Genomic DNA, 72,089 nt, shown 5'->3' with positions numbered 1-72,089 from the left:
CGCTTCTAATCGCTAATAGCACCAATTAACCTATCACCTGCACTTAGAGAATAGTTCTTTGTTCCTCCTATTTCAAGTGAATTAAGCGTCGTAAAACTGTTTGCTATTAAGCTGGGATTGCATCAGCTATATTTACTAGGTAATGAGAGGTATCTATTATAGATCGTCAAGTGGTTCAGACAACGATGTTTCGATATCGTACCGAATGGCCTTGGACGTATGGGCCACTTAGTAAACGAACACTTATCACGTCGGCAATAATTTGATCGTAAAATTAGTAACCAGTGTCTTCACGTTTATGGCAAACGAATGATTCACAGATGCACACGTAACTTTAGCTTGATCTGTCATATGCTTGTATCTTTTTCAAGCGATTTGCCCTTGACGAATAATCTTCACACAACTGTCTTTTCATTTTTGTTTGACTCGCAAGAGGAATTGTGATACTGGATACAACAAATGCATGATTCCCGATACTCCAAGGACCTCGATCAGGCAATAATTAAATTAAAGAGAATAAGGCTGAATTCCTAAGAACTCTGCGAATGAAGCTTAGCTGGATGCTTCTAGCTGAAAGTAGAAGCACTTACTATCCAGCTACGGGTAAACTAAGACAAAACCTCTTAAGGTTGTAGAGTAATCACCCTAGAAGAAGAGGAAGAAAGTACATTATATATAATAATTAGATAAGCCAATGCATATCGTTATTTTAAACGCTAAATTTGATTTACGGCACAGTCGAGACGATCGGTCCGCCAACGTATACCCAGCAATCCGTTCCAACATTTAGCCATTGAGTTTGCGGTTCCCGTCAAAGCGAAACATAAATTACAAACCCTTATTTCCCCATCGGTACGATCGCACCAACCAAGCCATCATGCCGATCATGAGGATCGATAGGTTCATGCAGGCCGATTAGTTTCAGTTGCCGCGTTACGGACGTGCACGTTTTCGCGTTTCGCTAATAGCTATTTTTTACTACCACGGGAAGGTAACATCAGCACGTCGGTTGCACTCATCCGTCCGTCCGCCGTCGTTGGAGGTGCAATTGCATTTGCATGTGCCGTAACTAATTCGGTTCCAATAACGCCGATCGTTCGGGTTCGGGTTGTTGTTCAAGGCAGCATTATTTACGACTTACAGCTTTCGAATGCAAGTGTTTCGTATGTGGCGGTTCATAAGGCTTACGGTGTTATCGTGGATTGTAATGAGCTTTACGTTACGCTTTCGGCAGGGAGTATGTTGGAGCTGATGGAACGATACGGGTGAAGGTTTCGAGGGGTCTTTCTAAGGTTTAATTTGAGTGTGAAAAATAGAAAATGCAACTCTTTCCTTCCAACTCCTACCAAGTCTGTAGTACTGTACTGATGTAGCGTATTGAGTCAAGACTGAGTCACACACACAGTGAAGAAGAAATAAAGCATTCGTCATTGTTCCCCTTACTTTCTCGAACCTAAACTGCGCATTGTACGTCAACTAATAACATGGTGAATTGCGTAGTCGAACTGAAGAATATCTAATTGCAAAACGGCCCAGATCCGACAGCCACCAAAGCTGGACAAAGAGACCGTCCATCGAACAAAGAAACTCCCTTCACGAAACGCTCGTTCCCATAGAAACTGCAACGACAGCAGAAACACCCAACCAAAACCAAAGCCAGACTCTGTGTGTGTGTGTGTGTGTGTGTGTGTTGGCGTACGGTAGCTATGGTAACTATCGGTCTACCACCGTTTTTTTCCCGCAGTACTCCTTTCTTTCTGACACTTTGAAAGCTACCCTTCGAAACACGCGCTTAGACGCAGAAATCGGTTCGGAGGAGGATTGTTGAATTTCTTGCATCCTCCGCTTGTTGGTCGGTCTAGGTCTACTGCTGCCGTACACGTCATCCGGAAGAACGACGTCATTTTCAATTTATTTGTGATCGACCGAAACCGGGCCCTCGCAACAACTTACTTGACAGGGGATGGATCAACCCGTCAGGAACGGTTGCTTTCGCTTAAGACAGCGAGCGTCCGAAGGGAATAAGAAAAAGTCAATCAACGAGATGGTTCGGCTAAGAAGCATGCTGGATGCAGGAGGCCTTTTCTTGGCCAGAGAGCAATTCTATTGCTTGCGAATCAAAGCAGTCCAAGCGGTCCTTGGGGATAAGCGCTGGGGGGGCCAGAGATTTTGACAGTCGAAATCCCGTAAATCATTTTATGGTGATTGTTGGTTGGTTGTTGCAGTGGAATTTAAAAGCGTAATACGTCACTTGAGATTTTAATGCAAGACAAAATGTTTTATCATCGAATTGATTTATAAAACAATCAGTGCTTTGGTTAAATACGATTTTTTTGGCTCGTTCGTAGCTTTTAACAGTAATGGTCATACATGTTCATTCCTTATTCATTATCGGACTTAATCAGTTATACGTCGCAACAACCATGCTTGTTCGTATAGACCACTCTAGTTCGTATCTATATGAGGAATCGAAGATTTTTTCCAGATGATTGGAATTTTTACAATTGATTTAATAAATGTATTAATGGTTAGCTACTTGCTTCTGATTTTAACAACATTTATGTTCATAACCATCTCCGAAAGCAATAGCTATTTACAATTTGCAAACTCGAGCAAGAGCTTGAGTCTGATAGTCGTTGAAGCCCTGTGAACGATAAGGTTAGTAAGAGAAGTATCATGAAACAAGAGGCTTCTGTTGGAGGAAGATCTCTCTTCGTAGACGAAGCATCAAGATCAGTGTGGACCCTTTGGACGATAAGGTAGCCTGGTAGATGAAGCTCGATGGGTTCCCTTGGTTGGCGAGGCCTCATGGTCGGTAAGGTCCTTTATAGAATAAGCAAGCTCAGTATGAGAAATTCTATATATTCCGAGGCCCTGTGGATGATGAGCTCCTTGGATAAATGAGGTCTCAAGGTCGGTGAAGCACTTTTATTAGCTTGATATTCGAAGGGCCATAGGGGCGGCCTGATGTTACATGTGATAGCGCCACCGGTCTTCACCAGATCTTCTGCAGCAGGAGACCCTTTGAACGATAAGTTCCCTTTGGAGGACGTAGAATTAAGGTCTGGGAGACGCTTTAGATGATAAGTTAGCTCAGTAGAAGAAGTCCCATGGATTCAGATGCCTTGTGGATGATGAGCTCCGTTGGTGGACGATGCATCATAGGCGATAATGCGCTTTGGACGACGAGACTTTTTGGTAGACGAGGCTCAATTTGCTTCTTTTCCGTACGAATATGGGCTAATATCCTCCTATGTTTGATGGTGTCCAGTTTTCTCCTAATGAATGGCTTAACTAACGCTACATGGTCTTCGAGTTCTGCGAGTCATATCGAATAGATGAGGCTCAGGATTTTTGGGCAACGAGATTTCATGGTAGAGGAGGCCCCATGGACACAGAGCATCCTTGAAGGACGTGGTGAAGCTTCCTTTAGATGGTGAAGCTCCTAGCTATGGACTGACATTTTAATAGAAAAAAAAACTCTTAACAAAAACCGCTGTTGAACTCATCTCGCTCTCCAAACCTAGCTAATATTCAATAATAATTCTATTAGTATTATCATTTGCAACGACGATCAAGTGGACCTACAGTAGGAAAAAAATTGTAGCACACTTTTCCAATTTCCTTCCACCACTAAATCCACCGTTGCGATCGGTTGGATTAGAACACTTCACTGCCGGTATTGTGCCGAGTAAGCGGTAAAAACGGCACCAGATTCCAAACCAGATCCAAAGTGGGAGGACGGAGATTCATTAATTTCCTTTTCTTTTCCTCAATCACCGGTAGAAACACATTTGAGTTGAGCGTCTGAGTGGGTGGGGGGGCGATATTTTCTCCCACGCACGCAGCGAATTGAATCACGAACAAAGCGCCACACGCTTCAGTATCTTTCCGTCTGGCTGCATTCAAACAATCAATACATGCTTTGTCCTCCTGGTGTGGTGCAGTTTGCGTTCCACGCGGGCGCTCTACGGTCGATGAGGTGGAAATGGAAAATTGAAGGCAAAAAAAAGAGCTAGATTACTCTAGTAGAACACTTCTTGCACAAGTAGAATGTCATTTATCAAGGGCAAGAAAGATGTTAAACGGTCTCACTACGCTGAAGCTTAAAGATTGATGACTTCAATCTCGTTTAATGAAAGAATTCGTTTCCCGATTAGATGACGACTTGAAGCATACGATGTACTTTCGATAGAATCGTTTATTATTTTTATTATGCTTGATGGCTTTAATGGTTTTCTCTTATCGTAAAAGATATATCAGTATAAAAAGTTTTATAAATTTAATAATTGTTATAGAATTTTTGTCAAGAATACGCGAGCTGAGGTGTAAAAAATGATATAAATTACCATACTTTGAAATTAATTGTACCATCTTAAACTCATTTGCGGCCGCATCCGACCACGCGTGCTCACTCTCTACAACAGCTTGCAATATTTACGTTTACGACCATATTAATTCTTTCGCAGGCCTTCCTTGCGAAAAAGTTCTTCCTTTCTTTTATTCCAGGAGCATACACACACAAAGGCCCCGACTTCATGATACACATCCAATGTGCGAAATTTTGCTCATTTGCAATTACTAATTGCGTGCCTCTTGCCTGTCTTTCGGTCCACTGATTTATACGACCCCCGTCTTTTAATGGGCGCATCACATAAGTTGCGCAGTTGAGTTTATTCTGCCGAGGGAGGGCATTTAATTTGTCTCAAGACAACGCACTCAAACACGCAGAGGTCGGCGTGTGGCCTCACATTAGCGCAACCCCGTCTTTTTGACGATGTACAACGATGTGCGCACATGTGACGGCTGGCTGTGGTGCTTCACCACCACCATCGCAGTCACAGCAGAGACAAAAGAATGGTCGACTGTTAAGGGCTGGTATAGTGGTGGTTAGTGTGTTTTTATTGCTATCATCATTTGTCCTGTGGCTTTGTGTGTATAACGGGCACGTTTTGTAAGGGTTGTTTTCGCTTTTAGCTTTCCAGATCGGACGACACACGAACGACACGCAAGACAATATGAGAGGAAGAGCTTAATTGCGTTAAAGTAACAAGCATTTGTGTCGTAGGTGGCCGTCAATTTAAATAAGATTACTCGAAGGAATCGTTGTTTAGGGCGACGTTTTTTTTTGTGGGTAAGTTTATGCAGTCTAGGTGCACAAATTACATCGCTAAGGATATGTTTGGTACAGAAAGGCATAAGGAATTTAACACAGAATGAAGCAAATGTTAGAAATGGCAGTTAATCATGAGCAAAACCTTTCTCGGTGTGTCAGGTAAAAACAAATGAAGCTAGGGCCAGCTATTCAGCAGACATCAGTCTCGCGAAGAGTCGTTCCAAACATGAGAAGAATATGCCACCGATACTCAAAAAAGGCTCTACCTCCCTCTAGTCTTGGAGGAAAAGAATAAAGAGAAGAACTCCGTGGAAAGGCTTTTGGATATTCGTAAGATGGAATTCATATTCTTCTCTTGGAATATTCTAAATAATGTATCTTCATGGTCTTAAGCTGTGGCGTTTGGTTTTCGACTTGGTATGGCACATTTTTTAAGGTCAGAGCTAGACAACATAAAACAAGGGACTGTCTCTGCGGGTCAGATATATTGCGTCCATGAGTGAGGTTCGATTAACCGCTTCAATGATAAGTTTGATTGAAATGGGCGGACGGTTTTTCTGTGGAGCGGCTAGTAGGTACGATTCCCCTGAACAATGCGCATTCGTATTGCGTGGCTTACGTTGTTGTCCGAAGTTACAAACGTGCTAAGGTAGCAGAACTCCTTTACTACCTCAAGATCATCTACCACCGAAACCTGGCGAGTCCAATTCGCTTCGCGCGATTGTGATATCACCATTCAGCTCGTAGAGCTCTCCATTGTCCTTTTTACCATACACAGATCCTTCTCCAACCAACTCAACAATCCTTCTGAGCATCTTTCTCTCGAACTAGACTTGGAGGGTTTCGTCAGCTATGGATAAAGTCCATGTCTCAGAGGCGTATTTGAGTACTGGGACTACGAATGATTTATACAATCCCTACATTATATTTCCAACGTATTGGTTACATATACACATTTGCTTCGTTATACGCAATATATCAGTTTAGAGATGGGTATGTCCAGGCCTTGTTCATCTTGGATGGACTTTAGAATGATTCAGATTAATAGCTATAAACACACAGATTTTTAACTCGCAAAAATGGATTACTTAAGCTTTTATTGAAATACTTTGGTGTAACCTTTGAAGGGGCGGCCCGGCAGTAGATGCGACAACTGTGCCGACCTTCACACTGGCATGGCTTAAGAGGTCGCTAAGCCAAGAAAGAGAATGATAGATTTGATAAACTATAATAATGAATATGAATGATAAGAAATGAAACAGTCTGCAAAAGAGTCTGCGGCTGAAAAGTGGTGTCTTTCGCACTTAATAGACCATTTTGGGGCAGTCCGTTGGCCGAGGCGATAACGGCGGAGGTCTTCACATGGCAGGACCGAGGCTCAAATCCCATCTAGACTATGGGTAAAATAAACTCACAGAAAGCCAGAAATGGAAGGCCGAGACCCCTTGTGGTTGCAGTGTCAAGAAAGAAGAAGAAATAATAAATCAAGGATTACATTTTTTAAATAATAGGCAATATAATTGAGATTTAGCAGACCTTTGTATTTGATCAAACTATGCCTATAATGTCCTTTATATCTGCGAGACCTACTTTCTGTAGAAGGAAAAGGATCAATCAATCCTTGGTAGACACTCTCTACGTGTCTGCAGTTTAATTGTGATTGAACTGTCAATATTTTATAAGCTGTTTCTCTAAACATGCCACTACTTCTATTTGCAGGAGGGTTTTCTTTCCTTTTCTTATTTTCTTTTTCCTTGCTGTACAACTAACTGTTCAACATGTTGTCTATGCTAAATGTCCTTTGCTATTGTGAATGCTGGTATTCTGGAATTCTCCTGCTCGACTGATCAATATATGTTTGTATAATTTATTTACTACTTGAAATGATGTTGTTGCTTCTTGAGTGAACTTCCTTGAGTGAGGGAAGTGAGAAACTTGAGTGCTCTCCCTTATAAATTATTAAACGTAAAAGGTAGCCAGTGCTATTGAATCAGTATTCGAGCGGAATTGATACTGCTCTCGTGATGCACACGGTGAGAAGAAAGATTTTTTGTTGTCACATGTACTGAAGAAAGCAACCAATTTTGTTTTACCTTCCAACCTTCCAATAGATCATATGGAAATTTTGCCAGTGATTTTATACTGTTGAAATATCGTCAAGAGAGAACTCAAGTTCAATTTCAATTTCATCTCAATTAAATGATCGACATGCCATTCTTAATAACTCATCTCATCTTGAACATTCCTCCGTATGCGTAATAGACTCTCAAGCTTCGGGTAAAAAGTGTCAAGAAGAACCCGACATTAAAGGCCATTAAAATTGTAGAGGTCGAAGAATCGCAACATAAAATCTTCATACTGTTATAACTATAACAACAGTTATAACTGACAGGACGAGACTTCTCAAGGTTTACTTGAAAAATTAACTCACTTTGGGAATATTATATATAATTTCACCTTTTGCTCTCGATTGAGATAACCTGATGATGATTTTAATTGAAAGTAATATGACTTAAAACATTGACAGTACTTAGACAAATTATTCTAAAGTAAGGATTGATAATCCAGTTGAGTGTACAACAATGCCATTCCCTATCATGTTGGGAGATAAAAAGGATTACCTTCACACTTGTTCAAGCATCTACTATCCTTCCGATCCTTCCCAAAAAAGTAAATGAAATTAAAAAAAACAAACAGAAATAAAGCACGTTTTTATTCCTTTGATGACAATATTAATGATCCTGTCCGATAAACATCCAATCAAATTGCTCCTATTAATCATTAATCATCCCCAGACCAAACGACATTCGTCACTACGCACACTTGAAGCTGCTTCGAGTGCCGAAGCTCAACTGAACCACGAGCACCATTCGCTTCCCGACTGAAGGGAAAACCTTCGTGCGGTTCGCATTCGTTTTCCATCCGGGTCGGAAAAACACCCGATCCATTGCCGAGAAAATTTCGCCCTACTAAAAGAGCCCCTTGGCTTTTTCGCTCGTCCGAGCCCGACTCAGTGCGGGTCAGTGCGCCACGTAAGCAAAAAAGGTCGCCAACCCTTCTGCCTACGACACAGCAAAACCTTGAGGCCGACCGCGCTTTTCGCCTAATTTCGTCGTGCCTGGTTCGGGTGGGAAAAGTGGAACCTTCGTCGGAAAATTTCGGACTTCGCTTCTCGTACGAAAATTCGCCCGAAAACGAACGGGGCGAAAAACCCCCCAATCGGACGAATAAGAAAAGCGGCCAGCTCGCTTTTCATCCTCCCCCATTCCGTTCCTTCATTCGCATCCGTCCGATATTCGGCTCGAGGGTGTGCTATGGGTGAGCGCGTGTGTGTGAAAGGGAGAGCGATAGAGGATGAAGCGAACGCAACCCTCTTTCAGGGGTCGTTCCCGAGCGTTCGATGCGAGAGGGTGAGTTGTTGGTGAACAAAATGGATTTTCACCACCAATCGGACTCTCCGGCTTATGTGCTCTCTCGCTCGCGCTCGCTCTCGGGTGTTTTCTCGGGAAAAAAGAAGGCGGTGCAGTTGTTTTGGGTTGTTGTCGTTGCTGATGATGACGGTTAGCCTTGCCTTAGGTTGCCCGAAGATGATGGTGGTGGTGGTGGTACTGGGGGTGGTGGAGGCAACGATGATGATGATGCTGCTGATAACCGATCCGACTGCTCCAACGGAACGCCCGAAGTGGCCCCACACAGTCGAGCAGCGCGTGTCATTTGAGGCAGACCGGGCCGAGTATTGCGTATTGTGCTTTACACTTTCCAATCCATCGTCAGTAGATTCTGTCGCGGTGTGTGAGTGTGGTTTTTTAGTAAACGATCGTGTTAGTTGCATAATTGCGGTGAAAATTTTCATCATTTTTGCGAAGCTGATAATTTAGCAAAAACAGTCACGTAAGTAGATAAAGCTTAGCTAACCTTCACACTACCATAGAAACATATTTCTCGGCATGAAGGTAGTAATTAAGTCCAAGCGGACAAAACAACTTTCACAGCCACTACGAAATAGGGTGGCATCGGTGGCTACTACGCGTGATTTTTCGAGATCGACTCCGCTCACCAGATCTCTTCTCACAGCGAGCACTGTGAGCGTGTGAGAAGAAAATTCGTGAGCACGTAGAGGCATTCGATGGAGCGGGGGGAGGGGTGCCTAGTGCGGGTGGTGGGTGGCTGGACGGGTGAATGAGGGTTTCGTGAATTCTTCTCTATTCACGCGTCACTTCCACCCACCCCCACCTGCCTCCGCCCTGTTATTTTTCCGTTACCCTAACCAACCTTCGTGGCCGTGTTCGTGTTCGGCTTTTACGTTCGGATCGGTTCGTGTCGTTTTGTGGAGCTTGACGCTGTTTTCGACGGGGGTTGCAAACAGGGTGGTGTGTGTGTGTGCGAGTTTGCTTTCGTAACGCACGATTCAAACCGTGCGGGGTGGTAAGGGTGGGTTTGGGGGGGGGGGGGGGTGAGGTTGGGTGGTAATGATGGGGAGCACGCGTTCGCGAGCTCTCGCCTAGAAGACGCTGATGCTAGACCGTGGCGACTGTGTACGGTAAAACGCGCGTGCCTACGTGCCTCCACCCTTCGTAATGCCCTCACCCCCTCCCCCGTCCCTCCCCTTCTGCTCCACACATTCACAGTACAGTTTCATTTGAGGCAGAGTTGAATTTTTCGTGCTGGTCGAGTTTTAACCGACGATGCTTGGCCGACTGCTGCTGTCACGTAGAATGACTTTTTAGGCGTAATAAGCTAACTCTACTTGAAACACAGTGAGATTTTTAGTTACTATTTCAAGACATGGATATCTCTTTGGAACTATTATGAATGTCACCGTTTAAATTAGCACCTTAACTTCACTTCTTCATAATTATTCAGCGCCGAAAAGACTGATTTATGCTTCTCAAACACTTTCCAAAGTCTCAAATCCAAAAGTCTCGCCCCCCCTTTTTCGGCTGGTAAATGAGTTTCACGCTCATTACTAGTATTATTGTTACTACTTCAACCTACCTTCCCCCCATTACCTCACTGTTGTTTCGGGTTGACGATCACCTTCTCGATGCCGAACGAGGCGCGAATGTTTGTTTTTCATTTTTGCAGACGTTGCGCAGCGAATGTTCGTCGTAATGCGGATGTTTCGGAAGGTTTTTTTTTTTTGTGCTCCTGCTTGTTTCTCTGCTTCATTTGGAAACGATGGGAGCGAAAAAAAAAGGTAAAATAAAACAGCTACAAGCAGAGAAGCAATCGTTTCGATATCGCCGCGTTGTCACTTTGCGTTGCGTGACTTGATTTTATGATGCCTATCGGCGGCGCGGGTTTCACATCGCCCAAAATTCCACATCGCTGCGAGCTGGCTGGTGCGTAGTTTGTGCGTGAAGATCGATTTACAGGCACACATACACGCGCTGAGAAATATATTTGCAAATTTTATTTCCACATAACCTAATGCGCCCGAGGCGGTTATGATTTGATGATTTTTCGTCATTTATCATTTGAAATCGCGATGCGTTAGAAATCGCGAGCTTCTACTTCAATATTAGTTTTGATTTACAAATTAACTCTCCAGAACCGGTATTCATATCCCATTCGGATCTTAGCCCCGTAGTTAGGACTGACTGTCCAACTGCGTGGTATTTAGTCTAGCAAGTCAGAAATGGCAGGTATGACCTTAGAGTTAGAGGTCGTTAGGCCAAGCAGAGAGAGAAAGAGAGATTGAGAGAGAGAAAGATTGGACTTTGCATACTTTACATTGAAAATGCTGTCCAACATGTAACGGATTTGCACATTACAATAAATCACTGGGAGTAGTCTGATGGCCAAGGCAGAAAGGAGTATTGAACCTCGGTTTCCCGTAGATGCCATGCCGGTATGGCCAAGCAGGTCGTGAATACCGATTTAGAGAAAACACGATAAAGGCCTAATTAACTTTTCAAACATATAACACTTTTGAAGTCGAAATGTAAGAAACGTTTGATGTTGTGTTTCAATGTACACGGCAGGCAACAAATCGGCTGCGGCCTCTGTAGCTCAGTGAGTACTTTTCAAATGTCTCTTGAAGTATATCGCTGCCGTTGAATTCTGCTACCGAAATGTAATGCCACAGAATGTATGTCGTTTTTTTTGCGATGTAAATTATTGAACTTTCCTTAGATTTAGACCCTACTATCTATATTTAACATTTATTAAAAATTTGTTCTAAAATGTTTAACATAAAACAAGTCAAATTTGGAAAGACGAAGAAAAACTCAGCACTGCAGATACCTGAATGGATTTAATATTGCTCCAATCCTTCATTCAAATCCTTCTACAACAATATTGCTAGCCCGTTGGGCATTTTTGGGACCGAACCACAAATTTTCGTGCCAAACAATAAAAACAAACGGTCACCGTTAACCATCAACGCTATCGTTCACTCGCTTTGAGTGATTGTCGCACAGTGACGGATTTATGGTTTTAGAACGCCTTAGACAGCCTTTGAAGGTCCATGGTTTCATTTTTATTCGATGCAACATATCCCAAGGAAAATGGCCAGGCAATGCCTAACGAAAAGATTTAGCATATCTCTGCTTCAGACTGAAGGTCCGTTTGATTCGCCGCAGTTGTCACGGGAAAGCACCGGTCCAAATTTTTGAAGGCGAATATTGTACAGCAATCTGTCCTTTTCGTCCAAAATGTTCTTCATGAATCTAAATATCTAAATATCTAAATTGAGGTTTCACACTGTGATTTTCTCATCAGTCTTTTCTGTATTTGAAGGATTGTACAAAAAATATCGTCCATTAAATAAAAGCCTGGAACACGGCTGAGCTCACCCGGCATAAGGTGCCCTTTCACGGTTTGGATGTAATTCGTAACCGATGTGAATTGTACCTTACTCTGTAACTCTAACAGTAACCTAGTTTAAAGCAGTACGACCAGGCCGTCTTTGATGAATAAAAAAAACAAGTCTGGAAGTGTTCAGTTTATCAGTTAATCAGATGATTTTATTCGAGAATTTAACAGCTATGTGTTTTGAATATAAATATTTTTTATGAAATAATTTTTGTATCGACAGATTTATTGAATTAGACAATATGGCATCAGTCCGTAATCATTAATTAATAAATAAATTAAAAAAAGATTTATTGAATTATCCTAGCAAGGGGCTGTCCGTTGGCTGAGGCGATAACGGAGTCGATCTTCTCACGGCTGGACCCGGGTTCAAATCCCATCCAGACCGCCTCCCCGTTCGCAGGGCTGACTGCTTTGCTACGAGTAAAATCAAGTCACAGAAAGCCAGATATGTGGCTGGCCAAGACCTCTCGAGGTTGTAGTGCCAGGGAAGAAGAAGAAGATCCTAGCTTGTAGCTACATTAAACCTAGCTTAAACAACCCTGATTTCATAGTATTCCTGTTGTATCAATATGTGCCGCATGAGAGATAACGTGGTAGGAGGTTAAACTTTTTCGTTGCATCGAGCCCCTAGCCGCTAATGATGTCAACCATGTTGCCGACCACCATATTTAATATTTAAAGCAAATATTTACAATCTGGGTTTTGAAATAGAGAAAGTTAATCTAAAACCTTGTTTCTTTATAAAAAAAATCCCAGTGTTTGTACACAACCCTGACGTGTTGACAGTCGACGAAAGCACGATCGTGCCTTCGTTAAGTTGGGGCACTCGCGTAGCCAGGATTCGTGTTGAGTGCAGGAGCGCCCACACGAATAAAAGAATTAAATATAAGTGCATTAGGAGAAATAAACTCTCTTACCTGCGAACTTCCAAGCAACACAAACGACGGTAAATATTCATCACTGCAGCAAAAAAAACCAAATCCGAAAACTCCCGCGAACGAACTCCCAGTTTTGATATCGGTCTGATTTTATCTTTTCTTTCCCTTCCTATCTTGTTCATGTTTCCACTCGTTTTAGTGCTCAAGGATATCACGGAGTTTTTGACACTTTCTCAGAAATTTTTGGCGAAACTAAAATCATGAAGAAACCCGTAAAAAGCATCTAGTTAGAGTCTTAGGTTTTTAGCTTTGACTTAGTTTCTGACTGACTGTTTCTGTTTCAAAATGTAGGAAAAATCCCCAAAATTGTTGCTCTTTTATTGGGAACACATCAGATCTGATTCTCACGAATTTTGAAGTAACTACTTTCTCATTTTTATTTTCAAATATTTAAATGTTTTCTTGTGATATCTGTATGCCAACGCCTGATGTGATGATCATGGATGTAACACCTTTTTTCTGTACGTTCTTCTTCCTCTTACTTGGCACTTCAACCTTTCGAAGTCTTAGCCTTTTTGGCCAAACATTTCTGGCTTCTTGTGATTTGATTTCATCCGTAGCTGGACAGTCAGTCCAGCCGCACGGCGAGGCGTTCCCCCGTGCAGACCTTGGGGTCCTGTCCTCGGTAAGACTTGCGCCGCTATCGCCTCGGCCACATGACCGCCTCAGTTTTGTGCCAATCTTATCAAAACGATCAAAGCGATGTGTAATAAGCCCGTGCGCACGATTGACTATTCAGCTACCGCTAAAACTAAGTTAAGGAAGCTTATACTAACAGGGCAAGATCTCTTGAGATTGCACAGACAAAGAAGAAAAACTGGTCATTCAACAAGAATATAATAATCGAATAATTTTCTCAATGTATCGCTGAACTGGTGGCATATTCTCGGTTGCGCAGTAAATTTATTACATTAAAATATCCATTTTCAAGTTTCCATTGTAGCTCTTTGAATGTTGTCTTGACATGAGTAACTGTACTGATCTCTTCAACAATTCGAAATACAGCTTCAAGCTAAGCAAAAGAACATTCCAAGCAACGTTAATGAGTTATGATTTCACACATGGTAGATCAAAGCCTCGGCGGCTCTACTCCCCTTTAACGAGCAAGCGCAAAGAAAAGTTAAAACATTCCTCACCACACTAACCTCCTTATCTGTTGCGGCTTAAGAAAAGAGCCAACCCATCCATCGACCACACCACAAAACCACTAGCCATCATCACGCTCAAGTATCGTTTTTTTTTTCCAACCACCAGTCCAGTGCGCAGTGAAAAAGCCAAAGAAACCCCCGCAGGAAAAGAATTTTCATTGCTTTCCCGTTCCTCATCGGCTTCCACACCAGACGGGGAACGGAAAATTTTGATGCCGGAACATTATTAAACCTACTCTTCAAACTCAAAAACAGAAACAAGGGCCGACAATGGTGCAAAAACCGCCGAGGTTTCAATTTTATGCTTCCAGGGTCATGGAATATGATTTTTATTCGCCACTTTACTGGCAAGCTGCTTTGCATGTCGTTCTTCAGTCTGCTCATCTTATATTAAAATGTGTTTTTCATTATTGCACTTAGCGCGAGCAACATTCTTCCCCGAACTTACATGCACACAGGGTGTTGTGTTATGCGGTTTTTTTTTTAAACAGCTCGCCTTTTCTCGTCGCCTTTTTTCGGTAGGGAAAATTGGCAAAGAAGCTACAAAAAATCAACTTTTCGCTTCTGAAATTGCTCCGTCAGCAACGAGACTAGGGCGTAGGTTTTGGGATTATGCTTCCTCCAAACGAAAGCCGCCACAACACCGGATGACATTTCACGCGAGCAGGCAAGGCAGCGAACGGGCAGAAGAGCGAAAGAAAGCAAACGAAACTGTGGGATGTGGAATCTAACTCCGCTCTTCACGGTTGCACACGTTGTGGGAAAAATGTCGAGGTTTGCGGAAAATCACGGCTCTAGCTGCCGCCGATCGGACTTGACGCCTGTCGAAAGGTTTGAAGATGCTTTTGCGAGTGGAGTGCCTCGGAAAAGAAAAATACCACTTGAACGTGGGCATGTGTATCTTCTCGGTACTCGGTACGTGAAAAACACACACCCAAGCGAGGGTGTTGATTGACACGAAAACGTCTCCGAAAGTCGTTCGGTGGAAGTCAAGTACGCTCGGGAAGGGTGTATGCACTGTTTGTAGTTCCCAAACACGGTAGGGTGCTCGAGCCGTCACGCAATGTTCGAACCGAAGGCAAGGAACGGTAAGGCACTGGTCCCGGAACTAACATATGTTGGCAGTGTATGCGCTCACTGTTTGGTGACTGTGGCAATCAGACTCAGGCAGAACGGATTGATAGAAGCAGGTGGCGGAAAGGAACCCTTGCAGTTTTTCGGTACGCGAATTTGTGCACCATACCCGGCAAAGCTACGGTTGTCAGCTACAGTTGTTGCGTGTTGACTTCCGGAGCAAGTATTTGCAAATATTGGGAAGCGTGGGGAAGTCGGGTTTTTGACAAAAAGTTTGACAGATTGCATTGAGTTTTTAATGGGGTTCAATCGCTTATAGAGCGCACTGTCGAATCTCCACATAAGCAGATGCTAATTGAAAGCAACCGTTTGAACTTATTTGGTTAGCTTATTTAAAGAATGTAATATAATTATAGCAATTCCTAATACGATTTTAGATCTTCTCTATAGCTCTATAGCTGGGGCGGCCTAATGGTAGATGCGACAGCGACGCCGGTCTTCACACGGCGGCACCGGGGACTCCGTATCTCATCTGGGTCGTTCATCGATAGTGTGGGCTGACTATTCAACTATGCGGTAACAGCCAGGCTATTAAGCCAGAAATGGCAGGCATACGACCTAAGAGACCGTTAAGCCAAGAACGAAGAAGAAGACAGCTTACAGAACTTCCATAATTCTTACCATCGTTCAAGATGAGTTTCAGTTCAGATACCATAATAAAAACATAAGTAATCAATCAAAATTGTGGTGAGCTCTAAAAAGAACCTAAACGGTTGATTAGTTTATGGATCATATACTGTCCAGTGCGTGTATTTTCAACGCTTGGCGGCTTCATACAACACTGTTTAGCTATAAGATTTCTTTCCAGTTCCTAATATTTCCAGTGTTTCCTAAAGATTCAACTCTTTCCTGTTCTTTGCTCAAAAGGCTCAGAAAGTACACAGATTTATTAGAGAGCCTCAACACTCTATCGAAAGTCATATTCTGAGCCATATTGAGAGTACTGGAGAAGAACCAAATGAACGTTTCTCTTCAGCTAGCACATCTCTTCCATCGAAGAGAAGTTCCCTTCTCCCCTTTTGGTTAGCCGACATGCCACATAAAACATGCTTTTTATTCTTTATTTGTTTTCATTTAGCCTTCAAATCATGTTCTGAACAACAGCCTGAAGGATCTTCCTAATCGATGAGACATTAATTACGGACTATCCTGTAAGTCATTGCTTTGTTCTTTAGTCTAGATGAGATTGCTTGTTGCTCACCTCTGCCCAATTGGGATTAATGTAAGGCGGAGTCGACGAGTGTTCCATCATCCTTGCGAGTATCATCAAGAAGGAGCCTCAAATGATTGAAACCCTTTCCTGATTTGTTTCTGCTGGTCTATAGGGTCATATTACACTGTCCATTAATCAAAACTTGACCTCCGCTTTAGCGCATTCGTCATCCCCCAAAGTAGATGATGTTCCGAATGCCGGATCGCGAAATGCAAAAAAAGGGTTCCAATCTGATTTGGACGTAGTCTCCTTAAAAATTTCGTGACAACAGCTTCGAATTTGGTCTGTAAAAACAGGTTTGATGACTAAAAACGATCATTTCGAAAAGATTTTTTAAAACGATCTGTTTTTTATTCAAAGCAAATGCCATAAGGTAAACAAGACTTCATCAACTTCAAAATGCTTTATACGATTTAAGGTCTTATTTTATTTTGAGCAATAAGACTTTTTAATCCATGGTGGTGATTTAGTTTGGGCTCGTCCACCGGACCGGACGAGGCGAGAACGACGCCGGCCTTCACAAGGCAGGACCGGAGTTCAAATCCCATCCAAACCAACTCCCCGTACGTAGGGCTGACTACTTTGCTTAGGGTAAAATCAAGTCACGGAGAGCCGGAAATGGCAGGCCCGAGATCCAAGGAAGAAGAAGAAGAACTGATTTAGGTGTTTTGGAGGTAGAGACGAGAACGACGTCGCTCTTCATACGGCAGGGCTGGGGTTTATATCCCATCCAGACCGTTCCCTCGTAGTGAGGACAGACTATTCAACAACGTGGTATCATTAAGTCTAGTATCAGACAGAAGTGGGCGGCATTACCTAAGTAAGAGGACGTTAGGTCAAGAAGGGAGAGATAGAGAGATGGACGTCTGATGCACTTCCTGCAACCATTTTTAAACTGGTCATTGTCAATTGTTTATGACTAGTAGTGGTTAATTTTCGTAAGAGCGTTCTTTTATATTTCTATGTACAAATGGCCTCCCATCCTGTGTTTGTATAACACGATTTGATTAGATAATGAGTCACCACTCCGTGACTGAGTTACTGGTTGAGTTAAATATAATACAACTAATGCAATATTTTTAAGCCACAACAATACCAATTAAAACATTCTTCTATAAATGTTATTTCTCTAAGCTTGTTGCTTTCTTATTTAAATTTGTTAAATTAACATGAAACACGTAATACCGTCGAACTCTTCGACTCGCTCAAGGTTACGCTTATCGTGAGCAAACGTTGCCCCGGTACATCAAAACCATCGTACATTGTTGAGCGTAGTCAACACACCAAAAAAGGACAGTTAACTGACACGTGCCGACAATTGCTGGTCCATGGTTGAAAGAATTAAGCGATGAGAAGGAAAAGCGTTACCCAACACACAGCACCGGCGCGTAATGATCCACGTGGCGCTTATTGACATTGTGCGCTGGTTGCAAGGACTCCGTACTCCGACTGTGGCACGCTAATGAGTTCGTTCTTCCGATTGGCTCGTGTAATTTATTGCGCCAGCATTGTATCGATAGTTGGACCGAAGAGGTGGGTGGCGAAAGGTGGAAGAAGACAAGTTAATATTGTTGTTGCCGGAGGTACTTTGCTAGAGGGGTCCTCAAATTATGTCTAAAGGTCCAGGATATTACACAGGAAGGAAATGTTATATTTAAAGACAAAGAATCTCTACAACCTCTGTAATATTAAGGTATTTTTATTATTTAAATTTTTTTGTTGGATCCTTCTTAACAAAAAAGGCTAGGCAATGAATCGAAGAAAGCCTTTCAGTGCAGCGGAACAAGCAACCCCAAAAAAACCCCTTTCTATTCATAATTCCTCCTGAGGAATACACATTCCACTTGAAGTACAAAGCGAAGAACCCATCCTAATACCTTTTCGAAGACACTTTAATACCTTTTCTTTAAACCCCACCGTTCCTGGGTCAACTCCTCACCAAACTCTGGCGAGGAGTCTCCTTGAACTGAACCACTCGACGTTTCGAGCCGAGACGTAAGCCTTCACCAGTTTTCTGCCAGGTGAATAACATGGTGAGACATGTTTATGTGCGGATGGCAAATATCGAACAACATGCCAACATTGAAGAAAATGCCCTCCCCTAACCCCCAGAAATCGACAACGAGCTTCCGGGCCCCGAGAGCCAACGACAGCCAGTACAGCACAAAAAAAAAAATGGACATTTTTATCGAGCGATGTTGGTGGGTCGACACTTTGCCTACTCGGAAGGATACTACTCCTGGATGGAGCAGAGACCGAAGCCTAGTAGGCCGAGGGCCTTGAGAAATATGAGAGCTCAGGTAGGGTGAGCGAAAGAGCGAGCGAGCGAGCGAGTGGAGGGGGAGTTTGATGGAAAGGATATTCTTCCAACCTCAAGCCCGAGCAGGGTCGTCGTTTGGATGAGTAGGGAATGTGAGGCTTTGGGATTTCTCAAGAGGCTTTTCAACGAAGGACTTCTCATCCCAACCGAAACTTCCGGTCTCTCTCTCTCTCACTCTCTCTCTGTGCTTGTGATTTTCGTTTTTCTTCAGCACCTTTTGCGGGGTGGAAAATCCTTGCGTGCTGGGAAATCGTCACATCGCCCGCTTTCGCCCACAACGCCACAGCCCACTGTGATGCCTATCGGTGGCTCGTTATGAGAGGGAATTTCGTTTTTTTTTATCACTTCCGTCAATGCCTACTGTGGGTTCTGTGTATTTGTGTGTGTGTTGAGGACTGCTGCTGTCGGCTGTAGGGTGGAACAACTGTGAGAACGGTTTGAATAATACAGTACGCTTCAATTGATGCCAAGTTCAGTTTTACGTGAATATTTTATTACAAATACTGCTCGCATTTTGTTCCTTCTTTCAGGACATTGAACGTTAACAGTTTGATAAATATTTTAGTGAGAATGACCTTTTGTACAGTAGTTTTAAATAATTCTCTTTCTAACGATCAGTGGTTAAGAAATTACATGCGACTCTAGGTAACAACGCGAACGATTTAATAAACTTCCAGCCGTCACTGTATCATCAACGGAGCGTCGTCCGTGGACGACTCTGGAACTGGAACATGTTTGTCTTTCCACGCTGTGCACACGAAAACCCGGGGCCTGGTTTTTCGCCCTTGATAGCCGTGGAAAACCCTCCCTAGTTTTTGTCCGCTTCACGGTCCTATTTGTACACTCGGCACACACACACACATACAGACAGCTAGCCCATCACCACCAGGAGTGTAGGCCCGCTTGGATCCACTTGAGGCCAATTTTCCTCGTCAACCGTGTCCCGCGGTAGACGAGTCGGAAGCGCAAAGGACAAACGAATTCTCCTTTCCACTCTCACAAGGACACTGGCATTCGGTTGTGGAAAACTCCTCGCACTTCCACACAGACACACACTCACAACGACTCGATCCAGCCGGTGAGTGTCGTACGGGCTGAACCTCATTTTATGCCCCGAAGCGGATCGGATTGAAATTTTAATAAAATTTATGATGATGACACGCCAGTCCCCGGGCTGTTTCCTGCAATCCCCTTCCTCCCCCCCCCTCCCCCTTTCGTCTTGATGTTGGGAAGGTTTTTCCGCAATATATACACAGTGTTGATCACGTTCCTCGCCATGGGGTTCGGTTTGGTTTCGGTTACGGCATTCACAGCCCCTAAAGGCGAATGAAGAGGTCGGGTTTTAAAATAACCCAAACGACTCCCACCCTCCACGGCCGGAAAACATGAAAGGGATGAGAGAGAAAAAGGCAGTAAAAAGCTCCAACCATTATTACTTCAAACATTCGGCGGGGGGAGGGAAACACGATTCGAGATGAGTTCACGTACTAAATCACCGTCCAATGCAAATACTCGAAGCCCGCTTGAAGGTTCCGAGTTCGCGATAAGCGCGATAATTATCGCCTCCCGTACTCCCAGGCACATTCCATCGCCCGGGATGATGGGGCAATATTCGGGTCGGAAAAACAATTTAACACCCAACGCGCAAGAGGTAAAGTTTTTGCGCTCAACGATACCATGATGGGCCCATATTTTGCTGACGCCCGGGCTTTAAATGGTCTCCTCGTCCTGTGTGCGCTGGATGGCACTGCACCCGATCGCCCATGCCGGGTTCGGGGTTAATTAATTAACATTACACCTGACGACCTTTGTGTGTCTGTGTGTGCGGACCGTCGAAATCGAACCGTGTATGTGCCGTGTTTTCCTTTCGGTGATACTAATTAATGTCCCGTGCCCGTATCGCTTTGTGTTGGGAGCTGACACTGGTTGTGCGCCCATTTCGGTAGAAGCGATTTCCCAAAAGTAGCTTTACCATTTTTGTGAGGTTTTCCCCGCGTGCTTTATTATATCTGCAAATGAATAATGCATTTCCATTTCGCACTTGACACTCGACTTGTTGATGATGCCCACCTGCCTGTGTACCTGGTGTGGAAGATGGGCGCATGGAGTTGTTGGTGTACTGTATCTAAATATTTGAATACTGGTAACCCACCCGCGGGGAAAGAGGTTTACTTGTGGTTGGTCGGAATGTTGCGCACCGGGCGTGATGAAGTGTAGTAATGATGCATAATTAAGCAGAGCATGATTATGATTTATCGGTTCGGGGCGTCAAGTGATGATTAGTGCTATCTAACGTGGCGGTATTTGTAACGGGCATGGTTGCATTTTCTGCGGTACGGTAACATGTTGATTAGCTGGATTTAACGTTTAATTAGTTAGGAATTTTGTGGCAAGACGTCGGGCGTATTTAACAAACATGTGGTTATCACGTTTATGCGGTTGTTTGTTTTAAAATTTTATTCTCTTGAACCGCAATGTTTTTTGGTTGTTATTTTTAGATTATGTTTTCCTATCTGTTTGCGTTTTAACTGGGTTAATTTGATTACAGCTCAATAGCCGGTGATTGATCATTCGGTCATTTGGGACCAAAGAAACCCGTTCAGTTACATTTTAAGCTCTCGTAAGGTGGCTACAGTATGTAGATTCCTAGCCAAACGATGTCTCAGGTCTTCTTAATACTGTGATATGCTAACCCGCTTCAACGAGGCTCTTATAGGAAGCCTCTTATACGAGGCCCCTTTGGTCAATTCGCCGATAATTAGAGCTTCTGATGATACTAATATCCTTACAATCTTTCGTTCTGGATGACACATCAACCCCATCACTCCATCTCAATTTGGGCCTACCACGCCTCCTTTGTTCGTGTGGACGGCCTAAAAGGACTTTACGGGCTAGGTCGTCCTGTGTCATTCTCATGACGTGGCCAGCCTACCGAAGCCAGGCCAGTCTAATTCGCTGCACGATTGTGAGATCATCATCCAGCTCGTAGAGCTCGTCATTGTAGCTGCTCCTCCATTGTCCTTCCACACATACGGGGCCATCTTTGGCATTATAACATCGAAAATCTTGGCTAGCGATTACTAGCTTTCAGTTTTCCTGATGGTACTCGTAGTTTGATAGTCAGTCCGGCATACAGAGAGGCGGTCTGTTTGTGATTCGATTCCTGCCGTGCGAAGGCCGGTGCCACTATCGTCTTTGCCACCGGAACGCCCCGGAATAGGGACGAAGTTCAATGTGAATGTTTATTTAGATTATTTTAAGGTTGTATCCAGGACTGAGCTGCGGGTAAAATGAAATGACAGGTCGAGACCTCTTAAGGTTAGAGTGCTTCACAAGAAGTGGAAAAAGTTGAAACAACGCTGCATGCTAAAGAAATTCTGATTTATGGTTAAAAGAATTGTACTGTTTATTACAATAAGGATTCTTTGGTCAAAATCTCAAGCAGTATAATCTCATTGAGAAAATTTGAAATGATTCGTGTTGTTGGTCAATACAAGACTAACTATACCAATATCAAAGAAACTAAGGAACTATGAGACATTGATTACCCAATCCCAATACATCTTTCTTGTACATATCGCACTTCAAGATATTTTTTTTTCGAGGTGAATGTAAGCAATTTCAATTTTTTAATCTTTTTTTTTAGTTTTGTTCTATCACAAATAATAATGAAGAAAATTCACGGCTTGTTTTTCTTCTTCCTTTCCACTACAACCTCGAGAGGTCTCGGCCTGCCATTTCTGGTTTTCTGAGAGTTAACTTTACCCGTAGTAAAGTAGTCAGCAGTATTTACGGGAAGGCGGTCAGCATGGGATTTGGACCCCAGCCCTGTCGTGTGAAGACCGGCACCGCCTGTAGCCTCGTCTACCGAACTGCCTCATGCAAATTTCTCCCATTCAAAGCAACATTTACAATTTTCACAATAAATTTTTACAATTTGATCAATAAATTGTTTAGTGATTGTCCAAGGCTTATGTGTTTTGAAGGTGAGTTTTTATCGATTTGGCTGAGTATCATTTTGGTCTACGGCTGCCAGTGATTGTGTATCGAATCTTATGAATTGAGGCTACTAATTGTGGCTAAATATGATCAAAAAGCCGTGATTCTCAGTTCATTAAACAGTTTGTCAGGCTTACGATTCATCCTCTTTTATCAAACGCTGTCGCTCAGAACATTGAATATACTTGGTTTATTTATTTATTTATATTTCTAGTTGGACGGCTTGACGCCGTATTGACAACACCGCGTGTGTTGACGAATACAAGTACAAATAAATTAACAAGGCATTTCCTCCCTGTTATTTTGCCTTATCCCGGGCATGCTCGGTTGTCGGTGTGTGGAGATTGCAGTGTAGTTGTCCACGTCCAAGGTGGAGGTTGTGTTGATGGTTTGGTCCGGGTCTATTGCTTTCTATAGGTTTGTTGGTGGTAGTTTAGTGTGTGAAGCGGAACTTGCTTCCGTGTAGCGGATCTGGACTGTAACAATACAAAAAGAAAACAGTAATATGTACAGTACAAACATTTACCTGCGCACAGTGTTCCTCAAACTGCCCAGCAGTGATAGCCCAAGCTCGATCAAGCCAGCACCGAACTCAGAAGCTATCGGCGAGTTCCATCCCGTAAGAGCAGGGTCTCTGCTAATTACGGGGTTGAACCCGTCGACCACCTCCGAACCCAACGCCAGCCAGGCCGGGCTCGCCCCATCAAGGCTAGACAGAGATGAAGAACACTGTTCCAGAAAATTCTGCCTCCCTTCTTACGACAGTACCGACTTTGACCCCGGATGCTGTTGCTTCGTCAACGGATCACCCGTGGCACTACAAAAAAAAACTTAACACTTAAGACAAAGACAAGACAACGAATAACAAAAAAGGAATTGCGGATATGGTTTGGTAGGATAATGGATACTTGGTTTAATTATTTGCAAAAAAAAACGCTAGTGGTGGTATCCACTTGCAGTTCCTTTGACTCTTACTCCACTCTTCTCAGTACCATTCCCCTCAATGCTGCCGGAATTGCTGTGTCAAATTGAAAAAATGTCAATTTGTTCTGAAGTACTCTATCTCCTACCTACATCCGTTTATCTTGGGATTGTCGTGTTTCTTAGTACCATCGCTGAGGATTGCAAAAGATTGTTTCTTTTGATCTTGACTTCCCATTTTTTAAATCCTGTTTCGAAATTTTCTTTTTAAAGAATGCGAATATGTGACCGATTTTCGTACAGATAACCTTCAAAGAAATTCGTAAAAATTGGATGAAAACATTAAATATACAAACATTGAGTATTGATTATGAATGTGAATTTTGCGATGTCAAACAGTCGAAAAGTCTGCTACTTATTTTCATTTCAAGAGCAAGTTCATATGAAAGTCCCCTCTTTCAGGAGTTGTTTTTTTTTTGTGTATAGGAAACCTTGGCATTCAAGTAAAGTGTTGCTTGCTGGAACATAAATTAAAGACGAAGCACAAAATCAAATCGCATAAATTTTCATCTGTCCACTACCTAAGCCTTTCGATCGATCTTTAATGGTTTGCTCGACCCATTAGTAAGTGGGGCGGCTTTACTACTAACAGATTCACCCTACACGGTCCATGCCAAAGAATCGGTCTAGCCTCGCATTGCAATTAAGTGTCCAGTAATTTAACACTCCATTAAAAATCAACCGCTCCATGGTGCGAGACCAACGTCACCGACGAACTGTCCCGGAGCTTCCGCCTCGGCCCGGTCAGAGACCACCTTTTTCCCGTGCCAACCTTTTTCCCACCCACTTGTTGATGAATATTAATTTCTGTGCATAACTTTCGACTCCCGCCCGGCCACCGTACCCGGCAGCTAGTTCACATTCCTTAACGTTTTTTTTTTGTGCAGAACGGCCCCAGATAGATGGTGGAACGATTGTCACAAAATGGGCACCGGTAAATAAAGGGACGGTGAAAAAATCCAACAGAACGAGTAAAATAATTCTATTACCTCGCGATCCTGCCGCACCGTAACCGTCTTGCCGCGAGACACCGCCGACGAGCATAATTCACCGTCGAGATTGCTGCCCGTGAGTGCCTCCCATCGAGCTCCCGGGAGGAAATTCCATTCAATGCCACACTTTTGCCCGCACTTTTCCACAACTTTTCACCGAGCACGAGGGAGTCAGGTTTTCCCGGTGGCAGGATGTGAATTTTTCCGCCCGTTACGGGAAAACGGTGAGAGAAAAAAGGTGAAATGGAATGAAATAGGAAATACAGCCAAAGGAAAAAGGCATTTAAGGACACTTTTTTCTCGTAAGCTGCTCGATTCGTTTAGACTGCGGTTTGGTCGGGCTGCCTGGTGAGACAGGTGAACATAAATCAGAGCATGAATATTAATTGAGTTTAAAATTAGTTCCTCCTACCAGCAGTAGCAGCAGCAGCAGCAGCTTCCTTAGTCATTTTCCGTACTATTTCCGGAGATGCATTTTTCTTGTTCACACTGGAAGTTCGTTCCCCCAACACAGGGCAGACAAATATCATGAACCGTTTGTGAGAGCAAATGGCAGCAATACACAGCGCGAACTACACTCGCCCGAAGGTGGACAAAAGTTTTCGAACAAAATTAGCGGATGCATTTCGGAGCCGGGTTTTAGGTGGAAAAGTTTACCCTTTAGAATGGGTCGGAAGAAAACTGGCATCCGGTTTCCGGTCAGGAAGCAGCGCACACGCTCCAGATCTATCAAGATGATTTATTCCATTCGATTACAGGATGGAAACCTTTTGTTGTTGGAAAGTTCCAGCACACCTTGCTCGGATGTGATTGTGTGCGAGGTAGAACTTTTCATTCTCTTCTTGCTATCTCTTCCAGGGAAATGGGTTACGGGCGGACAAATCATGCTCGTTCCTCTGTCCACCAGCATGCCCCATCTGCATGTGGGTTTGGAAATCCAATTCTTGGTGGGAAATGAAAGAGTTTTCTCCGTAATCGCTTTTCTCTTCTTGACCGAATGGAAATGGTTGATAATTATGTAGATTGAGCCAAATTAGGACAACTTGTGGTGACATGGGCTTTGCCCACAGTGTGGTCGGCACATGCACTGGTGACAATTAAGGCGTCAATAATGGCTGTGATTATAACGTTTGGTAGTATGGTTGTTCCTTTTGGGAAATTCGGGCAAAGCACACTAGGAAATGTTTTCCTATGAAACTTTGGTGCTCAAGAACATTATGAGGAAATATTGTGAACATAAAAAAATAGATTTAATATATAAGGATGTTTTACGTCAATTAGACATACAGTCATACTTTTTTAATGATACATATTATCAAGGAGGAATTAGAATTATGATCTGAAATGCTTGAACTTTACTGTTAAATAACATTGTGCAATTGAAAATAATATTAAGATAATCCTGCCTGTTACAACGTTACTTAACTGCCCAGTTTTCTCTATTTATTTGTAGTTTTGTTGATGTCATGCAACCTGTAACGTTGTTTAAGTTATGGTTTCGAGTTATGTCAGTACTCAGAAAATGTTGGAGACGACGTTGGGCTACATTATTTGAAATAATAACAATTAAATTATTGATTGCTTAAAACATAAGCGGTTATAAAGGCATACTTTTAAATATTGTACTTTACTGTAAATGGGGCAGTCCGGTGGTCGAGGCGATAAAGGCGCCGGGCTTTACATGGCTTTGAAGAGGTTGTGGGATAGATGTATTTTTCTTGTACATTTTGCATAAAATTTATTCACGAGACTTTGGGAGATGTGTGTATCATGGATCAAAGAATTCTTGACCCAGACATTGAATAACATGGTGGGCATCTAAAAACTTCCCAGCCAAACTTCAATAGCTATTTTTCAGTTTTTTTTTTTAGAGTCACTGCTAATATGTTTGAACAGACAGTCTTTGCTATGAGACACAAAACCTCTTTTGGTGACCAATCCTGGACCAACCTAACAGAGTTCTCGGCAACAAAGAACTCTTCTTCTTCTTTCTTGGCACTACAACCTCGAGAGGTCTCGGCCTACCATATCTGACATTCTGTGACTTGATTTCACCCGTAGCAAAGTAGTCAGCCCTGCGTCCGGGGAGGCAGCAGTCTGGATGCGATTTCAACTCCGGTCCTGCCCCGTGAAAAGACCGGCGCCGCTGTCGCCTCGGCCACCGGACCACCCAGAGAACCGAGAACAGTGGTCTTAATTTGCTGTTGGAAAAAAACAGTAGCCAATCATAATAAATTATTCCTTTACTGGATCACAAAATGTACCATAAAACTATCCCAAAAAAGATGGTCCAGCTGGCTACAAACAAAATGATTTACGGAAAAAATATATTAAAAATCCTCCGTCTAAATAATACCAAATAATCTACCCCTTGTTCATTAGAAGTTCTTTGAAAATAAATCTTTTTCTCATTTGACTGTACAACTTGAAGAGGTCCCAGCTTGACCTCCCTTGAATCGATTTTACCCTTAGTTGGATAGTCCGTCTTGTGTACGAGGAGGCGGTCCGGATGAGATTCGATTTACGGTTCTGACATTTGACGAATAGCGCTGCAACTGCCTCGGCCACCAGACCGCCCAAAATTTCATTATGAATACTCTACTGTTTCTGTGAGCTGGTAAGCTCTTAGGGGCATGGAACTACCATTCGAGTGCCGGGTGAATACGTTCTCTTCTGTGCTCCAGTAATATTTGTGCAGTCCAGCAGCACAAAGAGCAGTAGCTGGGAGGCGGTCTGAATGGGATTTGATCCCTAGTCCACAGTTTCAAGATAAAAATACCTTTAACGAAGCCAACAATAAGTACCAACACTCAACATCTCGTACCGAATCTCATTTGACATCCAGCTATGTGAAAAAAATCTAGTAAAGCCTAGAATTAAAACAAGCTATTAGATGTACCTTCTTCCATCTTGACGTATGTTCCGCATGTTTCTTTTGCCCTGTTCAAAATGTCACATATGCTGCCAGGAGGCCAGCAATCCAATGCCTCATAACTCATACCACCACTAGCGGAAGGTACAAGATGTTCCGCGATATGGCACATCCATTCTGAAAGGGCAACACTAATGAGCGGCGCCTCGCCAAACCATTCGGTCCCTCCCTGCCAAGGCCATTATGCACCTCTTGCCAACCAGCACGAAGGGTGCAATAATAATGCAAAACCCGCGCGATGCACTCCTTCAAGGCAAGGCCACCGTTGGGAAGAAAACTCCCACCGGGTCACTTAAGCTTGCTGTAGCATCCCGGTAGGATCACGGCAAACCTGGCAAACCTTCATGGTCAACTAGTTTCGCGTACTCGCTAGCTGGTTACGCGAACTGTTCCGCGTGTAGAGCGCGGGTTTTTAATGATGCTCCCGGGCTGCTCTGGTGGATGGCACGCACCATTCCCGGGAGAGCAACTGCCCGGCGTGCAAGGCAAGACACGTTCATTAAAATAGGTAAGCCAGGCTGCATTTCGATCTGGTGGGGGATTCTAGGGTTGGAGGGGGGCTATTCTTTCTGGCCGATGGTTGATGATGAGTGTATGATATATTCCCCGGGCGACAGGGTCGTTGATGGGTCTAGCTGGTCCGGTCATTTATCTGCTCGGACCACTTGGATGAAGATGAAGGAGAGATTCTCTGGGGGTAGCTCGAGCGATAACAAGCAAGCAGCAGAAAAAGGCCAAACGCCTCGATTTGGTCGTTCGTGTCCGGTTCTCCTTGTACGGTGCACTGCTCTGCTCTACTCTGCTCGGTGCGCTGCGCTGCATTGATTCCACACTACACGACACGTCGTCGTAAAACGTTCGAGCGGGCGAACGTCATGATCCAACGCGGATGGTTATAAATATGAATTCGCCGCACCAGATGCTCCGTCTCGTGCGACGTGGCCCGGACCGAAGAAAAAACATGAAATAAATAATATTATTTGCATAAAATCGTCTTTAAGCATCGGCTCGAAAGGTTAAACCGCGCCCGGGTGGATTCGTGCATGAAACACCAGCATATGAAGAAAAAAAACCCTTCACTATGGTAAATACAAAAGATAATTCCTGCTGCCAGCTTAGCATCCCTTCGCCGGGATGACGCCCTGGGAGACTCGTTGAATTCAATTACACCGCGCAACAAAGCTCTTCTCGCCGTTGTGTCCGTTGTAGCTGATTCGTCCTTGCTTTTGTTTCACCGGGCGTCCAACTGCTAGACCTTGCCGCTTGCCAAGAAAACAGGGACAAAATAGAATCGAATGAAGACCGATTTAAAATGAGGCTTATCGTAGGTTTAGCATCAACTCTTCCTGAAACTCTTTACCCCCAACGAGGCATTGGAGGGGGTAGACTGCCCCAAAACGGGGTGGTGGGAAATCAATGGGCGCGTCTCATCCCCGATCGATGGGGTGTTGCTGTACTGTGCTGTAGTACTATGTGAGGTTTCCCTAGCAACGTGATCGCACACTGGTCTGCCAACACTGGTTGCTAATGAAACTGTTTATACGTGTCGAGTGTTGTTTGAAGCTGTATAGGGGCTGTGCAATGAATTTACAATCATTTAAAGCCATTGTGTCGGGGGCCGATTAGCATAAAAGAGCGAACCACCCATTAGGGGATTATTCCTTATGTGTGCGACCCGTTCTCGGAAATCGGTTTATGCGACAGGAGATAGATTTATTCAAATTACACGTTACCGTGTCTCACTCTGGAAGGAAGAGGAGAATTTTGCTTTTTCAATCTTTGCTTCTGAAACTGTTTTTGCTTAATACTGTGATGTCTTTAGCTGCCAACGTTGCGTCCTCTACTGTAGCATGAAAACATTCACTTCCCAACCAAAACGATCCATATATGTAAGCAAGCGCCGAGATGCTGCTGCTAGACCGAAACTAGTTTGCTCGGCGAACGCTGCCTCGGAACGCTCGTCTCGTCTTATCGTGTATCGAGAGGAGACCGAAAAAGATAAGACAGACAGGACACAACAATCTCCAGCAATACGAACCGTCCCCTTCTGCTCTCCCATCCCGCCTCCTTCCGATCACCGGACAGACAACCAATCTTCCATTGGTTTCCGTTCACGCCACCCGGGCCCGGATTCTTATCGCAAGAACGCCAAGCTCAGCACAAGCTGGCTCATAAACTATGAGCCCTGTGTATGTGCCCGTCACACACACATGACTTCCGATACCGACCGTACATCGTCACCCCATCGCCCACAGCCGAGACGGAGCACGGAACGGAAACTTGAACTCTTTGGCAACTCCGCACTCGACGAACGAATGCAAGCTTCCCCAGCTTCACCAAAGAGTTAACTTTGGAGTGCATTGTGCAGCCTCACCGGGAACTGCACCTTTTCCACCGGGAAGTAAAACTCTTGCCGGTAAATTTGATTAAATTTCGCAAACTGCTAACGTGCTCGAGATCGGTGCTCGAGATGATGATTTCGTACCCAAAACCGAGCGTGTTATCTTACTGAAGTGAAGATAGTCTGCCGTTCCGAAAGACTGTGTTTTATGTTGCATCGAATACAACACTTCATAAAGATAGGGTCGGTGTGTGTGTAAAAAGGGGGATGAAATTCGAAAGCCATGATTTAGTCAAACGATTTTAAACTTTCATTTTATGAAGCTAGCATCCAGTTGCAGTTTGCATTACAAAGAGAAGCGCATCAGGGGAATATCTGTAACAGGGAAAGTTCGATGAAGGTAAGCTTTGAAGTTTGGTACGATAAGAGTGGCTGTGTTTGCGTTTAATGTGAACTTTTTTGAAGATTAGATTCTTATTGCACTTTTAGTTTGAACTAAAATGAACTTAAAAGGGGAAACGAACCCACGGAAGGAATTTTAAAAAAATATTTTAGAATGACTATGAGCTGATAGAATATAAATGCTTGGTAATTGTTATTGAAGTTTGTACTTTGTTGGACTTAACTTCTCCTAACAACGTTCTGGTTTAATTGGTGCAGTCTTATGAAGACCGTCGCCGTTACCTTTTTACCCACTTACCCAGAAAGCTATTAATATCAGAGAGCAGAAAAGAAAACTTTGCAAGATTATGACCTTGGCAGGAGTCTTCTGATCCGCTGACCACCATGCCCTATCATCTGATAATCGTTTATTCTGGCCTTTATTTAGCTCACTGTCACATTTCAATATGAGCTTATTTATGCATTTTTATTTTTGCACTGTTAGTTAGTAAATAGAACAAGTACTTCAGGGTATGCAACCGAGCTGTTTTAGCCTTAGGTACCGCAGCGTGTCTAGAGTCCATCCAGCGAAAATTCAAGGAATCGGCAATTGCTTGCATACTTAAGAGATAGCATGAGAGTAGAGGTACGCCATTATCGTTTTTATTTCTCTGATCTATTCCTTGTAATGTTATGTGGATCTAATGCCTTGTGTGAAGCTAACCTGATGTGAGCTGAATTTCCATCCATAGTTCTTTGTACTCGGATAGCCGATCTTAACCAGTCATTCATCTCAACGTTGTGTTTTCTTCTTTTTTCTTGGCTTAACGACCTCTTAGGACTTCTTCTTCTGTAGCCTAACGACATCTCAAGGTCTTGCCTGCCATTTCTGGCTTACTATATACCATGGCTTAATGATCGCTAAGAAGAAACGGTCCGGATGGGATTTGAACTTTGGTCCTGTTGTATGAAGACTGGCACCGTCTTACTGGATCGTCGATGCGTCTGTAGTATCGTCTCATCACCAGGCCGTCCATGTGTGAACGTTGTGAATTATTTTTAAATTTGCTGTAGGAGACTAACTATCCTGATTGGGGTTTAGCTTAAGCCATGAAAATCAGAAATGCCAGCCCGAAACTTTTCAAGTTTGTAGCGGCAAAGAAGTAAAAAATAGATACTCTAGAAGCTTCAGGAGGTCGCTTGTGGTCAGTTGAAAATTTTAATATACTCACTAATTAAAAATGACCAACGACCATGTTTCAGCAGCCTTTTTCACAATTGGCATTAAGAACGCTAGTGGTTTTGGGTTTCTACTTCTTTATTTCAATAGCCGCTCGTAGCTGGATACTCAAGGGGGAAGCGATCTAGATGAGTTTAACCTTAGTCTTACCTCGCTTCAACAATTCACCGGATCAGCTGCAATCAGTGAGTAAAACAAACCTACCCGGGACTTAAATTTTTCTCGATGATTGGATATCCCATTTGGTAGATTTCGGTGTTGTAATCTCTTACTACCTATCTCGAAACTACAAGTATTGTCAATGCTGATACTTGTGCTCTGACATGAGAGGCATCTGTAAGGAAGCTCAGGAAAACTCAGTTGAGATGTCAGTCTGGGGTGGCTTCGATGATTGCGCCAACGGTCTTCACACGTCAGGACCGGGTATGAAATCTCATCCAAACTATCCAGCTACGGAAAACATCGAGTCACAAGGAGCCAGAAATGGCAGGCCGAGCTGTCTCAAAGTTGTAGAACTAAAGAAAAATAAGAATAGTTTAACAACTTGCAATACTAGTTGTTTATTGCTCGTTAATTAACTTCATCAACATGAATGTTCCACTATTTGTTTTCCGTTAACCACAACTCTGCAGAATTTATCTGAATCAAGTTTCTGTTGATGGACCATACGGCTTCAAGCCGTCATAATTGAAAATAAATAAATAAATAAGTTTCTGTTAATACATTTTGAATGCACACAATATGCCAAAAGAATGTAATATCGTCACTTTAATGTGACTGTCTTCTACAAACTAACCAATGTTCTATGAAAGCTTCAAGACCTCTGGAGCACTTGTCCCAAAAAATCGACTTGATGCTACACAATCGATTAGCTATTCAATAACTGTTTTGTTGACACCAACTCAACAGAACCACCGAAGAGTATGAGCGAGTCTTCCAGCCATCAAAAATTTTACGCCCATCTTCGTCCAATTTTGTCACATCCGGGAAAAAAATGAAACCTACTGTGACGTGCAGCATGCACATCGGGACTGGCGAACGATAAGCGAGTTTTGCAACCTTCTCGTGTGTTAGTGCAATAAATTAACGCTCTGTCAAATGCAATCCATGCCAGCAACTATAAATCGTAGCCCGACCAACCCTCCCTTCGCCCAGCCTTGAACCTTGTACGCTCCCAACATGCGACAGGCAACACACTGCCGTGCTGTGGAAAATTCCAGCAGTTTCAAAAATTCAACGCAACGCACGAAAGAAATGAAGTGTGTGGCTCGACACGGGGACGAGTTTTTCGGTGCCCGAGAAGTTAAATCAATAAGCGACCGACCTAACAGCAGCAATGAAGCTCCGGAATCATTCTTATCTGCCGAGCGTTGCATTGCTACTCCGCCGGCCACGTCACTGCTCGTTGACGGCACTTTGAGCTCGCCGTGCGACATCGGCCTGTCTGTTTTGGATGAATACCTTGGAACAACAAATTGCAATTGAACACACACAGCCAGTCAGCCAGCCAGCCAGCGAGCGAGTAGGGAGTGGGAAGGGCACACATTACAAAAAAATGCGAACCGACAACCCCGAACAGAAGCACATTGCTACCAGCAACAATTCCACACACCACTTGCATACCGGACACGATGGAGTGCAATTGCACAAACAGGGTGTGTGCGCTTGTGTGCGAGAGAGCTCGGTTTGCCGTCGGATCGGTTGTGTTATTTGAGCAGTTGCTTTGCCAACCGGCGTGTCACCTTGCCACTCGTTGCGGCCGAGGCAATGGAGCACGCGGGTTGGTAGGAGGAGGGCGGAGGGAGAGCACAAAACCGAGTGTGCAGTGTGCATTCGAAAATGCATCACAGTGCGCAGGCGGAAGCGTCTGGACGGTCAGTTGAATTGGTTCTTTGTGTTCACAAGCTCGCTGAATCACTTGTCCGTTTTCGTTAGCCCGCTCGACGACGATAAGTCACGACGCTCACGAAGATGCATTGTTCCCGTACGGGTGGGGACGGCCAGAATGCATCGGATGCAAATGACGTGGCGGGAGCATTTTCAATCGCTTCTACAGACACCACATCTAGTTCTAAAGTTTGAAGTGGTTTTTGGAGTGTGAGACGCAACAGACTGGTCGTCGATTGCGCTGCAGAAACTGTGGATGCGATCAGAAAAAAAGTCTCTGTTCTACGCAGCACACAATCGAGAATCGTAAACATTGAAGTTGAGTGATTATTTTGGTTTATTGCCTTATTCGCGCTCATGTCATAAAAGAGCGCAGCGTTTGTTCTCGGCTAATGGGGCGGTAATCATTATCGGACCGTTCTAGATTTGGTGAGCAATTTTGTTGTCAACTCAGTCGGTTTTATGGCCAGTAAATCCCAGAAGCGGTTTGAGCTAGTCGGGTTGGGTACCGAAGCTGGACAAAGAGTGGAAATATTGTACCTACAAAACGCATTATTATTAATTGTATTTGCTGAACCTTGGACTCGTAAACGCTTACGGAATGTGGAATGACTCATACCAAATTTGTAAATGCTATAGATGACGGTCTATTTGGCTTGGTCTAAGAGCTCTGGACGGAGCATACATACTTAATAGGTATTCTATATTGCTGAATGTCTTCTAGGATCGTTTCAAAGCATTTGATATTTAATATTTTGGATATAGCAAATCGATCTTGTACAATACGGCATCAGTCCGTAATAATTAATAAATAAATAAATAAATAAAATAAATCGATCTTGTATAGACAACAATTAGCAAGTAAGAATAGTAATCATTATTCAACCATAACCTTAATCCGGTAGCTGAAGGCACGGTAGCTAGAAGTCACAAGGCAGGAACGGTTAACGAATCCTATCTGACCTGCCTCTCCGTGCGCAAGACATGACTAGAGTCAACACATTTTTATTTATCAAAACTTTAACCATCTTCTCATAAGTTAGATGGATCCTCACAATTTTACTACACTAAAAATATTTCACTCAACACGAATACAACGAACCTATAGTCCCTAAAGATTAGAACTTAACAAAGACTGGAATCAGTGGCGGGTTTTACGGTAGGCGGACTAAGCTACCGATGGTGGTTTGGAGAAAAGAGCCTCCGAACGTTTAAAAGGATATCCGATGATTTCAACCTAAAACTATGACACATAAATTAAAAGATTTAAGTGGTTCGGTGGCCGAGGCGATAACGGCTTCGGGCTTCAAACGACAGGGGTTCAAATCCCATCCGGACCCACCTCCCCGTACTCAGGGCTGACTTTCTAGCTGCGGGTAAAATCAAGTCGCAGAAAGCCACAAATAGCAGGTCGTGACCTCTCGAGGTTGTAGTGTCCAGGAAGAAGAAGAAGAAGAAGAAGAAGAAGAAGAAGAGCTTTATCAACAGTATGGTAGTTAAAAATTATATTTTACTTAGAGAAAGGCGTATTTCCAAGTTTGAATGATCAAATATACATTTTACACCATTCTTCGTTCATTCACATAAACGACGGTTATACAATCATGCGGCAATAAGTATTGTTGAACAGTTAGAAACCAACTGCTATCAAATTACTTAACAGAGGGCAGAATTACTAACCCTTCTAGTCTAATATTCAGTTCTTGGACTGGATTACTTGTAAACCGATTAAATGAGAAATATGCGAACTCATAAAAGGTTTTGTTGCCTAGTTTCTGGACAAAATATTCCGAAATTTTGTGAGAAACTGAATAATTCAAAGAGGTCCTGCTAATGCAGGCTGCTAAAACAGTGTTACAGCTAATTTTAAGCATTTTCTTTACCATGAAACCATTTCAAGTAATTGATTTTACTGTTATTGATTTGGCACTTTGACTCAATAAACAATTCAATGAATACATCTTGTTTGACTCTAATACCTCGAGAGGTCCTGGCTCGCTATTTATGGCTTTCAGTGACTCAATTTTACCCGAAGCTGGATAGGCTGGATGGGATTCAAATCCCGGTCTTGTCGTGTGAAAATCGGCGCCGATATCGCCTCGGCCACCGAACCGCCCTCAATGAATAGGTAAAGCTGTTTATTAAAAACAGTAAAACACATTTTACAACTCTAAACATCATTAAAAATAATCGTTTAAGCTCTTCTTCCAAGAAAACGATAACTAAGCCTTATCATGCGGTGTATATTCAGCAACTTTTAAACTGATTGTACTGATTCGAGGTATACGCATTCAATAAAAGTGAGTAATTGTGACGATTCCTTCTGTGAGCGATTGTTACCAGCAATTGGGTTATTTACGCTTGGTTTTGGTGAATAAACTGTTGGTTTTGCTGGTGTCAATAATCTTTAGCCACTTAACGGTTAATTACTGTAAAAAACCAAAAACCATTAATTTAAACTATATTTCCTTGCAAGCTTCCGTTAAAAATAGTATTTTAATTAAATACATCTCTATAAGCCAGGCTACAACAACTCTCAATAACGCTCACGGCTTATCGCTGTCATCTACCATCCCATTATCCCGGCCATTCTGAATGACGCATCATCGGCCTACCACGCCTCCTCTGTCCATGTAGAGGACCTAAAACAAACTTTACTGGCTGGGTCTTCCGGTGACATTCTTATGACGCCACTGAAATCAATTTTTAAATATATTCAAGTTCGTAGTGTCGAACATTATTTTCAACATTAACTTTGATTCTCATTTTAGACTCGGAGATACCCTTTTTATTAACTTAAGCCATTTTGTGTGGTCAGACATCAAACGTTTTAAAGGCTTGTGTGGGATAACCATAACCAGAATTTTACGATTATGCATTGAATAATTCTATATTCATTGATTGCTTTGAACAGGGTTCAAATCCCATCTAGACTGTCTCCCCGGCTGCAGGACTGACTATCCAGCTACGGATAAATTCAAGTTGCAGATAGCCAGAAATCGAAGGCCGATACCGTTCGAGATTGTATTCATTTGCCCAATTATAGGGTGTTTTAAAGGTTTGTTAAATGAATGAAGTGAACATATGGGTACACTACTATATTCCCAAATGATAAAGAGTTTTTGTTCTCTAATCAATGCTCTTGATAATATGCAGTGGTTAAATGCCACGCTGTTGACGCAATTTTGAGCAACCCGTCTTTCAAAGCGGCAAAGAGAAGGTTTTCGGACTGTTTTCGATTACTCGGAAAAGGCACAAGTTCCGGGATTAATGATAATGATACGATAATGATACGATACTGATACGATAAAATATTGTGCAACGTCTACAAAAACTAGTGATTTTTAGTGTTACACTTCTATTAACTTAGGAGCATATGTTTCATAACTCGAGATGAATCGGGAAGGTTTGACTGTCTCAATAATATCTATCAAGCAAAAGTACTTGATCAAGTCTCTTATTGGATTTCTGTAAGGAATTGTTAGCATATCAATCTTAGAATATATTCACCATCTCCTACTAAACATGATAAAAATGTATTAAAACTTCTTCGGCACCTTTCTAACAAAATTATCAACATTACCATACTTATTGTGCCATAAATCATTCAATTCCTACAACAATCCACCCCGTTTTATATGCGATCCCTTAATGCTTTTTTTCTCCCTTACGAACGCACCCATTAGCTTCACCCTCTTGCCATTTTCCTTTTCCACCATGTGCCACAAAGCTTTCTTTGTTCGGTACGGACCGGGCTCAGAAAAATGGCGTCCTTACCACCGGGGACATAAAGCTTTACCAGACATCCATCGTTCAAACTTACCCTATCGCGGGATATTCGGTAAGGGTTCGAGCTATCTCCGGGGGTTTTCAGTTCACCCAACCACCAGCGTAGCACCACAAACGTAAAATTCGTACGAAAATCTATCCGAAACACGCCGGATGCAGTTTCCGGTTTTTGCTGTGTGTGCGTGTGTTGTTTTCTTTCCCGTCTTTTTTTGCGGGCCATTTCGAGAGGAGGATGAATATTAATCGATCCTCCTGGCTTGCTGCTTCGAAGTTCGTCTTTCGCTTGCTTTTCGAGGTTTTCCGATCGAAAGCAACTTCATACTGCGACTGAGGAAAAAAAAGGTTTCCGTTTGTTTTACGATCTTTTTCTTGTGCGCGTGTATGGGTGTACCGGCCTGCGTGTGTGTGTGTGTGTCTCGAGGGCTTGGACACCAAACTGTTTGATAGCGCTCGTACAAATACAGACGGGCAAAGTCGAAGCGCGAGCAAGGTGGAAATTGATTATCACGAAACGTTTGGACCATCCGCAAATCTGAGGGATGGCGTCGTTTGTTGGTTTTATTTCAAACCGGAAAAACAGCCTACTACAATCCGGTGCTTTGATGTCAGTCTGCGGCAACTGATGTTTCCATCGTAACAGGCTGTGTGCTGTATTTCCTGAAGCAATTAGTAGCCAGCCTGGGCAAAATGTCAGCATAAATTAGCTTTCCACAGAGGGAAAAATATATTCCAGCTCGTTCGCTTTGTACGGTGCAAACGGGAAGTTTTTCACGAAATTTTCCACACACCGAACCGCTCGGCCAGCTCGTACTGCTTCGTGTTTATCGATTTTCCCATCCCCACTTCAACCGGCTCTCACCCATCTACGCTCTAAATCATCATGCCTTTTTGCATCTCTTTTCGATGTGGAACGAGCTACCGAGCTTCGTTCTCTCTCTCACTCTCACACTCTGTTTCGATTTCCCTCGGTTAGGAATTTTCACCAAGCAAACAAAAAGGAAAATCCGTCCCTCATCGGCTTCCGTCGGTCCCATTTGTGCCACCATTTGTACACGTCCGTCCGCTGCTGCTGTGTGGCAAGTGCGTCTTCTTCTTCACCGACCCCGTCCGCCTGTCCGCCATCCACCCGCCGCCCCCCTTCGTTCACCCTACATTCCGAGAATCTCGTTGTTGGATTGGATTGATTTTCTCCCGTTCACGGCTCCGGAGCGCTGCTGTGTGGAGGCCGCCAACGGTGCGCGTCGGCGCAGTCGGGCTGAGACCCGTAAACGCCGCGGTTCGATGCGCGCTCGTGCTCAGTTATCACGTGTTCGTGGCACGTTCGGGGCCCGTTCGGCTCGCCGCTGTTGCTCGTTCGGGCCGTCGCGCCATCATCATCAACCGACCGTCAGCAGTCATCAGCAGCGCCATCGCAACCTCGCTGGGAGGCTTGTGCGCTCGGTTCGCGGCATTCGCGCGTCAGTCTCGTGTCGACGGCGAAGAAGCGCGAAGGTCTGTTCGAAACCCTGGGGCCCGTCACGCCATCCTGTAGACGGCCAACAGCAGCAGCAGGGTCACACACCATCGAAGGGTGGTAGTAGTGTGTGTTTGCTGTGAACGTGTGTACAACAAACAGTGGAGATTGTTGCGTTGTGTGTTGAGAGTAAAACCAGTTTATGCTCTCGCTCGCTCGTTCAGTGTGTGTTCGGTGTGCTGGAATTTTGTGAGTGTGTGAGTAGGCGTGTGCTCTCTGTCACACTTATTGCGCGTCGGTGCTTTGACGTCTGCATTTGGGGTGGTTGATGGGAAATTCGTCGCAATTGTGAAGCGTGTGTTCGAGCGCACGCGTGCCTATGTGTGTGTGCGTGTGTGTGCGCGCGCGACTGTATGTCGTTTCTGTGTACATGCGTGTGTGAGTGAGGGTTGTGTATAAGGGTAGATTTCGAAGAGAAATCACCACACAAGGGTAGAGCGGATCGGAAGCGCTCTCTCGCCTTCACTCTCTCTTCATCCCTCGTTGCCTCATGGTAAGTAGAAATCTCCCTCCCCCCTAGCGCATAATCCTGTATCGCAATGCAGCAGCAGCAGCAGTAGCAGCAGTTGTAAGCACGGCGGCGAGTCTTGACTCTTGTACTTTATTTTAGTAATTCCACCGCACGCTATAGTGTGTTGGTGCCGGCCAATGTGTTTTCGTGGCCCACCCACTGAATATTCGGGAGGCTGCTCCACAAGGGCATTAACTTTCACGAATGCATGAGAGTGTGTGTGTGTGTGTGAGTTTTCTCCGTGCTCTCAATACACGCCACCGTTCGCTACATCAAGTGGCGACGTGGAAAACAAGAACACAAGAGGAAACAAACAACTCATCCCGCATAATGATTGGAAGGCTAGAAGTTTGACAGAAGCGCAGAGCGAAATGATAATTAAGGAACGAAGGAAAAAAACAAAACAATTTTCACAACCGTAAAACAAGTGTTTTGCGAGAGTGAGAGATAGCGTAAGGGGCATCGGAAGGGAGAGAGCGAAAGAAAAAAAAGCGAGAGATTAAAAGCGAACTTTCTCTTTGCATAACAAGTTGCAAGTTTATTGTTTTGTTTTCATCAGCACGTTGCTGCTTCTTATGTTTCGGTTGTATTTGTTTGTGTTTTAGGTTGGGATTTTATCTTTTCTCTGACGTTTTTCTTACTTTTTACTTCGTTGTTAATAAGAGTTTTATGTTTGAACTTTTTTAATAGTACTTTTTATGCTACTTATTAACTTATTAACTATTAACTTATTCACTTTTTTACTTTACAATGCTTCATTATTCATACTTTTGGATTTATTCGTGTTTTTAATATTATAATACACTTTTGCTATATAAATATACTACTTTCCAGTTCATTTTATATGTTAAATATATTTATAAATGTTTTTCTTCTCTTTTTCTCATTTCTTTCCTAGGTTAATTCCAGCAAAGCAATAATAATTCCATTCTGCATTAAAGTGTAACAAAATGTGCTCATAAACAACCGACCGTTTTCAGTACGTGTGTGTTTGTGTCGTTTGGTATGTGTGTGCTCCGTACGTGAAGTGCAATTCCACAGCACCAAACACCCCAAGGAATAATAAGGATTACACAAAGCGCAAAAGGATTACGAAACCACCCGCTCGGAACGTGTGGGCCGGGTTTCAAACCAAACAACAACAAAAAAAAGGCTAAACCCCCTCACGGAATGACAAGTGCCGCAGCCATGATAAGCGGCAACGGTGGTGGCGCAAGAGGGGCTAGTGGTGGTAGTGGCGGCGAGGGTGACACCGCAATCCGCTCTAGCCTGAAAGATTCCCGGACGAGCCTGGTGCCGGACGCCGGCAGTGTAGGGCGCAGCAGTACGCGATCACCCTCGGCCTCGTCCTACTTCCTCCACGTCGCCCGCCCTCCCGATGGCGGGCATGATGATGCACGAGCCGGAACGCATCCGGATGCGCAGTTCGGCTGTGGGTAGCAACCGGCGGCGCGTCAAGGACTTCAACGACAGCATAACTTGCACCCTCTGCAATGGCTACCTGGTCGAGGCCACCAGCGTCAACGACTGTTTGCATTCATGTGAGTATTCGGATCGGGCGATCGGGGTTCGCTTGAGGGGTTGGTTGGTTGGTGTGGCTCATCAAAATTCTCCAAGGGGGAAGCAGCACAACCGAGCAGCGGAGATATTTAAAATTTAATTAAGGATTTGCTCATCTCACTTGGTGCAACTTTGAGCTGCAGTTGTTCATTTCTCTAGTTTTGAGGGCGCAAGACTTCACCTTTCGCTAGCTATTATTTTTATCAATTCTCCTATTAAAAAACGTAAATATTGTTGCTTATACTATTTTATAACAATTTTCTCTATCTTATCAAAATTATGGAAGGTCGGTGGTTCAGCTTGAGTTTAAAGTACTTATATACTACTTCAATCCAGCATACATTTTATTGACAACATCCTCAACATTTTCGGCAGGGAATATGTTTAACATTCATTTGCATCCCCCTAACTAGAAACCTCGCACTCATTAGAGCATGATTAAAAGCATTTTGTGTGCGGCCTGCTATTAGGGAGCACCAATACAAACACATCTCGAGAGATAGACGAGAAAATCCCTTCAAAATTTGCATTCGTCCCTATACTACGTGTTGTACGAAGAAGTTTTGGGTAATTCCATAATATAAAATCGTGTTTAAATTTGTAGATGCCGTTAAGTTTGTAGATATCATTTAATTATTCTGTTCCTTAAAACGATCCGTAAATTTTAATATTTTTATTTATTTAGAATTGTTCTGCTAAGTCTAACAGATTTCGATTCATATAATAGAGTCGTTTAATCATTTAGGGGAATTTTTCGAAATAAGAGTGGAATATTTCAAGTCCAACGTAGAATTTTGCATACAGTTTGGGGTAATTAGAAAACCCAGACTATATTTGATTTCTTACGACAAAATATCTATACATTAGTAATATAAAATTCTTCCCAAAAACCAATTTTGTTTGATCAACAAATAGACAAATACTAGAACTTTAACACTCTTTTGCTCTCGTTGTTGTTAAACGTTTCCAGTCGGGTTTCCGTTCACATACACTTGCTGAAAATCGTTTCGTTTTGGGGGAAATTGCTGTTTTATTTCCCTGTGTTCCGTAGCCGGTTCCTTTTCCCCGCATCATACAAACCAACCTTTTAGTGGCTCATCGTGCGGCAGCATGAATGTGTCGTGATTCGGAGAGGTACGAAAAAAAAGGGGGAGACGAGCCAAGAGCGGTGAGGTACATGAATGGCCACTTTTATGATTTTGCATAACCGGAAAAGCCAATAAAGTATCGATTGCCTGGGCCCGGGAATTGCCCGTTCGGAGCGAGTCTTCCCGAGCCATATTTTTGTTTAATCCTTTCTGGTTTCGGGTGTACTCTGCAAAACGCCCCATTCCACACGCTCCCAATGGCTGAATAATTGATAAAGACGAATTCAAACACGAAAACCAATTCATTGCAATAGGTTCGTTCCCCTTTTTCCCATCATGAAACACGGTTACGGGTTCGTTGACACGTGCGAACCGGCCTCGCGAGGTTAAAGTCTCATCAAAGTTGAACGGAATATTGTCGATTGGACGGACCCTGGAGGCAAAAACAAAAATGTCTTCCCTGGTTTTAATAATATCTAAATGGCTTAATAATATCGGCCCAAACTAATAGACTCGGTCGAAGGTAAGAAACGTCGTTCAGCCAGTTTTATGATGCAGTAGAGTGAATACGTGTGCCTCCGTTGGAGTAGGACTCCAACTTGAGCACAGCTTTATAGACTCGGTTTGTTGACATTAAGCCAGGCAGTGACATAAAACTAGTTAACATGTGCTTCACATACGTACGAGTGCGGTTGCCGTTTTTATGAGTTTCATGCCGATGGTCACGAAGCGGTGGCACATTGATCGAAACGCGCACGCACGCCTTAATTCGTGCAAAAACAGACCACGTGGCTCTGGCAAGCTACTTGCAACCGGAAGCGGTTTCAGCAATGAATGGGAAGCCTTGGAAGGTTTTCGAATATAGCTGTTTGATTAGTGTTCCAACTATTCACAATAGGAAAACGTCAACATTGAGCTGCTGTCTTCCAACTCCGATTGCCAACCAGTTGCAATAACATTCTCCTAAATATAAGCCCGCTTTAGTACTTCCCGTATGTGATCCATAAAATTTATTTCGTTTGTCTCTTCTATTGCTCAAACTATCAGCATGCTTCACTCGGCCACCAAGTTGTTCGCGGGGAACAACCCCCCCAACTTCGACACACACACACATACACTAATGGTTTCGGAATGGCTACGCACGTTGCTGGTATTAAAAATGGGCGAATCGAGCCGGTGATAAATCATAAACGAGTGTAAACAAACATAAACAGTACGAGCCGTTGTGACGGACGGTTTTGTTGTTTTGAGTGCTCGCGCTTTGTTCTCTTCTCACAGCTGTTGGCCTGCGTTCTTGAAAACTGTGCTTCTTTTTTGGTTTCTTACTATTTGAATAATGTTTACCTAAAATTGCGAATATCTCGAACATTGTTTCTTCTTAGTTTTGCATTTTCTTCAACTTGTTTCTGTCTTTTATTATCAACTTTTAACATAAAAATTCTTTACTTCATTTGCGTTGTTTTCTTGTCTTCTATGACTTGCTTTTTCGGTTATCAAGAACAGTGTTTCTTCTATAAAACACAATCTTCCCCAGCTTCCATATCCTTCTCAGTATCCAGAGATCTCTTTTTATGATCCCTCGCCGAAGAGATCTCCCTATAGATGTGTGCGCCCGAAAGAAACTTCAACTGTAATAAATTAATATCGAGGATTTTTTTTCGTTTTCCTTTCCAAATCCGACGCCGCTTGTTTCTTTATGCATACGATTTATGCCATTCGTTGGTTGGAATGTGGAGAGGCAAAAAAAACCGAAGGAAAGCCATAAATGACGATCGATGGTTGATTTTTACGACCATATCATCACCGCGGTGCCGTGTGATTCTTGCCCACTTCAAGTGGACTTACCGAGCCCCGTAAATATTTGGGCAGAGTTGAAGCTTTTATTAGTCTATCAGAAGTTTTAATCTAATCGCTTATGCTGACTGTTTAATGTGCGTTTTTTGCGGTGCTAAACTGTGGATGTTCTTAAAAAGCGATTAGAGTTGATGGTTTTCATGGGTTATAAGTCATATTAGAATAATGATTCAAATAAGTCCAAGAAAATGTGTCAGAAAATTCTACATATTTGATTAAAATTTCCAACACAAGACTCGGGTTTTATGTAGGACAGAATCCACCCTACACGACGTGCAATGTTGAGTCAACAAACCATAAAACATTGGAATTGAATTTTCCCTTCCAACCGTACAAGAAGGTGTGAACTGTCCCCGACAAATCTCGGAACACCACACACGCGACAACAGCTCGGCGATAAACCACGCACGACTGGATCGTATCGTAATTCTCTTTATCGCATGTTTGGACTGTCGACGTGCGACAGTGGACGTGCGAGTCGGGTGTACCATCACCCAGCAGAAGAAGTAGCACCAAAAAGGCATGCTCCGCTGGTCATCGATGTCCTTTTTTTCCCTCGCGCCGAAAGATGATCCGTCCAAGTGTGTCGTCCATAAAGGACACTGGCCGGCAGCAAATCGAATCGGATCGAATTGCACACTGATTTTTTCGATTTCGTAGCATTTATCTTATTTAACGATTCGGATGTACGAACGCATTCATTTCGGTCAGTTGGTTGGGATAAGTCTCTTGACCGTATGACATCGGAAGTCGGAAAAGTGAGCTCGAGAAAAAAAACAAGCTGTAAGGGAGAGCTGTAAGGGAAGAAGGGATATTCCCTTGAGGCAAATAGAAGAGTCCCAGCGCGCTACTGTGGCTAGCTATCCCGTCCACACTCGGGCAATCATATATCTTTAATAGATTTGATCTAATAAAGTAAGGAACGGGAAGCTTGGCCGGCGGTACCAAAGGCCTGGCACATCATCCGCGACGACGATGGAGGGTCACCAGGGTGGTAAATCTCGGTGTTTACGACCGAGGCATGCGAACGGTACGGCAAACACCGGCAAAGGAAACGATGGCAGTTTTGAGCGTCGGAGAAGAGAAAAAAAAGGGGGAATAAGGCAAAATTTGCACTCACTGAAAATGCCTAGCCCAACGGGCCACAGAAAGGTTGGAAATTTCCTTGCGATGTCTGGAAGGAGGGAACGCAAAGGATGGATGAAAAATTCAGCACGCTTGTTACGGCTGGCGCGTAATTCCTTATTTGCTGATCCTAGCGCACCGTCCTTCGGTGGCAATATTTCAACGCAATAAGATGCCACCTTTCAACGGAAGGCTTCGTGCGACGGGCAGCTGCGTAGTCGGGCTTCCAAATCACGAAGCCTTCTGGAAGGCAACTTCTCGTGTGTGAGGTGAGGTGAATTGTTTGATTGAGATTTTGACACCCGGCTTGCTCGCCCGTTGGAACACGGAGATGTCGCCTCAGACGAACCGGTAAATAGGGTACAGCAAAAAGGATATCTAAGGATAGGCCGCAAGATAAATGGCAGCGTTGTGGTGGAATCCTCGGCAGCATCCCATCCAACATATGGCATATGTTTTCTGGATGAGTTGTTTTCCTTACAGTTTTAGTGCGCACCGCGTATTGGATTTATCCATTCTCAGGTCAGAAGCGCTTCAGCCACACATTTTTCGGAAGTCTTCCAGCGGGAAGGTGTGGAATGTGTGTGTGTGTGTTTGTGCTTGCTAGCGGACAGAACGAAGGAATCGGCCCTGTTTGTACTAGCTATCAGCAGCTTCGTGTGGGATCGGTTCGTTCTGTTGAAACGTTCTAATCATTTGTTTAAATAGAACGACGCGGTCACGAAACCCTTGGTGCCTCCGTGGTGGTTTCCTCGCCTTTTCGGCAGGGAAGTAACCCGCAAGTAAGGGCGCGGCTAGGGACGGAAATTAGAATAATAGAATAATAGATGCTTTCCGAAATACGCGGCTCGCGTCGTGCTCAAGAAATCACTCAACCGGTTGCCAGCGTTACGCAGCGGTGACTTGCTGGGATGTGCTAGTGTGTGTGTACGTAAGTGTTTCTTTTGGAGGGTTTGATGGAAAGGAAAAATGTGAAAAGGCAGCGGAAGAACACGAATTTTAAAGACACATTTTTGTTATTGGCTATGCTTCGTGCTGTACATTTGATAGAGCTCGCTTATTAAAGATAGCTCTATTGATTGTGGATGATACAAAAAGAGAAGAAGTGAATAACGGAAGAACATTAGAACGCTTCATATAAATAGTATTAGTATTACTAGGAATAAAAAATACGAATACCAAATGAGGAAAATAAGGTAGCAATCAAAGGCAAACAAGCGTAAACATTAGCACCAAACAGATAACGAAAAGACGATAAAAGTGTTTAACAATAGAAGATATCAATACAATAGATAAATAAAAGATAAAAGATAAAAGTAAGCAATATGGACAGGCCGTGCTTCATGAAAAAAGAAGAAAAGAAAAAAATAATGTAAAAAAAATTAAAAAAGCGTACATGAAAACAACTAATTAGTAAAAGTCATTAAGATACAGCAAACACATTCATGAAAAAAAAGAAGTAAGGGAGTAAAAAGTAGAAGAATGCTTAGCAGGATTCAAAGAAGAAAAAAAAACGATTAAAGCATAAAACTTGATGAAATAAGTGATAAAAGTGAATTCGGTCAGATAACAGAAGCAAAATTGAAGATAAAAATAAAACAATTAAAGTCACACAGCAACACTTTAAATCTAAACAAAACATAAGTAAAACTCAATAATTTATTTATAATAATAAATAGTCATATGCTATAAAAGAAAAATTTTATAGTTCTTCAAGAGAATATAACACATTTGAAAACAATAAATATAAAAAATAAAATATCAATTCAAGTGGAAAACTTAGCATAAGTTTAATTAATAAAAGCAGACAGTATCAATCAGTAAGCACAAAACGCAAAAACGATAAAAATGAGCTAAACAACTGAAACAGAAAAAAGGAGCAACAAAAGTGATAACACCCAGTCTAAACACAACAAGAAAGAAAAAAAGAATAAGACAGCTTTAAAGTTTGTTTAAAAACTAAGTAAAAAAAACAGATAAAACAAATATAAGCTGTGTCATGATAAGAAGATGATAAAAATAAATAAAAAAAAAACAAAACAAAAAAACTCACACAGTTACACACTTCAAACCAACACAAAATCAAAAAGGAAAAAGTCACTTAGAAGGAAATAGATACTAGAAACAAGAAAAGCTGCCAAATGGAGTAGAATACGATCGAAGCAAGCAATAGAGAAAGAAGGGAAAACCCTCAGCTTTTCCCTTGCCTTGTGAGGGTGGAAGTTGGTCCTGTGTTTTTTTTGTTGTTGGCGACTCTCGCGCACGCTCTCTGTCGAGTGGTTTTGATCTGAATTCCTATTTTGGGCTGCACCTGTTCTCTAGCGGCGGCAACTCATTTAGGACAGGGAACGGTTCCGGCTGGCGCTGCTTCGAAGGGTTTTCGGCCTCGCGCCGACCGGCCCAGGGGTGAATATAAATGAGGAATGAGGAAAATAATATGCCAGCCAGCACCCGCGATGTGTGTTGTGGCTGTTGTTGTGTGGTTGTTGTTAGTCCCGCTCGTCGTTATTAGATCTGTCACTCGATATGTTCTTCTACTTCACCATCTACTTTTCCACTCTTCTTAGATCTATTGTTTCTTTCGCATATTAAGGTGCTGTTTTTTTTTGCTCCTGAATTAGAAGAAACTGTGAATAAAAGAGGAAGAAAAATGGCAAAACAACGCAGGTCATCAACGAAGCTCCATTTTATCATTCGTTTCGTTGTTGTGCTCGCCATTCGTCTCCGTTCTACGGCTTGTGCTTCACAGCCGACTGGAGATGTGTGTACACTTTTTGTTCCGGACTCCTGGTGAGTTGTTCTGTTCAAACTCTCCGACTTCGGCAGGCCGTTAGATGTTGTTCTGCATTTTCCACGTCGCGTCCACTTGTCGTCGACCGGCGGTGGTGGACGTGTGTCGGTTTTTTGTTGTTGCGGAAATTGCTTTACCCGTACCAGAACAGAAGAAGAAAAACGAACGAAAGCGCCGTTAGCTGCTAGCTTGTTCCTAATGTTTCTACCTCTTCTGGAGGGTTTTCTTTCTGTTGCTGTTGCTTCCGCACCGGAACCTAACGCGTCTTTCCACCTCTCGCACTTTTGTTCCACCCTACTTGCCGGAACCGCCGTAACGAGCACGGTCTTCATGGAGAATAAAGCTGGACAGAGTATCTCTGTATGTGTGTGGGTTTTTATGCTACGAAAAGAGGCTGGTGGCTATAGTCGCCGCTCGGGGAGGCTGCTATCCCCTATTGTTTCGCCTGTGGAGGCTTTTCGATCCGAACATAAAAGCGCTGTGTAGCTGCTGTAGGGAAATCGGGTTTTAGAGCTTCCGCAAATGATACGACTTTAAATCTGTGCTGGCAAGTGGCAATCCCGTTCGCGCTGAGTGTATATTAACTGGGCTTTACCCAAATCCTGGCCACAAACTTTTTGTGGCAGTCTGCTTGCGTTCTTGGCACCCATTTTTCTTGCATGTAGTGTGATATGTTTAAAGGATTGCTTGCGATTACTGCAGCGAATTACGAGTTTAATTGTGTTTGTGTCCCTGGTTTCTTTCGCTCACCAAATTATCTTATCTTTCAATCAACTCGCTTCCATCGGGGGAAAACTAATCTCCCATCCACGATTCCACCAGCCGACTGATAATTATGTGCCGCAAGGTTGTTATTATAGCTGACCTCTTTGGTCAGTCTTTCAGCGCACGAAACACTCCAGCGAGAGAGAGAGAGAGAGAGGAAAGAAGGAGAAAAAACCCCACCCCACAACCATGCCCGAGGTGACTCTCAGCCATCTCGACATCCAGACGGCGTTGGACAGTAAAACCGTCACCGTCGACTTCCCAATGGGCGGTAAAAATTTATTTATTAAGTTAATCCTAAATTTATGCTCTCGCGCCCCGAGCTTCGAACGCGCTTCAAGGTTTTTTTCCGTCGCCCGTCCGTGGTGAGAGACTGCCGGGGACAGGGACTTGGGTGGTCAGAACCGTACCGAAAGACGAATGGGACAGGAAATCAGTTTTTGGTGACCATCACCTCCAATAAGCCCCCAGGGCGGGGAGTCGAAACAAATAAATATACCGATTACTGAGCGGTGCGGTGCGGCCTTCAACTAGTTGCCCAGCTCGGATGGGATTGGTTTTTTTCGCTTGAAAGTAGTTTCTTACTGGCAGTTTTTGTTATAGTTGTTGTTACGAATGCACATCGAAGCATAAAGTTCGTTTTAGTATTATTGCATGTGTTCTCAGTTAATGCTTTTGGTTTAGAAGCATATTTGACATCTCTTTCATGCAAGTGTTTGTGTCTTATCTCTTATTTGATAAGTTTTATCCTCTTTATTCAATTTTACTTATTTGTTGTTTTATATTAGTTATTAATCAACATTTCTTATTGTCTATATTCTTTCTTTACTTGTTTATAATTTTACCTCTTGACTTTTTTGCGTCTTGAAACTTGTTTTATCTTTGCGTAAAATAATTTCATCTTTTTGATTCATTTCTAATTTTTTTTTATTTGCTATTAATTTTTATTTTCTTTCCTTACTTTTGTTTGATTTTTATACTTAAAATTTGAAATTTTAGCATTTTGTATCGGTTTTGGGCATCTATTTTAATATTTCTTTTCTTTTCCTTCAACTTTTTTCGTAGGTTTTTGATGTTTTATATCATTTGGTAATTTATATTTCTAGATATCTTTAATATTTTCTTACCTGTTCTCCTTTTTTCTATTTTGAAGTTGCAAGTTTAACAAAACTTGTGTATGATGTTTATGTTTTAAATTTATATTTACAATGTTTTAGCATTTTGGAATGTCTTTTACATTTTATTTGAATAATTTTTTATTTTATATTAACTCCTGCAAGTTTGTTCTATAATTATATATCAGTTATTTATATATATTTTCTATTTTCTATGTTCTTTCTTTTACGTTCCAAATTAATCTTATGTTTAGCATAGACTTTTATATGTGTTAAAGGATAGCTTTTTGCATCCTAGCATTTTGTTTATAACTTATTTAAGTAATTCTTTTCTTTTGCATAATTTTCTTTGATTGTTTATTTTTTTTAAGTTTTACTGTTAATTTTCTATGTCTCTTTCTTCATTTTTTTATTTTCTATATGGTTTTTGCACGCTAAAAATCACCTTTTGTATTCATGTTTTTAATTGGAAGTTCTAGCTTCTTACATCTCTTTCACAGTTAATTTTACGTATCTTGTACCTCTAATGCTTAACTACATGTTTTACAACATCATTACACTAATGTCTCGTTCCCTTTTTGGTGTCTCCTATTGGTTTGTGCATATGTTCCTTCCCTTAATCAGCTTCGGATGCATCATTGCTGCTTATGTCACACCACAAGATAAGTTCGTCTTTCGACCCTCTTGTTCTCACTCAATATCCAAAACCACACGAAGGCGCAACACTGTCTTCTCCAGACCCGAAACCCCCCTTTTTCCGTTCAAACACTTTTATTGGTCCAAAGCTGACGATTAATTAATGAGCGCGAGCGTAAAGCTGCCTCGCAGAAAGGCATTAAGAGTTACGCAACTAAGCCCGCAACCGAAAGCGAACCGAAACAGAAGCAAAACACGCCGATGCCGATGTTTGACTGTTGCCTTTTCCATCTAATTTAAACAAATTTATGGTTACCCACTCAGCCGCACCCGAAGAGATCGTGAATTCTCGAGTATCGGTTTTGCTGGAACTATTTTGTGGGTTTCTTCTTCCCTCCCGATCTCAATTTGATTATGTTCTGATCTGATCGGGGCAAAGAAGCACCGATGAAGTACCACAAATGAAGTATGCCGATGCATCAGTACGACTTCATCGGTGTGGAATGTTTACGTGAAGATTTCTTCGATAGTTCTTTCTTTTTGTTTCTCCGTTTCGTTGTGGGAAAGCGCATCCCTTGATGAGAAACGAAAATTTGATGAGGTCACTGAAGGCAGAAGCTAGAGAGGCGTTACTGTAAACACATAATTTAATCATCTTCCAATGTCATATCTCACGGTCCATTTTCGAGTTGATGTATCTCTCGATCTAGTGATCTCCGTTCTTGAATTTGTTTATGCAGGGAAATTCCAATAAAATTGAACTAATAAAATTAGTTCACCTCCAGCAACTCTCCAAACTCTACTCGCGTCCCCTTAAAATTTAATAGCAAGAAAAACGCAGAATAGAATCGCACATCCGACGATCACTTTAAGCGTAATTGCAAATGTAGACTCATCACCAACAAAACCTCCCAGTGAAAGCAACATCAAAACAAAAGGCCCAAACCGGCCCCCACTAAGCCCGTGACACATGCATGACTTTTCCATTTTATTCCCATGCTCATCCAGTGCGACGTTTTTCATCGCTTTTGCGCGTAAGCTTCGTGTAGCGCTGTATGCAAAAGGCTGTTGTTGCTCTTTGCCGTTTGCAGGGTGGAAAAGCTCCCGCATTTCCACCGGACCTCGACAATAGAAGAGCCTCCGAGTCGCACCAAAACGCCGTAATGGGACAATTATTTAGTCATTTTGAAACGTGAGGCCACGACACGTGAACCCATGGGACTGATGATGATGGTGGTGGTGATGGAGAAAAAAACGGAAGAAAAGTACATTGCCATTGTACTGGCTCGTGCAAAACTATGGTCGTTGGATTTGGCACGGTTTTTGCCCGGTTAGTCCTAGTTCTGCTTGGTCGGAAGAGTTGTTGTTGGGTGCGTCCGATTCTCGCTCACCCTCTGTCTCTCTCCCCGGAGGGAAGTTTATGTGAGCTTGCATGTTTTATGCGTGCTTAGGTTGTTTTGGGATTTATGTCATTGCATTTGTAAGGCAAGCTGTCATTACGGTATACTTATCTTATATTAAATAAGGTTCGCTGCTTTTTACTACGGTTCTCTCTACTGCTTACGGGACCGGGCTTATGACACATCTTCCACCTTAAGACATTCGTTCCTTCTGTACCTAATCCTACGCTAAGCTGCACCGAACCGTTCCAACACGAGCTCACATTTATCGTATCAGTTTATTAAGCACACGCACCCAACTTTTGGCACAAGCGAATCCAAAAAAAAAAAAACAAATGGCTAGGAAACCCGAAAGCTTCCAGTAGTAGTGCCAGACGGAAGCCATCAGCAAACGGAGACCCGAACCTCCAACGAAGATGATGATTACGTTTCGGGCCAGTTGTTAATCTTCTCCCTGCTTGTTGCACCACCCGGCCGTACACACCATTTACCACCAGAGCCCTGTGTGTGTGTGTTCGTGTGTGTTCTGCCTTGGACAGCTTTTCACCGGGAGTTTTTCCTTCGTTACGCTGGCAAGAAAAACGATCCGGAACCGAAGGGAAAGGGCGTTGGAGGGCAGACATGGAACGACGGCGTTTGAATGATGGTTCCATGAAAGCGTGAAAGGAACCGGGCAATGAAAAACACGACTTTGCGAGGAAAACTTTGAACTTTACTCGTGTCCGGGAATGCCGGAACCGTACGAATACCCGTAAGGAGCGGTTTTTTTTGGTGTGTGCTGGTTCATCTTTTTTGAAAAGATTTTGGAAGAACTTTTCACGTGAGATCAAAGTAGAGATGGGGGTGGAATTAAAACGGGGTTTTGTTGGATTTTCCGGATACAGTAGAATTTGACGAAGGAGTGTTTAGAATTCCATCAAAGTATTTTCAAAATTTTGAAAACTGATGAGCTACTAAATGTAACTCAGAGCTCTGTATGAGTCCATTAAGCGCCTATCGTAAAAAAGACCGAAACAACACGAAAGACAATTAAAACACGAACTCCCCAAACTCCCACACGAGATCACCTCCTAAATCACGGGAAGAAAAGAAGAGACACAAAAAACAAGCTTAACTCGCGGCACAACATCTAATGGGCAGGAGATTAAAGCCAACAACCGTGGCAGTGATTATTATCACACCTTTCCCGTTGATCGGTTTTGACGGGTCTCTCTGTACGCCGTAGATGCCTGGGATAGAACTCGCACACACGCGCACTCGCGGATGCTGTGGTGGTGGTGGCTTGTTGTTTTGAATCCGGCGACAACCGTGAACGCGGGCAATCAAACGGTTCAATGTGTCACGGTTGGCGAGCATTTGTCAAGCAAGAGCAGCAAGAGAGTGAATATTGAAAAAAAAATACAAGCTCCCATGCGTAGTGGAAGCTGAGACACGTCACGAGATGATGGCGATGAATGAGGTGACAGATACTGGTAGCAAGTAGGTACGCGATGATTGAACAGTTCGTAGCTGTCACAACAGAACGTCGTTGTCAAATGGTGAGCATGCGAGCGACCAAGAGATGGGTGGGAAAACGGTTAAAAAATCAACAAGGAGCGAGCAATAAAAAAAAAACCCAGCAAAACGCCAGATACAATGATTGACTATCACACGTAAGGGGTGAGTGTGTAGAATTACAGTGCGTGTTGAAATATTAAGGCGAGATGGTTTTGTTGAAAGTGGAAAAAGGTGCCTTATCCCTAGCAATATATTAGTGCAATAATGAATGTACTTTCGTTAGTTTAGGTATAGTAATCGGGTAGGATCACAAGAAAAACTAGCAGCGATCGTATTAAAAAAATAACCAAAGTTATCCAAAAATGGACCACCGACGATGAGAAGAGTCTGAAAGGAAGGACCCATTATTATAAATGGTGGAAAACTATGGTAGCTGTACTTTGCTAACCGACAAGTTTTCGATTCATATAATGGAATTTTTGAATCACTTAGTTTCCCTAATTCAAATCAAAATTGGAATATTGTTAGCATGTTGAGGAATCTTTGCAATCACTTAATGGATTCTTGCATACAGTTGGGGGACATTTTTAAGGCAACTGTGGGATTTTAACATTCTAAAGACACACCCTCGGGCGGTCCGGTGGCCGAGGCAATAACGGCGAAGGTCTTCACACGGCAGGACCGGGGTTCAAATCCCATCCAGACCGCCTCCCCGTACGTAGGACAGACTACTTTGCTACGGGTAAAATCAAGTCACAGAAAGCCAGAAATGGCAGGCCGAGACCTCTCGAGGTTGTAGTGCCAAGGAAGAAGAAGAAGTTCTAAAGAATTGACCATTTAATTATTTTATTCCAATATTAATTTAAAAGAGGCAGTGCGGGTTCAAGCCGTCATAATTAAAAAATTAATAATATTAATTTAACAGACAAAAAGTTAGGGAAAAAAGGGTTTGAAATCTAGCAACTACAAGTAAAACCGTACTACTAAAAACAGATTCGTTCTCTCTCTCTCAGGTCTCTCTTCTTAAGGCTAAGAACCACAATCGCAGCCCATATCTCGCAAAGAAATTCGTAGTGGAGAAAGCTGTTTTGGCTTAAAGTTCGCAGCTATTTTTCATCTCAATCGTGATCCTGTTGACCGCTGGGATTATTCGTTAGGTCCTCTAATACTTCATCCAAAGATGCAGTATGGACATAGAAAAATAAAATTTCAAACAGCAAATATTGTGACAGCAAAAAAGAATGCCAATTCTATTATTTTGCCGACAACTGTATGCAATCGCGTTCCCTCTATTTTTTTGCGCGCGTGCCAATGGTGACGATAAAAGCAGTGAATGGTACCGATTGTGATGATGATGAGAACCATTTGCAGTGCTAATCTCGTTCGATCGGTCGAATAATTATTCATTCTATTACTCACCGCAATGGTCACACTACAAACCACCGCAGTAAGGCTACAGAGGCTAACAGAGACTTATCTAGAGCCGACGAGTTCTGTTTACAATTCTAGCGGACACTAAAACTAAATACATGACGCACATGTTTTTTTTGCAACAAAAAGTTGAGCGCGACCGGCAAACTGTTTGTTTGCCTGTTCGTGGCATTTGAATAAACAAACTGAACCTTTTTGGCGCGCGATCGGCATGATTCAATCGGTTACACGTTTCTTTTTTTTTGGACAAGATGGTTGTTATCTAGGACAGATTAAGAACTCCAGCCACAACAAAAATCTTTAAATAAAAAAGCAAATAAAAAAACACATGTCTAGTACAGCTGTGACCTATTTGCAGGGTTTGCTTCCGTTCTGAACTCATCTCCCTCAACTGCTTTTCACAGTCAACCGCACAGTCAACCTTCTCCAATTCGCAAACAATACCCATATACTTAACCTTACCTTCTCTTTCTTTCTCTCCCTCTCTCTCCATTTGCAGTTTGTCGATCGTGCATCGTGAAGTACCTCGAGTGCAACAAGTACTGTCCCCGCTGCAAGTCGTACAACAGCAAACCGATTACGGTCACTAATTTAAGGTAATTATGCGCTCGGTTAGTTTAACGGGTTTTATCATCCTCTTTCGAATATTGTTTCGCGATGTTGTGTTGAGGTGATGATCATATGTGGGCCATTTCACCCGCATAATGCACATTCATTTCAACAAACTTTCCTCTGCCTCAATTTAACGTATGAAGCTGTTCTTTAAACTTTAAAAGTATACCAGACGTTTGATTCCCTGCTTTTGCTTCGCATCATCAGCACCATCGACTAACGTCGTGTGTGTGTGTGTTTTTTGTTGTTGTTTGGCAGCGCCACAACTCTTGTCGTTGCGCAGACGCCATCGCACTTTAGTGTGTGTGGGGGGCGTAATTGGGAGGAGTACTGTCTCGCCCGTGTGCCAAACCAATATCAGACCAGCTCAGACAGACACCCTATTCACGCTGGGTCTCTCCGCTGTGCTCTCGGCTCCACATTTTCCTCCCAACACGGTGTCATTTTTCCTTTTTTTTTACTCCAAAACGATATTTAATGCGCCTCGGTGTGCTTTAGAAAGCGCGCCGGACTGTCAGTCGGAACTATAATGACACGGAACCCCTTTCTCCCGTCACGTCTCATGTCTGTTCCAGGCCGGATCGAACGCTTAGCGCCCTGGTGTACAAGCTGGTGCCGGGATTGCACAAATCCGAAAACCAAAGAATCGTTCAGTTCTATGCATCGATTTCGAGCAACATCGTCCCGTCGGAGGAGGATGAGCCAGCCGGCAGCGGGCAGGGCACATTCCAGCTGCTCGACGATCAAAACTTCTTCTCCCCGGACGAACCGATCAGGCAAGTAGCAATGATTCGTTTTGTAAAATGGATCACCATCTAACGTTCGCGCTTCTACCGTTCCCCCATTACAGTCTGTCGCTGGAGTACCATTATGAAACGTTGGCGGAGCTCAGCGGGTCCAGTGCACCGCTTCCCATCACCTATCTGCAGTGTCCGGCCGCCGTCACTGTGCACCATCTGTACAAATTTATCCTCACAAAGAATGGGCTACAGGTCGGGTCGGACAACGTGCGGGTGGACATCATCTACGAGGAGGAGATCCTGCCCCACGACTTTACGCTGATGGATGTGGCGTACTGTTACGACTACAAGCGGGTAAGTGAGGCACACTGGCCTTGAAGCATTTTATTTAGGTTTCCTCAATTTATTGGCCAGAAATTGTTTCAGTTTCTGGAGGCTATGCGATGCGTCCTTTTTCCTATACGAATTTCTTAATGCTAATCCTTGGTGCTAAAACATCAAGAGGTCTCAAGAAGCCTGCCATTTCTGGCTTCCATACCATAGTTTACCCCGGTACCTCAGTAGCCAGTTTTGCGGCGTGAACCGGATCACTTTTATATGAGATTTACCATCAAAAAAGCTTAAGGGTAGCCTGAAAATAATATCTATTCCTCATGAACGGCTTGAACATCTTATCCAAAACGATTTACTGTGTCTAGTCTTGAGTACCTTATTATGGATAATTTGATCATGGTAGTAGAAAATGACATACCAACACCTCCCCAGGATTTAGTGAAAAGAAAACAATAGATAAAATCGTAGATTTCCTCCAGTTTCTTTAGGACCGTAGAGATGCAGACATTCATTGTCAATAATATAGTGTTGTGTGTGTCGTTTATTGAGGCCTCATTCGCCTCACAGCTGCCGATAATACATCACTTGAATTTAAGAGTACTTAGGTACTGGTCGTTAGTCTTCTTTTTGGCTTGTGCTTCGGTCACAGGATCATGATTTAAGTCTAGTTCTGGGATTGTACTAATGTCAGAAGTCTTCTCTTTTCGCATGGATTCTTGCAATTAGAATTGAATTTAAACTTAAAAATGTCTTACTTAGGATTGTGGCTGCATTCTACATACACAGACTTTGAGTCGTTGGACTTTATTCGTCTCTTATTCTACATTTAGCCCTTTGCTATATGGGAATGGTACATTATCAAGTTCTGATTCTCGTATGAAGAATAGGCTGACCTGCTCTGTTTCAAGTGAAATTATTGATTTGAGAACTGAAGTTTAGCAGCAGCAAACAAAGCTTTATATTTAATTTAAGGAGTATTTGAACAATTCTTTATTGCTTATATATCTCAACATCCGTTGCCCCGTGTGGCAAACGAAGGAGAAATAAATGCGATTTAGTTCGCTTGAATGCAGGTTTCGCTTCGCACACACACACACGCATACGGTTGTTCTTTGCGATAAGAACGTCGCCGGGTGTGTGAATGGTTCTGTGTCTGTGGCCCTTTTTTCCCTGTGCTGTCGCATCTTCCCATACAAGCTGGAAGGTGATAGCGATAGCGGCTCACCGTTGGCGGTAAGATAGAGACCGAGCAAAAAGAGTAATCGAGCGAGGAGCCGGCAAGCCCTGGAGGGATTTCGAGCTGAAGGACTTCAAGTGGCGAATCAACAACGTGCGCACTGTTCGTTGATAGTCCACAGACGGCACTGTGGGTGCGAGAAGAAGCCCCAGATAGGCGAATGGGGCAAGTGGCAAGGCCTAAATTCAACCGGCATGATGAGAAATCGAATCGAACGCGTACAGTGCTTACCGTGTTTGACGGGGATTTGGGGATTTAGAGGAAATTCTCTAGACAAACAGTAGAAAACTTATTTAAGAGCTTTAATTTCAACTCTTCTATAAAAAACGAACTTTTTTTTGTGTTTTTTTAATAATTATTTAAATAAAATAACTCACCCAATTAAATGATGCAGCACAAAACGTGTCCCGCACTGTACCGTGGCTCAGCGGAGACGAACGAAACGGTAACCCGCAAACGTTAAGTGCGTAAGTGCAAGTGCGAAAACTCGGCCGACGAAATGAATGAATGAATGAATGAAGGCAGGCTGGCCCCCGGTCTGCCCCAACCAGACGACCGGCAGCACCAGGCAGAACGTGGAAAGCGCGCGAAACGAAAATAATTAATAGTAATTATGCTGAGCGATTGTGCCCCTGTGATACAGCAATACGGTTCGAGATTTTCTGCTGCGTGTACCGTCTGTTCGACTTTTAGGCGTCGTCGGCACTTGAACACTGCCTGGTGCGGTAGTTGATAATCATAACGATGGCGATGATGAGGATCATCAAGATGATGATGAAGGTTTGACCGAGTGGGTTGTGGATGTACTTTTCAACCGTCCCGGCGAATGAAGAACGGTGGGAATATTGGAGTGTTTTACCGGAATCGTTCCTACGAGGGAGTGTGTGTGTGTGTGTTTGTTTTTCTTCATCTCGTCATCTCGTCCTTCTCAGCTTCGCTCAACCGGTTAGCCTTTACGGCTACTTCGGACAACAAGGACATCAAGATTGGTGATTCGTGGGTTGGCACGGTGCTACGAAGGAATGTGTAGCACCAGAGGTTACCTTTTGAATGGTGCTGATTGAAATGTCATCGCGTTTAGGTGTGAACTCGATGGCCGATTACGCTTGGCACCGTTTGTGGGGTATTGTTTACTTGATTCGAATTACATTTATTTAAAATCGACTGCTTTCAGCTGGTGCATTGCTTTATTATAGCTGATTGTAAGTGCTTGAGAATAAAGTGAGCTATCGTGCAAAATGGAAGAGATACAGCAATAACTTAAGCTTCTAATTAAGAAGATGTATTCTGGTCTAAAAGAAGAACGATTCTGCACTTGGTCTAAAGTTCCATAGCAAGGTCATAACAAAATTAAAAAAATCAACCTCTGACTGTAGTCCATAGCCCGAGAACGAATCCCGTATGGAGCGAATCCTGGTACGTAGAACTTGACTATCCAGCTACGGGTCCGAGATCCATCGGCGTTGCAGAGTTAAAGAAAAAGAGAACTGAACTACTTGTCCATAGCCTAAACTTCAACTAAAAGAGATCTGAACATGAAGAACATAAATTTAATCAAGACAGGACCCCAAAAAATTGTCAGTCAATTATTGTGATAAGCGATTTTTGGAATTTTAAATGACATGATGGTCTTGAACATGAAGTTTATACATGCTGGACAATAAGAATGGCTGCGCTGTCTGTCGGTAATCTTGATCGTAATCAAGTGGAATACATCCTGGGTTTTGGGTCCAGATTGTTAGGTTCAGGTTATCTGCAGGTGCCTTATTATTTAAAAAAATCGAATTAAACGACAATTAAAAAAATAACTGCTTCTATGATTTATAGTCAGGCATCTATCAAAATAATTCTGAGGTTTCTCATTTATAAAATGTTTTGTGGATAGTAGAATTTACTACCAAAGTATACAAGAGTTCATAGTCATTGGCTCATATGGTAGTTGACACATTATTGGATTTTTTGCGTGTTGTAAAATACCATCGAAAACATCATCATTTGTTAAACTATTTGAAACCCCACTTCCAGATAATGTTAAACACCTGTGCGTTGTTCAACCTAATCGCCTTGGGTACAGTCTTCATAGTTGTAGAACATCCGAAAGACATGGCCAAACAACATAAACACGCGAAAACTGTACAAACACTTTGGAGAATTTATTTTTATCCACCGGCAGTCCGGCGTCACAATAGGCCCTCGCCTCTACTAACCCTGTCCATTTTCTCTTCTCTCTCTCTCGCTCTCCCTCTCTCTTCCGTTCCCTCTCGCAGATAGCACCGATGCGGTTTTTCTATCGCATACTCATCCACTCGAACGCAAAGTTGGCAGCGGCCGCGAGCGCATACCATCGCGTCGAGGGACAGGACAAAAATAGCACCAATAGCAGTAACAGCGGTGGCACTAGCACCGGCAAACCCGGCAGCAAGCAGAGCTCCCCAGCGAGCGGCAGCAGTAGCACGCCAACGGTGAAAACTACCCCGGCCACCGATGGTCAGCGGCCAACCAGCACGAAAAGCAAAGCGGGACAGGAGGCGGGAGGCGGTGGTAGCAAACCGACCCACCCAAGCCGTGCCCCACGGGATGAAGCGTGCGCTAATAATAGTGCGCCGATGGTCGCCGTTAACGGTCACCATCATCACCGTACGAAATCGTCAACTGCGAAGTCAACGCCGGTTGCGACCTCGAGCGAAGTGAATCGAAGTGCCACCAAAACACCGGTCCCCGTCACCAGTGCAGCCTCAGCGAGTGGGTTAAAGTTGGTGCTGGTACCACCGAAAGCCAAACCCGACTCGAACGCTGCTGATGCGAAACGAAGCCCACCACCGCTGAAAGCAATACAGACCGCAGTGAATGGTGGGGCCACCGTGAAGCAATCAGAAAGCAAATCTAAAGAACCTCCAACCAGCAAAGGAAAGGCAGATGCATCGCCGAACCTAGATGGTGAAAAATCCTCTCCAAATTCTACGCTAAAATGCTACGTGAACCTGAAAACGCAAACCGTTGTTGGACCACCATCGTCGGACCAGAATGCCCACCAGAAGCCGGCTGCTTCTGAGAGTGAACCCCAGAAACAACAAGCTCCGGCAGAGATTCCCCGGTTAAAGATCGATTTGAAGGCAAAGCTGACCATTCCCCGGGAAAAGAATCCCGGTCTAAGCCCGCCCAGCAGTAGCAGCTCATCGGCAGCCACATCTCCCTCATCCGCAACCTCAGCGACCAGTTCCGCCGGCAAGAGTCCCGTCTGGCCGATGGGAAAGGAGGAGTACGCGAAAACGATCGGTTTGAAGCCGGTGTATGCTTCAACCGTTCCGGAACTGCCGGAAGTGAACGAGTCCGGTTCCCATTCTTCTTCTCACCGGAAGCGTAAGAAGGGAAAACACTCCAAGGAAGCCGGTGGCAGTGGAAAGCGAAGGAAACTGCATGCGGAAATTTCCTCACAGCATGACGAGAGTCTCAAGATGAAGGTAAAGCTTACGGAGAAACCACCCAAACACGAACGACTCAAGTCGTCCGGTAATGAGGAGGAAGTTGTACAACCGAAATCACCTCCAACTCCAGCAGTGGTTCCGGAACCGGTTCCAAGTCCTCCGGCCCCGACGAAAGTCATCGATATCACCAAGGATGACGATGAGGTGAAGTTTGTTAACGAGCAGAAGTTAACGCTAGTGAAGAGTGCTTCGACTGTAACACCGAAAGAGTCTTCGTTAAGTGCTCCAGTGGGTGCTTCTTCCGCCGCCTCAAAGGATAAGTTAAACGAGATGCGTAGCGTACGTCACAAGCCGATGGTGTACATCCCCAATCTGGATCGAAGCCTGTCAGCAGATTCAACTGGTGTCGGGTCCTCCATCAACTCGCTGCTGGAGAGTGTCGTAGCGAAGACTCCGTTGTTGAAGCCGACTCCTGCTCTAATACCTACCTCAACGGCAGCTACTGCTTTGGCTGGAAAATCACAACCACGCACGCCTATTCTTTCGCGTCCGATGCCATCCTGTCCACCGCTAGCCTACCCCATGACTAGCTCTCCCGCTACAAGCTCCACCACGGGATCAATCCGTACAATGGCAACTCCCGCACCAATCAAGCGATCCATCAGCACGGACAACAACTCTAATGGTAATGCGGCCAAGGTCCCCCGTCTTGAACCTCCTTCGCTGATGCCTCCAGTGTCCCTGCTGCCCGCCAAACAACCAGCTCCAATTCAAGCGCCAATGTTCAACTTTGCCAAAGGAGCTAACCGTGCCAAAGCAGCGCAACAAGCGGCCGGAATGGTATCAACCCAACCAGACCACATTCCGTACCGTTCCCCGATCAGTGCGTCCTACACGAAGGAAGTTCCGTCGACGAAGAAACCCATCCCAAATTTGCTTCTTCCCCCAGCGACCGTCAGCGTAACGAAGATGTCCGAAATAGCCACATCAGCCACGTTATCACCAGCCCCGGTGCATGAGCACAGCCGTCCGGCTGTTGAGTTCCTTCGCATACCATCAAACGCACCCGTAGCTGATAAGCCCACCCTGGCACCGTTCACCACGCCCAAGACGAGCACGAAAACTACCCGTCCTCCGCCGGCTACTATTCCACTGATCAAGATCAAAAAGCCTACGGGATCGAACGGCACCGAGTCGATGCAGAGTTCCGGGAGTCCTCCGAGTATGACTCCACTTCCACCTCCGATTCGCCCCAAGGTGCCTGGTCGATCCTCATCCGATCCAACGGCGGGTAGTACCAACACCAACATTCTGGACCTATCCGGTAGCGGGGGAACAGGCGGTCGACGACTGTCCGACGATGTTATCATTCTGGATCACAGTCCGGTAAAGAGCTCGAGAGTCGTCGATACTAACCGTGGCAAACCTGCGCCTACCGTTAACTTCTCCTCGGTTAAACGAACTCCGGAGATGATGAGCTTCGCACCTCCAACAAGCACATCCACGCTGCTATCTCCGTCTCTGGCTCCCGTACAAAAGACGCTTGCTCCACTCCCGAAGCTGACGGAGATCAATCGCCATCGAAGCTTAACAGTGCGGCAACCAAACGCGTCCATTCGTAGCATTCCAAATCCATCTGCGCTTGCCTTCCGTGGCACTCAGTCAGGTGTGTCAGCGTCCGTTTCAAGCTCTTCGCACACCTCCTCTTCTACCGGTACGTTAATGGCGGGGTTTCCTGGTTCACCAGCACAGCACACTAACGGTAGCATGACAGGCAGTAGTAACCGCACCAACGGTAACACCTCCAGCCTATCGATGACATCTTCATCTGTCAAACCGAGCGTGTCGCTTAGCAACGGATCGTCTGCAGCAAGAGCAATGATGGGAATCTCCTCGGGCAGTGCTACCGTCAAGAGCCCGCTCGGTAGTGGCGAACCAAAGCCACCGACCGCACACAATGGAACGAACGGCAGCAACACCACACTCAACAACAACAACAACAACAATAGTAAAGTCGCCAACGCCAACGCGGGAATCGCGCACGCGAAGAAAACGATCGAAAAGGTAGCTGCCGTGCTGAAAGCGGCCGCTACAGCCACCGCCGACACAACATCGTCCCAGCGAAGCACAACGACAACCGCCACCACCACATCAACCAGTTCCAGCGGCCCAACGTTTGGGTCGCGCGATGTGGAATCCAAAGGAAAGCCACAAAAGGAAGACAAACCATCCGTCGCCTCACCGGGTGAGGCGTTGTCAGTGGCAACCGGTGTGAATCGTGTCGCCAACCCATCCCATCCCGATAGCAGCATCGTTACGAGCGTTACAACAGCATCCATTACAAGCGTTACCGGTACGAATGGAAGCTCACGCAACAGTCCGGCAAGTATAGTGAACGTTGGGTAAGCGGTTGGGTTATCTGATAAGCAATTGGGGGCTGGGGAAGAGGTTTTAATTGTATTTAATCACATTATCCCAGTGTCCGTGCAGGGGTTTACTGTTTCTTAAAACACACGCAGGCAGGTTTAGTTAGTCGCGAGACTTCTTCACATAGCGTACGATATTTATAGGCTATTGCAACACTACACTTATTTCATCTTAATCAGTATCAATTTGCATACCAATAATCTACCCTTACTGTTCCTTCGTATCTTAACACACAGTCAACATATATTCTTTACACTTCCGCCGCAATATTTCCATCAAACAGGGCTATGTATTAGTGTTGTAGTGCAACAGGATATTTATTTCACGACAGGCAGGCTAGAGGCTCTCTAGAGGCCCTTCTTCAGGTAGACACAATCCCATTCGTATAGATGTGCGTGTATCGTCAGGATTACATGTCCTAAGCCCTACGGCGTGTACCTAGTTTATATATGTACGTGGATAAAGAATTCATTTAAAATGATACCAACGGTACGTGTGCAGCATTAAGTGTCATGAAGCTTCTCACAAGAACAAAGGCACGTGGATGGGGGCTTATGCAAAAAATAGGCAACAATGTGTAGGCGATAGTTCCAGGACTTTACTTCACAGGAAGGAAACAAAACAACATGCATGCCTAGGCACACGGGACTGGGTAATAGTAGGTGTTTAATTTTGCCAGAGCAGCTAGCGTTCAGTGGATGCTGCTGTCTTGCAAACGTGTGTAAATACGACGTCGTTGCTGGTCTGGAATCTGGCGAACGCGAAGCATAATAAACAACGTAGCCGAAGAGCTTAAGGGTATCGTAAACGGTGGAGCTGTCTCGATTTATGAGGAGTTTCTGTTTTGTTTTGCTCTTTCGCCACAACTTGAGCACTCATGTGCGGTGAAGCTGAAGAGGAATAGAGAACCGTTTTGCACTGTAAGAGTGTTTAATTAACTTTCATTTAGTAATCGATTATGCAAAAGCAAAAGCAGAAAAAAGTTTTTAAAACTAACGATCGAAACAAAACAAAAAAACAGCATGGCAGAGTCAATAACATTAAGGTAAAAGATAAGAGTAGTAAAAGAAAGGTGAGAAAAAAAGAAGAAAGTGTAAAAAGATAATCTAAACGGTAAATGTGTGCAGTAGAAAAAGTAATGTACAGTAAAACACAACACAAATCAAATGATATTCAGCGACAAAAAGGGGAAGCTGCAACCACCACTAGTTTGATGAACTTTGAAGCAAAGCCACACATCGACCTCCTTTTTGTTGCGTTGCTCCTTCGCTCTTGGCTCTCGCTATGCTCCGTTAACATTCAAAAGCCACCATCATCACGGCGGCGGCCGTAAGGGCAATATACGGCAAGACGCCAAGAAGCGAGGAGAACGCCGAGATAGATTGATAATTGAAGCAAATGGAAAAATTATTAACCCGACCACCATCGCTCCAGCCCGACGACGGCGATCCGGACTTCGATGAGTGATGAATGCCGGTGAAAGAAGGTGGAGGAGGCTGGGGAAGAAATTTCATTTATTGTATGATTTCTTCATGCGCTTTTCATACCAGCATGCAGATGAATTGTAGGCAATGCCGGTTCACACACACACACGCGCGCGCACCGAAAAACCTTTCGTTCGCTGGGAAAAGCAATCACGACGGTTGGATCGGTTTTATGCTCGCAGCATCGCAGCAGGCTGTGTGCCGTTGGGTGGGAACGACGAGGCACAGAATTAATGTGACATGAAGCGAGTTGTTGTTAGTAAGCAACTGCAAAAGGCCAGGCTTGGGAATCAATTTTCCCGTACCATGATGATGCATGATTTACTGGCATCAATTAGAAACAATGTTTCACTAATGTGTATTTACTGTAAAAAGAGCGAGTTTGTCGGGATGTTAGTTTAGGTACATTGAACACTTTGTTTAATTTATTGCAAATTAGATTAATAATGGGGGTGGGGAAAAGGAAGATTTTTTTTGGGGTGTAAACCCAGTGTTTTGATAAGAACGGTTTTTTGTTGCTTAATTTATCTTTCTAAAACACTTTGAATGTTAAAGAATTTCTCCAGACAACTGGATAAATAAATTTGATTTATTAAACAATGATTTGTATAAAATGCGAACAACCCGGAGGCTAGTGTGCTGGTGTTTTAGTGCAATACGTCGCAGTGAACAGTAAAGCCAACAATGATGGCTAAACAAATACAAAACTAAATGGTCGAACATAGGCAGGATATAAGATAATGTGCAACTAAGAAGGAAAAAATATTAAAACACTGATATTATGATATCCACTCAGGGTAGATCGAGAAGCGGTTTTTTTCATGGAAAGCTAGCCATGGAAAGTTTAATGAAACAAAAAGGAAGTAGACAAGTTAAACATGGTAAAATACAAAGTGACAGTAAAAAGAGAAAGAGAGAGAGAGAGAAGTAGACAAAAGAGGAGGAAAAAATGATTGGAAGCAATTACAAAACGTAGCAAACAAAACTGTAACCAGACAAGCGGACTACGTGCATACAGTAGTTAAACATGGAACCAACAACCCCTGCTGTATGTCCCAGTGTACGTAAACACACACACAGATGTACAAGGGCTGCACTCCCCATCTATCCCTCCCCACATGTTGTATGAATAATAAACATCAAAAGGAAACTACAATAATCAATATTTAAACATATCGGACAATGTAGTGGTTTATTGGAAGGCGTGACTGTGTGTATGTTGATGAGTGAATATCACAGCTGTATCGTACAACCGCTCATTCGCTCACTGTTTAAATAACTGGACAGATCTGTATACATATACGTAGTTTGAGTTGTGCCGAGCCGAAGGTTTATGCAGATGACATTGATGAACCGAGACCACATCCTGAAGAACTCTGCCTGGACAGTACATTGGTACAGTAAATGATGCACTCCTGTACATGATGTCTGGTCGTTTGGATGTGGTGGACGTGAAGGAAGTTCTAGCAGAAGGTAGGTATGGGTAGTTAATCGAAACTTTATCTCAAGTCATGTAAAACACGTTAAGGAACGAGTCGGTAAGGTAAGTGATTATAGAAATGTATTAGTAATATTAGACCAGAAACCCTTGTAGGTAAGTTGTCATTGCTACCGTACGAGATAATCTTCATCAATCAACATGGATATGATGACCTCATCAGCGAGAAGAGTCATCGCTTGTAGTCGGCCCAACCCCAAAATGTACTCCAATTATTAACCTTATGGGTCTGCGTAGTGCCTTGATGAACCTCTTATTCCATATTTGATGGCCTCGATCCATAATAGTCAATTTTGTTGGGCACTTAAACTTTTCTTTGTGAAACGGTCCTCATCCCACCTTAAATTTATTTAGAGTAAATATGAGGTCTATTTCAATAAAATGCTCCAAAACCTTATAAGAAAGCACACGATGATGCCTAGGCTAATTAAAAGTACTGGATATTTTACCGGTTCAGATATTGTATGTCATGGACCAATTTATCTACGTGCTGTTCGCAACATTTGTACGAGTTGTTGGTTGACACAATTCTTCTAAGACTGAATACTTATATTCTCATGTCATAAAAAGGGCTCGCGCATGAATGATGTGACTGGTAACGAAATCCAAGGTCCTGGTGGCCTATTCATTGCCCAGACTGCCCTGAGAGGTCAGAGTTTAAATCTTCACAGGAGCCTCAGGACCAGAAGCGCCAAGCTCGTCGTTGAAACTCGGACCTTCTTCCAATGTACAGGACAAAATAATCAGCAAGTGGTATAATTAACGTCAAACTCTGGAGGTCTTTTATAATCCTGCAATACATCGCCATTGCGCAATTATATTTTATAGGTCCAAGTAGGTCCAAGAAACATCTTTTTCAATATTTCAGTGGAGCGATCGCATTTTTCTTTGCAAATGAGCTCACCAATGAGACGAAAATTATATTTCGATTTAGTTATAGGGAAATAGTTAGATGATTTAGAATACCATGATATCGAATGGTTTGTTTATAGCTCATAATACGTCACGGCTGCAAGATCATGGAGGAAGTTATTGCCTATCTATATCCGCAATTCCAGTAAATTCTGAAGAAAATTCTCTTCTCTTTTTGAAATGGGGTTTTATTAATACGCCAAAGCCAACAGTCAGGCGCAGGGTATTACTGGACTTGATCTCTGAGACGATGTTTGTAAATTCGGGGCTTGGAGGATATGTAGCTATAACCAAATCATTTGGCCAGGTTTTGCCAATATTCTCCTTGCTATCGTTAGGCCACGTGTGGCACAAACTTTCCAAAATACAGCTGCAACACCTCGGGCTCACAATTCTGCAGCAGGAAACCATTATTAATTTTCTTACTTATCTTTTGCAACTTTATACAACTATGCATCATGTTCATGCCTGTAGAACATTCATTTCGGATAACAAAAATCCTATATCGCTCTTGACACGGTTCAGCAAACAGTCTGGATACATAAGATTGATTGGCTGTCTGGTTGTCAAAATGTACAACTAAACCCACCTGCAAGTGACGTTCTTCCCCAGTCCATTTGCTCTACCGTGGTGACATTTACATATCTTAGCAAACACGCAACACCACCGATCATTTTTGCATCTAGCTACTCGATAACGCGTTATCGCATTACAAAGAAATCAGTTGTAGTTCTCGAAGGCTCTACAGTAACTGACGTACGTTTGCTAAATGTGTGATTAAAGTGTACAAATATCAGACATTATTGAGTACTTCTTCATTGGATAAGGGATTGTGCTGAGCAGGGTGGGCAACTTTAAAAATGAATTGATACAAAGAAAAATGAAAACGTAAAATAGTAAGTGATACCTTTAATTGTTTTGTTTGTGGTTTGTTGAATCTCCGCTTTAAACTAATTTATATAGTTTAATAAAAAAAATCATGGTTAATTTTCTTTTCACATTTATTCCATGAGGGCGGCCCGGAGGTCGATGCGACAGCGGCGCCGGTCTTCACACGGCAGGACCGGGGTGCAGGTCTCCTCTGGTTCGTTCCCCCATTGTGAGGACTGACTATTCAGCTTAGCGGTAACAAGAAGTGTAGTAATCCAAAGTGTGACAGGCATGACCTAAGAGGTCGTTAGTCGAAGAAAGAAGTCGAGATTTTTTATATTTATTTTTTAATCACATTTGACAAGAAATTTCAAACCTATTTATACCTGTAGTATCCAAGTCCAGTCTCCAAACCTCCAAAGACCTCCAAAACTAAACAGACCGTTTAGTCTACCGAAACTCTATCAAAAACAAAACACTCCTAAGAAAATTCTTATTCTAAGGTTTTCATCAGAAGAAACTATAGCGTCGAATTGATAGATTGACTAACGCAGAGACACAACACACCATAAGCAATAGGCTAATAAGAAAACATAATGATGATCAATAAAGAAGTATACCTCGTCAACCTAGTTAAAAAATACAATCTGAAACTAAATCCTAGCATCAAGATGTCACCAACGTATGAAAATGTATGAAGTATAAGCTATCGTTAGAGATCTTATGTTCGATTAGCTAACATATAGTGACAGACAATAGAATACGACCAAGAGATCGGAAAATCGATCCTCAGTTTCTTGTTGTTGTCAATTAAAATATTTCCAAAGTATATTAAACAATAAAATCAGACTTATTACCAATTTATTTAAATGGCGTTAAGTATCCCTTCTTTCTATTTTCCAGGTAGATTCCAGTTTTTTATATAAATTATATTTTATATTTATACCAGGTGAATACCTGGTTAGATTATTTCAAGCCACTTTTGTTTACTTAATTAAGATTTTTTCCTACTTCGTCTTCTTCTTCTTCTTCTTTCTTGGCCTAACGACCTCTTATAGGTCATGCCTGCCATGACTGGCTTAGTAAGTTATTCCTCAATATCCTCACTGGGGAACGGCCCATATGGGATTCGAACCCTGGTCCTGGCCGTGTGAAGATCGATGCTTTTGTCTCATTTTTCCAACGGGTCGCCGCCTTTTGTCCTACTAAATGATTTCCTAATTTCTTAACACAACCTACATTGGCTATCATAGATAAGAAAATAGCAGTAGCTAAAGCAGTGGTTTGTAATAATTGGTCATGAGTGATGTTATACTGGTCCTTCGTCACTGTGTAATCATGCACCAGGAATATCTATCGGAGGTCTACAAAAGAAATTGAAGGTATTTATACAAGTTTAAGCTCCATAAAAGTATTGAATATAGAAAAAAGAGTGAGTTGTAGAGAAATGGGCAATCACCATATTGTTTGATAAGCCTCGGAACTGCAAACTTCATTTCAAAACAACTTCTCAAACAAACCAGATAAGCCGGTCAATTTGATACAATTTCAAACCAAATTCTTTTGTCACCAGTCGGCCTTCCTACCAAACCAGTCTCCCGTGATTATTACGATAACAGTGTCATTAAGCTGTAATTGTTATTGTAGAAATAGCCCATCTATAGGGCGACACAATCCACGCTTTATGGACATATGTTATGCCTGTACCGCTACTGCAAAAACATTCGCCCGGCAACAACAAAACCCAATCGTTCTGCCAAGTGCGCCATTTTCCAATTCCTTTTTGTGTTTGCTGCTTCCACTTCAAAGTGGGCAACCTTTGCCTGGGTTGCCCTGAGACCGGGTAAGGGCAGACGTGCATCCACTCGGTGTAATAATAGCGAACACGAACATGCATGCACCTCATTATTTCGGTATGCACACAGGGCGCGCGAACACCGGGTGGTGGGACGTCCGTCAGTCCCGGCCACGGCTCGTAAATCGGTTTGGGGGAGACGATGGTTCGCTTTGCCGCCCTGTTTTCTTCTCGTTTTTTGCTCGCACTTTTCTCACCCGAGTTTCGCGCAATCCACAAGGCGGGCGAACGGTTTTATCGCGCAAGGCTGATAATTACTTCGTGACTACTCGTCATGCGGAAAAACGATTACCTTGTTCGATCGGATCGGTCGCTTCCTGGGTTGCTGGGAAGGTTGAAGCAAAGGCTTGGACTCACCTTCAATCCGGAACACGCTCGTTTGGGGCCCGTTCGCCGGGAGGTTCTTGCATGTGCACGGGAATAAATCATAGATCATAGATGGACGGTAACGGTGAAGGAAAACCCATGCACCCATGGCCGCCCGCGCAGATGATCAACGCTTCATTTAATTTCATGGTTCATTAGCACTTGTTAAGCATATTTTCCGTGTTGGATTGTTTTTGACCAGGTGTATTAAAGAACCATTTTTCACTACTCTTCCCCTTTCCGTGCCATAAATAACACACCTTACTTTCTAGCGCCAATTAGGCTTTTTTATGAAATAATGATAATGCGATAAACTATTCATTGGAAAGTTATTGCTCTTGGTGGGCCTGGACAAGAGCTGCATTCACTGTAAGTGGCTAGGAAGTAAAGGGAAGCTTAAGTCAAGCAATTTGAGTTACCACTATGAGGTTGTTGTAAATCGCATGGTCTGGAGAATCACAATTCTCCTGATTTGTTAGGAAAACATTAGCTAACTGTTCTAACTGTTCAACTAAAATAGTTTCAGTGACATATATTAGAATACACTTTTGAGCTGAATTCACTTTGAATTGAGCATATCAGCAGACAGTCAGTTACTGGAATTATACCCAAACTTGTGATTAAGTTAGATTGAACGGTCTTTTGTCATGGCTCCCCAATTCTTCATTATTTTTCCCCTCTATTGCTTTCTTTGCAGTATTTTGTGTTGCCTTTTGTTTTCAAATATTCTGCATTGTATGAGCAAGAGATGATCACGTTATAGAAACAATTGCCTTCGGCCTTACAGTTTGTTTTGGTAGTCTGCAAACATAGCAAAATTTACTCAATTACTTTCCCTAAACAATAAGCTTCCTTATCAGCTTACTTTCTTATCAGGCGCTACAACCGCTTTGCGGTATTGGCCTGCTGCAACAATCCTCGCTACCGCTCACGGTTTGGTGCCGTCGTCTGTCAATCCGTAATCCTGGCCGTTCTGGCGGACGCATCACTCCATCTCAATTTAGGCCCACCACGCCTCCTCTGTCTACCACGGCTTAAAAGGACTTTACGGGCTGGGTCGTTCGGTGTCACACTCATGACGTGACCAGCCCACCGGAGCCTGGCGTGTCTAATTCGCTGCACGATGGTGAGATCACCGTACAGCTTTTAGAGCTCGGCGTTGCAACGGCTCCTCCATCGTCCTTCCACACATACGGGGCCAAAAATCCTTCTGAGCATCTTCCTCCCCAATGGGTGGCTAAGACGGTGAGAAATGGAAGTATAAATGTTCTACCCTTATCTGCACTGTACTAAAATTATAATAAACTACAACTAGATAAATCTAGAAGGATATACCTTGGGATTTTAACACGATACCTGAGAAAAAGTGCGGAAAATATAGCGTTGAGCCATCAAACTCAATTGTAAGTAAAATAAATAAATACTCATTTACCCGCAGTCATACGCAGTCCTCACGCCGTAATAATAAATAAATAAAATAATAATCGACCCACTTTTTAAAATTCTTTTGTAATCCATGCAAAATTTTGCAATGAACAGAGATAGTTTTTATGTTTTATTCTAACTCTTTTTCTTAGCAAGCTTAACTTAACTTCTAGCTTTTCTTAGCAAGCTTAATCATCGGCTCAATTCTGAATCAACCGTTGTTTGTAGAAGAAAACAAGAGAAAATTATTTCCATGATTATTTATTTATTTATTAATTAATTATTGCGGACTAATGCCGTATTGTCACCACCGCATGTGGTGACTGTGAATTAAATTCACGAAAAACAAACAATGAAAGAAAATTGAATAGGCATTTCCTCCTAGTAAT

The 72,089-nt window shown here is 43.3% G+C and overlaps 1 protein-coding gene across 1 annotated transcript; it reads left to right on the top strand.

Annotated features, from left to right (window-relative positions):
- Positions 1 to 38,513: 38,513 nt before the first annotated feature.
- On the top strand, positions 38,514 to 65,949 carry LOC118509563 (protein suppressor 2 of zeste-like). The gene is made up of 6 exons (XM_036050319.1): positions 38,514 to 39,236; positions 40,153 to 40,795; positions 55,016 to 55,112; positions 55,704 to 55,904; positions 55,979 to 56,222; positions 59,706 to 65,949. The coding sequence occupies exons 2-6, from the start codon at positions 40,633 to 40,635 to the stop codon at positions 63,267 to 63,269; spliced, it is 4,269 nt and encodes a 1,422-aa protein (XP_035906212.1). The 5' UTR covers positions 38,514 to 39,236; positions 40,153 to 40,632; the 3' UTR covers positions 63,270 to 65,949.
- The last annotated feature ends 6,140 nt before the right edge of the window (positions 65,950 to 72,089 follow it).

This window comes from Anopheles stephensi, chromosome 3, assembly GCF_013141755.1.
Source record: "Anopheles stephensi strain Indian chromosome 3, UCI_ANSTEP_V1.0, whole genome shotgun sequence".
In the NCBI taxonomy this organism is placed as follows: Eukaryota; Metazoa; Arthropoda; class Insecta; order Diptera; family Culicidae; genus Anopheles; species Anopheles stephensi.
This window is presented reverse-complemented; position numbering and strand designations above follow the sequence as displayed.

Excerpts from the sequence above, each read along its gene's own strand:
- LOC118509563 (XM_036050319.1), top strand. The coding sequence starts at position 40,633 with ATGGCGGGCATGATGATGCACGAGCCGGAACGCATCCGGATGCGCAGT. Across the intron at positions 55,905-55,978 it reads TCCCCGGACGAACCGATCAG|TCTGTCGCTGGAGTACCATT; the intron begins GCAAGTAGCAAT and ends CCCCCATTACAG. Across the intron at positions 56,223-59,705 it reads ACTGTTACGACTACAAGCGG|ATAGCACCGATGCGGTTTTT; the intron begins GTAAGTGAGGCA and ends TCCCTCTCGCAG.